General features: G+C 32.6%; 3 protein-coding genes, 1 long non-coding RNA gene and 1 pseudogene across 4 annotated transcripts; 3 read left to right on the forward strand and 2 right to left on the reverse strand.

Annotated features, from left to right (window-relative positions):
* Nucleotides 1–18,373: 18,373 nt before the first annotated feature.
* Nucleotides 18,374–20,276, forward strand: LOC114180689 (transmembrane protein 18-like). The gene is made up of 4 exons (XM_028066992.1): nt 18,374–18,384; nt 18,949–19,148; nt 19,932–20,080; nt 20,174–20,276. Exons 1-4 carry the CDS (start codon nt 18,374–18,376, stop codon nt 20,267–20,269), a joined length of 456 nt encoding a protein of 151 aa, XP_027922793.1. The 3' UTR covers nt 20,270–20,276.
* Nucleotides 20,277–26,043: 5,767 nt separating this feature from the next.
* Nucleotides 26,044–28,351, reverse strand: LOC114182623. The gene is made up of 7 exons (XM_028069525.1): nt 28,197–28,351; nt 28,005–28,091; nt 27,682–27,870; nt 27,430–27,594; nt 27,014–27,067; nt 26,606–26,752; nt 26,044–26,479 (listed from the first exon to the last, which is right to left on the reverse strand). Exons 1-7 carry the CDS (start codon nt 28,338–28,340, stop codon nt 26,111–26,113), a joined length of 1,155 nt encoding a protein of 384 aa, XP_027925326.1. The 5' UTR covers nt 28,341–28,351; the 3' UTR covers nt 26,044–26,110.
* Nucleotides 28,352–33,211: 4,860 nt separating this feature from the next.
* On the forward strand, nt 33,212–34,309 carry LOC114180690 (zinc finger BED domain-containing protein RICESLEEPER 2-like). The gene has a single exon (XM_028066993.1). It carries the CDS (start codon nt 33,212–33,214, stop codon nt 34,307–34,309), a length of 1,098 nt encoding a protein of 365 aa, XP_027922794.1.
* Nucleotides 34,310–56,579: 22,270 nt separating this feature from the next.
* On the reverse strand, nt 56,580–71,930 carry LOC114180692 (annotated as a pseudogene).
* LOC114181609 lies at nt 60,256–60,857 on the forward strand. The gene is made up of 3 exons (XR_003603867.1): nt 60,256–60,406; nt 60,559–60,624; nt 60,721–60,857. It is a non-coding gene; the product is annotated as an uncharacterized LOC114181609 (long non-coding RNA).
* Nucleotides 71,931–72,089: the final 159 nt, after the last annotated feature.

Below are 72,089 nucleotides of genomic sequence, written 5' to 3' on the forward strand. Positions count from 1 at the left end.
GTTAAGCACATGGCATTCTCTGAGTTGTGGCTCGGAATGATGTCCCTTGAGTTGTGGCTCGGGATAGCGGATGAACACGAGGAACTCTTGTGTTATGGCTCGGGTTGGCGAGTGTTACCGTTGTGAGTGTGCTGGTTGTGGCCAGTACGGATGGGTCCAGATAGAGTGCCCTCCTCAGTAAATAGTTGACGAGTTTGGTAGTCTTGGGACGTTATAGACTATGTTCGTATTGGGAACTCCACCTGGCGTTACGGTGTGTGATTCGCAGCATGGTTTCCTACACGTGCTCTATCGGTTGTGGCCGATAGGTGTGGTAGCAAGACATCTTGGGGTACTCACAAGAAGATGTAGAACACGATCAACATGATTGTGGCAAAGTGGAAGGAAAGGATGAGATTCCTTTGATGTTTCTGGATATCAAATCATGGTTATGGTCATGTGAGATCAAAGGGTGGTTTTCCTTTGATGTGTTTATGATCTCAAAACATGGTTGTGGCCATGTGGGATGAAGGAATGGAATTTTCTTTGGTGTGATTATTTGGATATATAATTTTTTTATATACATATGATTGTTTGATATTATCTCACCCTATTTGCTTGTGTTTGGCGATGATCGTGTACGCGGTACACAGGAGCAAATGATATTGTAGGTGGTTTTGGTGAGGCATAGGCTCGGAGCGTGGGCTAGCTTGGGAATTTTTTCGGTGTTTTTATATTGTTTTATGATTTCAAATAAGTTGTAACTATTGATATTACTGGACCTTTGAATAATTATAATAGTATTTATATGCCATGGATTCTAGATTATTATTGGAGTAAATAAAAGTTTTAAATTTTCCGCGTTTTTGGAAGATGATGTTTTATTAAATGAAGTTATTTATATTCACTTTTTGATATTAATTAAATCCATAATATTTGGTTGGGATGTTTTAGATTGCGGACTTGTACGGGCTAACGAGTTCAACATCCTAACCCGCCCCTACTTCTTACTGTCCATGATGTATAAAAATGGATTCTTGCAATACTGTATATTGCCGGAAGTACCTAATATCAAAGTATGAAATCATTTAGAAATTTTGTCATGTTCAATTTTATTTGGTTTTTAAAATTAATTTCATAAAAACCAATAATTATGATATTTATTCTTCACTGTAATAAAATTATTATATTTTATTTATTTTTCTTTACGTCTATAACTCATAAATTTAATAAAAATAAAATCATTATTTCAAATAAAATAGATATTAAGAAAAATTTAAAAATATTTAAATACTCTATAAAATAATAATCTTTAATATGAACACAACTAAAAATACCTAATTTTTTATTGACTAAAAGTACCTAATTATTTACAAATATTTTTTCAATTAAATTTTCAAAGTTGGGTTTTATCTGTAAATAAAGGAATAAAAAGTAAAGCTTAAAAAAATATATAATCAAAAGATTGAAAGCTAAAACTAACACATTAAAAAATTTAAAGTTGAATTTTTTCTATGTGGTTAAAGGTTTTTATTATTTATGTGCAATGTGATTGGTCGTTTATAAATGTCAATACAATTAATAATATTAGTATATTTTTAATGATAATCTTTTTCGTTAAACACGATAATTTTCTAATTTTCCGTAACATTGGAGTGATATAAATAATATCTTCAAATTCTGTGTATAAAATCCAAAATAAAAAACAATAAAATTAGTAATACAAATAATGTGATATAAAGTTAGAAAAAAAATACATGAAAATTTTTAAAGAAATTATGAATTACATAATTAGTCTTAATTGATGTTTCGTTTTGTCTTGAACTCCAAATTTTCTTTAAAGATATCTTGAATATCATCAACAAGACAAATCACTAAGCACAAGCACAAAAATTATAACAATATATTCGTGATCATTTTCTCAACTCTATGGTATAAGAATGACTTGATAATCTATACAGTAGTATAGTGTAGGGATTCTAAGAGTAAGTAAAATGACATACTCTTTATCCTCCTCATCATAATATTTGTCTTTATTTTAAATTGACTATTTACATTAATTGAGTAATAAATGCAATCACTTCTGTTTTTTAGAAAGTCGTTAACACTTTGTCAGCAAAATTTATTTCTTTCATATTTAATCGTGATCTTTTATAAAGAAAAGCATAATGAAAATCTTAAATCAACACTTCACACAAAACACTATTAAAAAAAGTCTTATTTTATTTTATTAGAATTATTAACTTTGATAACTTTATTTACATTTTAATTAAAATTTTCACACACTACTAGAAATTCTCATATTACATGGGATTTTTCTTACAAATTTGTTAAAAACATTTGCAAAAAAATACTTTTTTCTGTCATTTTTTTTTAAGAATTTTAATTGGTAAGTAATTCCTTCGTAGGTAATCACTTCCTACAAAATTATAAAATTTGCAAGTATTTCCTACAAATTTTTTTGCGAAAAGTATTTTATACAAAATATTTTGCAAGAAAATTGGTAGCAATTTCTTGCAAATTTTATTTTACAACAAAATTTGTAAATATTTTCTACGAAAAAATTTTCAAAACAAAATTTGCATGAAATATGAGTTTTTTTAGTAGTGACATCTAAATTTTTTTTAAGTATAAATTTTATTTCTTTAAAATATTAATTTAATGTTATAGATAATTATATAATAAATAATGAAACATATATTTATACTTTTTAACGCATAACTTTATTTTTCATTTGCCATACATTTTAAATAAAATAACTATATTTAAAATTTATTTAAAATGTAATTTTGGTGCAAACTTAGATTTTTTAAAGTTTTTTTTATAGATCAGAAATATAGTAAAAGTACGATTATTTATTGTATAATTATGTATAAAAACTAACTTATATTTTAAGAATACTAACGTAAACACAGGTGCTATCGCGTGTGTATATATTTTTTAAATATGCGTGATATTATATTAGTAGGTGATAATAATGTAATGTTATTAAGTTAATATATAAACTAAACTTATATTTATTAAAAATAAAATGAAATATATCAGAAGATTTTATAAAAGACTGGTAAAGAGAACAATAATTTTTAAAAATTTAATAAATTATTATATTTAAAAAATAAAATTAGTATTTTAAAATGTGGATAAGAAAAAGGAGAATTTCTTTATATATTGTTATAGATATAAGTGCTTGAACAATTTAATTGACAATGTTTATATGATAGCGGTGAAACTCGCCAATTACAAAAAGGGGCAAGTAGATTATCAGGTAATAGTGTTCTAGCATTTAGTTTTTTTACACATATTTATATTGGCCTGTACTTTTCATATTATACATATAATGGCCATGAACTTTAGTTTATCTATATATTTTGAAAAATACTATCTTATTAAAAGAACGAATAATTTCAAATTTTTGTCACAAGTTAAAATATATGTCACTTTTGATAATGTAATGTTCAATTTCTAATAAATTATTTATAAAATATTAAAACGAAAAAAATTCTTAATAAATAATATATTAAGATTACAAGGGTTAAATATATTTTTTGTCTTTTGACTTTTAGTGAAAATTGGAATTAGTCCCTTTTCAAAATTTTGGAACAATTAGTCTTTCATCTCTAAAAATGTGTAGATTTAGTCTTTTTAACAAAATTTTGATAAGTTTATTTGACTTATCAAATGTGTTTCTTAGCTAACTAACATTAAAACGAAAATGTATCAAATAGTACAAAAAATCTAAATACTATCATGAAACATACGTGAAACATCAAATAAACTTAACAAAATTTGATTAAAATAACTTAATCTGCATTTTTCTAAAATTGGGGACTAAATTGAACTAAAATTTCATAGATAAACTAATTTCTGATTTCATTTTAAAATTAAGAGATAAAAACATATTTAATCCACATTATAATTATGAATTCCTTCGGTAAGATTTCATATATTTGTAACTATTTTAATATAATCAATTTTGATAATTATACAATCATGTAAATATTTTAAAAAGACATAGGATAATTAAAAGAGCTTAGTTATATCAAAAACTGATGTGTGAAGTGATATATAATGATTTCAACACGAAGATTATCAATAATAAGTGTTTTTTATTAAATGTATAACTGAAATTAATTAAGACTGAGTTCTTTATTTTGGTTCTTATGAATATATACATAAAAATATTAAATTTTAGAATAATACAAAAAACTATATTTGTTTTAAATGGATGAAAAAATAATAAAAATGTTAGAAATATATATATATATATATATATATATATATATATATATATTAAATATTTTACCTTTTACAGAACATATCTACCCCTATAAAGTTGAATCATAAACTAATAACTTATTCAAAATTTTTTTGAGGTGAATAAGAGTTTAAATTTGTATGAAGATAGAGGATGTTTAAAAGGGTTTATATCAAAATTATATGAGAATATGAACTATTTGAGAACGAGTGTCTCACTATTTCGTAATACATGTCTCAAAATATGAAATAACGAAATTTCTACTCAGTATAGACTATATTGTGTTCCAGAACAATGTTTCTGGAAGTTTGCTAAATGAATTTGTACAGTTTCGGTTTAGATTTGTTTGGATTTGAACCCTATCCGGACGCAAAAATTGGATTCTCCAGATTTTAAAATCCATATGAACAAAATAGATAATCTTGTTTAGTAAAATTATGAAATATGGATCAAAATTAGAAATCAGATTTTAGAATATGGATATTTACTGTATCAGTTCAGAGCAAAACTGGATGAGATGGGGCAAAATAGATTTTTTGTCCACCGTATAAGGAAGAATCACCCATCTATGGTCACAGTACTATTTACTGGCCAAGTATTTTTAAGCAATCTAGGTGGTGCTTATTGTCACATTGTTATAGCCTTTTTGTTATAAAGTGTTCTACTGATGAATGTGAAGGCATGGAGTGAACATTATTATAGCCTTTATCAAATTACTTAGTGATATGTTTTATCCATACTTGGGGCACACAAATTGAAACATTGAGAACACCACATGATATACCTAAAAATTTTGAAACACGAAGAATGTACATTTTGATTTAAGACTAGTAGTTTGACAATTTTTATGAATAATGGTTTAAATGGTGTTTGACTAAGTAAATTTCACAAACAGTTATTTTCTAAAAAAATATAATAATTATTTTAAATATTAAATATACAACATAATAAATGGTATTGTTTGTTTTACCTCACACTATATTTGAAGTGTTAGAGTATATAGATCTTGGAGCAAATGGAACATTGTAAGTAACTTAGGTACACACATTGAAGTATAATTAGTTTAGGGTACATTGATGTATAATTATATATTGGGTAAATATGTGTTGGCTTAGGATGTGATAGTAGAATAACCGCTAACACCATACTCACGATGACCCCATCTCAAACACAAACGCACTCACACGCACAAATGTGTCATCACACATGTGTCTAATTTTTTAAATATTTCTATTATAATATAAGTTATTAACTTTGTAAATGATATTATGGGTATGAGTGTATGCATGCACGTCTGGGTGGATGTATGTGTAAGTGTGTGCAAGTGCGTACGTGTGTGGATGAATGTCTATGTGAGTGCATGCAGGTGCGTGTGTGCATGTGTGGCTGTGTAGGTGAGTGCGTGCATGTGTTATAATACAAATATGTAAAAGATGCGGATACATAGGGTGTGACAACACCAATGATTTACCTAATTCTAAATAAAAAAGACATGGTTAAAAATATAAATTTAAATTAAAAGTATTGAATTCATGCATTAAAGTATAATTTCTATTTTTTTTAAATTGTGTTATAAGGCATTTGTTTGTTTTTTCTTAAAATATGTTTGAAGATGAAATGTTTTTTCAAGTTTTTCATCTTTATTTTTTTTCAACTATGAATTTGTATTTTTAGATTTTTCATTGAAATCAAGCACGAGTTAGTGATTCTACAGAATTCACAAACAGTTATTTTCTAAAAAATATAATAATTATTTCAATTATTTTACCTCGTCTTGCAATTGAATTGCTTGAGTATATATATGCCAAAGCAAATAGAACATTATAAGTACACTAGGTACACACATTGAAAATATAATTAGTTTATGGCACATTTATGCATAATTATATATTGGATAATTTTAAATACTTTATATATTCTCTTAGACATTAAAAAAATAGTTATATGCTTGTATGGCCAAACCAAATACAACACACTGTATCACAAAAATGGTTTGAAAACATTTTACACATTAGAAAATACAAAACTGAATGCAAATATAGACAAAAAAATGAAAGAAAGTAATATGATTATACCGCAAGAGGGATTCCAAGGACATAGTAGAGAATAAATGCACCAACATTAACAACCATCGAGGAGAACCAAGTAAGAAGTCGTCATGATTCCATTCGTGTCGTCCAACCTTTGTGATCACTACCTTCATGGCCATGTTAACGACAAGGATAACATTAACTATTGTCCTAGCCATTTAACTCCTCCGACAAGTCGACTCAACGGTACCACGACCAATGACATCAAAGCTAAGATGAATGAGTTTAATGCGAGCACCAAATAATCTGATTGCACAGTGAATTCGTATACAGAATTGTGCTCGATATGTGTACCTCTTGACCCATCCAATATGTATACCTCTTGACCCATGCAACCTAATTAACCGCGGTAACGAGCAGTAATATCCACATTGATTTTAGTAATCCCTTAAAGGCAATACCCAATTCACTATAACATGAGTACCATGATGCAGTTCCTTCATTGTTGTTATTGTCTGGTGTAATTTGTGTATCCATCGTGTGCCAAAAAATGTTGGCTATGGCCATCGAAAACGAATAAAAGGTGTATGCAACTCTCGTCTTTCTCTGATCTCCATCGATGATATCTCCGAGAAAAGACATGGATCTGAACCATGTTGTTGCAACATCCAAGAGAAGAAAGTCAATCGCAACAATAGCCATCATTCATGGACTCGAGTAATCATCCTCCTCCTGGTGGTGTATGTTATATCAGTCGCAAAACCAATGAGGATCACAAAGATGGTGGCGACAAGCACTCCACCTAGAATGAAGGGACGAGGACGGTCGAAATGGGGAGTGCAATGATAACTATTGTACCCTACAATGGGCTGCACAACCAACCCAAAGATGGGGCCAAGGATCCGGAGAAAAGAGGACCAGGCATGATTGATTCCATTATTTTCAACAAAGGGTGTTAAGAAAGACATTTTCAAGGTCCACCCAAATTGGATTACCACAACTAAGGAGGAGACAACAAATACTTCTTGAAGAGAACTAGTTTGTTGCCACTCTATTGTTTCCACCTAAAGCGAGGAAGAATAAGGTGCAACTAAGGAGGAGGCAATAATTACTTCTCAAAGAGAACTAGGTTGTTACCTCTCTGTTGTTTCCACCTAAAACAAGGAAGAAGGTTCCATTTCTATTTGCTTAATGAATGAGAACGATTTCGAATCTATTATGACACAAGATTGAGGCGCTTAATGGACTATGGAAACTCTGAATGAAGTTCAATAACTTAGATTTTATAAAGAATTTTTTTACAAAACTTTGACAATGTGCGCCAAAGCTGTAAATGTTAGCTGTAAGTGACAAACTCTTGTCATCTATTGTCTCACTTAGTATTCTATTTTAACTACACTAGATTGTTGCGTTTTGGGTGTTGTACCATTTTATTTTCATTTTGAGTATCTTTTCACACTACTGTACTTTTTAAACACATTATAGTTTCGTTTTAGATTTATTTAGTTTGTGTTTTGTAAAATTGAAATTATAGAATAAGAGAAGAGAAAGTTTTGTACTTTAGAAAATGACAAAAATTTGGAATTAAGAGATTGTGAGTTTGATATGGAGCCAAAAAGTTTCAAAAAGTTGGTTTCTTCCTTAGAGAAGACAATAAATAGGAAAAGGTTGGTAGTTTAGGTGACCCCACCATTCTATTAATTTCAACAAAAGGTGTTAAGAAAGACATTTTCAAGGTCCATCCAAATTGGATTACTATAGCTAAGGAGGAGACAACAAATACTTCTTGGAGAGAACTAGTTTGTTACCTCTTTATTGTTTCCACCTGAAGCGAGAAAGAAAAAGGTGTAGCTAAGGAGGAGGAAGAATTTACTTCTCGGAGAGAACTAGGTCGTTGCCTTTCTGTAGCTTCCATGAGGAGTAAGAATGTTCTATTTCTCTTCACTCGATGAATGAGAACGATTTTGAAGTCAATTTGAAGCAAGTGTGCAAATCTATTATAACACAAGAGTGAGGCGTTAACACCGCACTCACGAGGGTCACTATCGCAAACACAAACACACTCACACACGCATAGATGTTGTCACACTTGTGTCCACATTTTTTAAATATTCGTATTGTAATATAAGTTATTAATTTTGTAAATGATATCGTGGGTATGGATGTGTGCATGCCTGTTTGAGTGGATGTCTATGTGAGTGCATGCAAGTGTGTGCGTGTGTGGATGAATGTCTATGTGAGTGCATGTGAGTGTGTGCATGCATGTCTTGGTGTATGGGTGCGTGCGTGCATGTGCGTGTATATGTGTTATAATACAAATATTTAAAAAATGCAAATACAAAGGTGTGACCGCAGGAGGGATTCCAAGGACTTAGTAAAGAATAAATGCACCAACATTAACAACCATTGAGGAGAACCAAGTAAGAAGTCATCATGATTCTATTTGTGTCATCTAGCCTTTGTGATCATTATTGTCATAGCCATGTTAACGACAAGGATAACATTAACTACTTCCCACAACCACTTCACTCCTCCGATAAGACCACTCAACAATATCACGACCCATGATATCAGAGCTAAGACAAATGAGTTTAACGCAAGCCCCAAAGAACCTGCTTGAACACCAAATTTATATGCGAAATTGTGCTCTATACCATTGTACACCTCTTGACCCATCTAATTAATGTTGAAAACACATAAGGAAATCATGCAACCCAGTTAACAACGGTGACGAGCAGTAATATCCACATTGGTTTTTGTAATCCCTTAAAGGCACTACCCAATTCACTATAACATGAGTACCATGGTCCAATGCCTTCATCGTTGTTAGTGTCTGGTGTAATTTGTGGATCCATCATGAAGGGACGGGGGCGGCCAAAATGGGAAGTGTAATGATAACTATTGTACCTTACAATGGGCTACAATTGGCCACAACCCTCATCAATATCTTTTGTCTCACTAATTTTCTATTTTTACTACACCGGATTCCATTGCATTTTTGGTATTGTACTATTATGTTTTTTAAATATTTGTATTATAACATAAGTTATTAAGATTTGTAAATTGATGTGGGTATGTGTGTGGGTGGATGTTTGTGTTAGTATGTGCGGGTGCATGTGTGGGTGCGTGCGTGTAAGTGCGTGTATATGTGTTATAATACAAATATCTTAAAAATACGGACACACAGGTGCGATAACACTTGCCTTTCCATTAGTATATAAAACATTTTTGTTATATATTGAATTCTCATAACTAAAATCTAATATTGTTATTACTTTTCGAACATCCATGTGATTATGTTGGTTCAAATTTAGGATACTTTTTTACATTTTTCTTAGCTAAATGTCACGAGGTTAAACATAAAACACCTTTGTTCAACATATAAAATGAATCTTCACCAAACATTATACCCAAACCATATGACATATATTTGATTGTTTTTACATGTTTATTTTGGAAAAAATTAGTAACACTTTAATTTTTTTTTTTACATTAAAGGCATCAAGCTACATAAAACTCAACACTAAACATAACGAGTTTTTTTTTCTTATACTTAAGCAATAAACATGTAACTGATTCAAATAAAAGATCTTAATCCATTTTCTCATGTCAAAACAAAGGTGTAAAAGTAAAACATGTAAAAATCTTTACACTAATGGAAACTACCTACGGGGACAAAAGCTTTGCCCATATCTATTGGCTTTGGAGTTGGCAGCTGAACAACCGCTAACACCGCCATCATAAACACACACTCACTCACACACACAAAGGTGTCGTTATACCTTTGTCTACATTATTTAAATATTTGAATTATAATAAAAGTTAATAATTTTGTAAATGAAATCATGGGAGTGGGTACGTGCATGCGTGTTTGGGTGGATGTCTGTGCGAATGTGTGCAAGTCCGTGTGTGGATGGATGTTTGTGTGAGTGTGTGCGTGTGTGTGGGTGTGGGTGTGTGCATGCATGTGTGGGTGTGTGGGTGCGTGCGTGTATATGAATTATAATACAAATATTTAAAAATGTAGATACAAAGGTGTTACAATACCTATGTTTCACCTATGTTTTCATTCAGTTAAAACTAAAGAATATTGGTCCACATACACCAGACCAAATTTCATTCCAAACCCAAACATGCGTCATAGGGTACGGAGAAGACCACCAACTACTAGAATCCATAATGAAATGGATCAACCAAATCCCAACAAATGAAGTAAATGTTCATATTGTAGAAATGTAGGACATCATAGGGGAAATTGTCCCTATCGTCAATAATTTGTTGCTTTATCCAATTTTCTAGTGTATTTTTATTATCTAATGTATTTTATTATGTTAATTTATTGTACCAATCAAAAAAATTACAAAAATAAAAAATATAATCTCTAGGGAGAACAAAATTTGTAAAAAAAAATAAAACAACAACATTTAAAAAAAAAGAGAATAAAACCTAAAGTGAAGTCGTCATTCAACCTGCCGACTTCACTTTTTCTATTGAACTAAAGTCGACCTCCATTAGGCCGACTTTGCTGTTTGAAAAAATAAAGGAAACTGGCAGAGCACAGGACAACGTCAACTGTAATGTCGTCTTGTATCCTGACGGCTTGACCTTGTTTTCCAAAAAAATAAATTAATGTACCCATTTTTACAAATTTGACTACAAAAAAATTTTGAAATACAAAAAAGCCCAATTGCAAAGATAGTCATTGTTCCTAGATATGGAGTATTTCCGTATATATCCTCACTAATGTCGAATGCTATGTCACTAGCATAACCAATGAGAATCACCGAAATGGAGACGACAAACACTCCACCCAGAATGAAGGAACAGTGGCGGCCAATACGGGAAGTGCAATGATAACTGGTGTATCCTACAATGGGCTGCAGAACTAACCTAGAGATAGGGCTCGACAACTAGAGAAAAGAATACCAGGTATGAGTGATTTCATGCATTTTGACAAAAGGTGTTAAGAAAGACACCTTTGGGCCCATCCAAATTGGATTGTCGTAGCTAAGGAGGCGACCTCGTTTCTTGCCTTTGTGCTGCTTCTATTTGAAGCGAGAAGGAAGAATGTGAGGTTAAAGAGGAGGCACCAAGGATTTCTCTGAGAGAACTAGGTTCTTCCCTCTCAATTTTCGCTTGAAGCGAGGAAGCTTGTTCCATTTTGCTTTTGCTAGAAGGAGTGGTAAGTGTAGGCTAAAAACGTGAGGGAGTGTCTAGCCTTTTGAAAGATACAACACAGAGGAAAAAGACAAAATTTGCATGTCTAGCCTTTTCTTTTCAGTTTTTACATGAAAACTATACACAAACATGAGAATACTTCTTATGTTAATTCATTTTAGGTTAAAATACTTCATTGGTTCATGTTTTTGTTCAAAAATCTCAATTAGGTCCTAAGATTTTTTTTTAGTCTCAATTAGGTCCATATTTTTGAAGATGCGTAACAATTAGGTCCATTCCGTTAGTATGATGTAACTGATTCAAATAAAAGATCTTAATCCATTTTCCCATGTCAAAACAAAGGTGTGAAAGTAAAACATGAAAACTCTTTACACTAATGGAAACTACCTACGGGGACAAAAGCTTTGCTCATATCTGTTGGCTTTGGAGTTGGCAGCTGAACAACCGCTAACACCGCCATCATAAATACACACTCACTCACACACACAAAGGTGTCGTCAAACCTTTTTCTACATTATTTAAATATTTGAATTATAATAAAAGTTATTAATTTTGTAAATGAAATCATGGGAGTGGGTGTGTGCATGCGTGTTTGGGTGGATGTTTGTGTGAATGTGTGCAAGTCCGTGTGTGGATGGATGTTTGTGTGAGTGTGTGTGCATGTGTGGGTGTGTGGGTGCGTGCGTGCGTGTGCGTGTATATGAATTATAATACAAATATTTAAAAAATGTAGATACAAAGGTGTTACAATACCTATGTTTCACCTATGTTTTCATCCAGTTAAAAATAAAGAATATTGGTCCATATACACCGGACCAAATTTTATTCCAAACGCAAACATGCGTCATAGGGTACGGGGAAGACCACCAACTACTAGAATCCATAATGAAATGGATCAACCAAATCCCAACAAATGAAGTAAATGTTCATATTGTAGAAATGTAGGACATCATAGGGGCAATTGTCCCTATCGTCAGTAATTTGTTGCTTTATCCAATTTTCTAGTGTATTTTTCTTATGTAATTTTTTATTATCTAATGTATTTTATTCTGTTAATTTATTGTACCAATCAAAAAAATTACAAAAATAAAAAATATAATCTCCAGGGAAAACAAAATTTGTAAAAAAAATATAAAACTACAACGTTTCAAAAAAAAAAAAAGAATAAAACCTAAAGTGAAGTCATGATTCAACCTACCGACTTCAATTTTTCTATTGAACTAAAACCGACCTTTATTAGGCCGACTTTGCTTTTTGAAAAAAAAAGGAAACCAGCAGAATACAGGACAACGTCACCTGTAATGTCGTCTTGTATCTTGACGACTTGACCTTGTTTTGCAAAAAAAATAATAATTTAGTGGATGCTTTTTTAAAAATTGGACTAGAAAAAGATTTTGAAATACAAAAAAGCCCAATTGCAAAGATAGTCACTGTTCCTAGATATGGAGTATTTCCGTATATATCCTCACTAATGTCGAATGCTATGTCAGTGGCATAACCAATGAGAATCACCGAAATGGAGACGATAAACACTCCACCCAGAATGAAGGGACGGTGGCGGCCAATACGGGAAGTGCAATGATAACTGGTGTATCCTACAATGGGCTGCAGAACTAACCTAGAGATGGGGCTCGACAACTAGAGAAAAGAACACCAGGTATGAGTGATTTCATGCATTTTGACAAAAGGTGTTAAGAAAGACACCTTTAGGGCCCATCGATATTAGATTGTCGTAGCTAAGGAGGCGACAACAAATATTTGTAGGAGATTCCTCGTTTCCTGCCTTTGTGCTGCTTCTACCTGAAGCGAGGAGGAAGAATGTGAGGTTAAAGAGGAGGCACCAAGGACTTCTCCGAGAGAACTAGGTTCTTCCCTCTCGATTTTCGCTTGAAGCAAGGAAGCTTGTTCCATTTTGCTTTTGCTAGAAGGAGTGGTAAGTGTAGGCTAAATACATGAGGGAGTGTCTAGACTTTTGAAAGATACAACACAGAAGAAAAAGACAAAATTTGCATGTCTAGCCTTTTCTTTTCAGTTTTTACATGAAAGCTATACACAAACATGAGAACACTTCTTATGTTAATTCATTTTAGGTTAAAATATTTCATTGGTTCACGTTTTTGTTCAAAAATCTCAATTAGGTTCTAAGATTTTTTTTAGTCTCAATTAGGTCCATATTTTTGAAGATGTGTGACAAATAGGTCCATTTTGTTAGTACGGTGGTAATGGTGTTAAGGATGTGCCACGTGTTAGCTCCTTATTTTTTTGATTTTTATTTTTTTGATTTTTTTTTAAATTTTTAAATTTTTTTTTGAAAATTATTCATGTCACATGTCATGTCAATATTATGCCACGTGTCAAGTTAGTCAAGGTGACATGTGTCAAATCATTGTTTGAATCTCAATTTGGTCCATATATTTATTATTTTGATTACATTTCAGTCCACTTATTTTAAAATTTTAATTATATTTATTTTAAGTTTTTACAAATTGTTTTAAAATTTTATATTTAAATTTATAAAATTTTTATTTTTAAACTAATTCTAACATTTGTATATAAATTATTTAAAATAATTTTGTAACAAGTTAAAATAAATATTTTAAAATTTTAAAACAAAATATAACTAAATTTTAATGTAAAATAAAAATTTAAATAAACTTAATATTATTAAAATGTTTGATAAAAATATCATTATAAAATTTATATAAAAGTTAAATTTGATCTCAATTTGGAGAGGATGAAATTGAAAATTAAAACAAAAATGGACTGAAATATAATCAAAATATTAAATATATGGACCAAATTGAGATTCAGACAATTACTTGACACATGTTACCTTACTGACTTGACACGTGGCACAATATTGACGTAATAAATGACATGAATAATTTTCAAAAAAAAAATTAAAAAAATAATAATTTTTTTTGAAATGAAATAAATTCAAAAAAATGAGGAGCTAACACGTGACACATCTTTAACACAGTTACCACCATATTAACAGAATGGACCTAATTGTTACGTATTTTCAAAAATATGGACCTAATTGAGACTAAAAAAGATCTTAGCACTTAATTGAGATTTTTAAACAAAAATGTGGACCAATGTAGTATTTTAACCTTCATTTTATAATATCCGTGAATTTGCATTTCTAGCATTTGGTCATGATAGCTAAATAAAAGTTACTTCCAAACAAAATAAAATAAACTTCGAAAACAAGTAATTTACTTACAATGATACCATAAATAAATGTTAATCATTGATGGAAAAATAGTTATGAATATACGTGTACATACAAAACAATTCGTGGAATATTGGACCTATCTTTGGTTTAGATTGATCTTAACATGCCACAAGAATTAGAAAGATAGACAATAAGACCAATGGCCAAAACTGTTACTGATTAAACTGTAACTCAACTTTGCCATTAACATATTTTGCGCATTCTAAGTTTTATCGAGCATTACCCAGAATAGGTTTATCCGTGTGAACGATGTGAAAGGGTACGAATCAAAGCACATTCTTAGTGGAAACCCTAGATGCCATTTTTCTCTTAGACAGTTTTTAAAATAGTTTTTGAGCAAAAACTGTAATAAGAAAAACACGTGTTAATCATCAAATTACAACCATATATATGTTTTTATTATTATTTTATTAAATAGTTTAATTTATGTTTCAATTAAACATCTTACTTATAACAAAAGATTTTCAACATATTGAACCCAAACCGATTCAAACTAATTGCAAAAAACATATATTATTTAAAACAAAAAACAAAAAACTATTGGCCCGACTGTGTAAAAATTCAAAATACAAATACATAAAGTATTTATCAAGTAAACAAACACCCATTTGTTTTGCTATGATGACTTTGCATAACAAGACGCATAATTGCAGCAACATTTTCTCCATTGCCAGGTTAACCAACACTAAAGTTGTTGAATGACATATTTCTTCTAATTGGTGGTCATGTTTAATTTTGATTTTATTGCTATCCCCTTTTGTCTCGCTTTTCTTTCAAATTTTCTCTCACCACCATTTATTATTTCTGCCTTATTTTTTTAATTTTGAAACATAATCTAATCCAACATGTTCTTGGTTTTGGTAAATTATTTATACACTATAGACATTTTTTTTAATGATGAATGATCCATGTTTGGTATTTTTGTTTATGTAATAAACAAAATGTCAATTCATAAACCCATCATTGCTATTTTTGAGACATTAAAACAAAATAGTTTTACTTCAAATTGTTAAATTAAATCAATATTCACTTTACTTCTCCAAATACGCACGAACGACAAATGAAATTAAAATATATGATTTGTAGTATCAAGTGGATAAAACGTGTATTTAGTCCTATAAATTTTTTAATAAATTAAATACATTCTAAAAATATTGTATTTTTTTCCTTTAACTTTGGAATATATGATAAATGTATCTCTAATTTATTAGGATATACATATAAAAGTCACTTCATGATTTATTTGATAAGGAATTTTGAAGTCAGAGATTCAAGTATAAAAAAATTGAAATTAAAATAAATAAATTTTTAAAAGTTTAAATAAATATAACCAATTATTATAGGAAATAAAAATTATTTAATTTTTTTATTAAGAATATGTCTTAGAGAACCTTTTGAAAATTTGGATGGAAATATTAATTAGTTGATGACCCTTCTCAGTTTGTACTTTGAAAAATATTGTTTCTTCTCTTTTGTAAAACATAATATAATTCATTAAGCTAAATTAATTAATTAATTGAGAGCAACAATTCGTTTACACATTTGAGGTATTGTCATTTTTTTTTTTTTGTATTTTTCAGCATCTCAAAGACCACACATATCTCTAATGCTTTTTAGCTTGTAAACTTGGACAAATCTGGAAAGTATGGTTGTTTTATACATATTTTCATTTTATATGGCATTTTTAATTTTGTAATTTTAGTTAGATTTGTTTGATGTTGTTCTCTGTTTGAATAAATTGTGGGTGATGAAGTTGGAGAAGAAAACTCATATTTAATTCTAAGTAACAAGACAATGCATTTGTCATCTATTATGCTAATAATTTATTACTTGCATATTTTTCATCATCAAAACTTTGTTTATTATTTAAAGATATTTGTGTGAAGAAATTTAACATTTTGTCATGTGCCTCATTGTCATTTTTTATTTATACAGAAATAAGCAAAATGTGGATTCATGAACCCATCATTTCTATTTTCGTGACATTAAAGCAAAATAATTTTACTACATAGTGTTAAATTAAATGGAAATTCATTCTACTTCTCAAAACATGCACTAATGACAATATTATTTTGAAAATGAAATTAAAATATATGTTTTGAAGTATCAAGTGGATAAAATGTGTATTTAGTCCTATAAAGTTTTTAATAAATTAAATATATTCTAAAAGTATTGTATTTTACCCGATAACTTTAAAAATATTTGTTAAATTTTTATTAATGGCAAAAATAAACAAAATTTTTCCATGAACTATAATTTTAGCACGTAGATTATCAATTAAAAGTATAATTGATATTAGTTAAAACTCTCATCTACATAAGTTTGTTTATCGTTTTTATCAACACTGAGATAATAAATATTAAACTTCAGAAGAATCTAAAAGTAAGTTTGTTTATCGTTCTTAATAAGACTGAGATAACAAATATAAAATTTCAGAGGAATATAAAAGGAATATGTTTAAATTTTAAAAGGACAAAAAATAATGAAAAGATTAATAATATATTTACAATTTTAAAAATTTTACCATGATGCAGAACAAATTTTAGTCCTATTAAGTTGAATGAAAACTAATGATTCAAAGGATTTTTAGGGTTGAGAGATGTTTGTGCAATAAAGTTTTTCTTAACAAGGTTCTTTTAGTCATTTAAGAAAGATGGAAGTTGCGGGAAAAAGGTATGAAGCCAACAATTTCTTTAGCACCTCAAATTTTACTAAACTACCTAAAAAATATCCTTTTAACTTTGACCATCTACACTCCCAAAATAATATTACCTTCTGGTAATATATTTTGACTTTCGAAAGTCGATTTTTGATAATATATTTTGACTTTCGATAATATATTTTGACTTTTGAAATTCGATTTTCAGTTATATATTTAGACTTTCAGTAATATATTTTGACGAAGTCAACTAATATATTTTGACTTCCGAAAGTCTTCCGATAATATATTTATATTCTACTTTTTTTTCTTAAAACATATTTTAAAAATAAAATAAATTTTTAATATATGTATCCATTTTTTTTTATTTTTTAAAATATTTTGTTAAAAATTTAATGTTTTTTAATTTAATTAATTTGAAAATGTTATATTAAAAAATATGAAAACATAAAAAATAAATAAACTAAAAAACATTTAAAACTTAGAAAATATAAACTTTAAATAAAATTAAAAATAGTTAAAACAAAGTTAATATTTTTTTAATATAAAGTTTAAGTATTTGTAATTTAATTTATTTCTTAAGTATTTTTAATATATATATATTTAAAAAATAAAATTATATATATATATATATATATATAATTTTTATATAATGTATTAAAAAAATTAAACTAAAAAATAAAATTTGAAACAAAACTTTAAATTAAAAAAATATAAACAAAAAAAAAACATATATTTTGACTTTTGGAAGACGATTTCCGGTAATATATTTTGACTTTCGGAAGTTAACTTCCGTAATATATTTTGTCTTTCGGAAGTTAATTTCCGGTAATACATTTTGACTTCTGGAAGTCGACTTCTGATAATATATTTTGGCTTTCGGTTATAAATTTTGACTTCTAGAAGTTGACTTTCGATAATATATTTTGACTTCTGGTTATATATTTTGACTTCCGGAAGTTAAGTTCCGGTTATATCTTTTAACTTCCAAAAATATTCTACACTGGAAGTGCGATGTGCGAGGTTTTACTTAAATGGTCAAAAGGTATTTTTGAAATTTAAAAAAAATTTGGAAGTATAGAAGAAATTTTGGAGGTGCAGGAGTGCATCATTTTGGAATTCTTATTTGTGCCGTGAGTGCATCATTTTGTTCTTGGATCTCATTTTGTGCTATTATATTTTATAGTGATATAATCTTATGAATTTTTTTAGATGCTGTGTTTGGTGATATTTGATTATTGCAATAGGTATAAGTTGGACAGAAATTTGAAATTCAAATTTGATGAAGAGGGGATGATTGGACGAAAGCTATTACTTGATTTGCACTTTGGTGTAGTCAGTGACCCTTTCTTTGTTGTTGTGATCTTTTAATATTGCATATTGGACATTTGTGGATCAGTAGTGCTATCAAAGGTTATAAACATTATGATGGCATTTGTCTTGTCAACTTAATAGAAAAGGATCAATGGAAGCGAATTCATGTTGGTTCTTGGCAGGACTATCTTGAGATTTCATATCTACATTCGTCTGTCTTAGTGTACAATGCTTATAAAATTTACATATGTACTTTGGTTTTCGAATCATGACTTTTAGTGTTATCTGTTCTCAGATTCTTCAATCTTTATCATTTTTCTTTTTCTGAACTCTCCTACGATTGGCACCCTTTTGGGTTTACTAATTTTTGTTTTTACCCTTTGTTTCAGGAACCATGGCTAATGGGATTTGTTGGATTCCATGTTGTGTTGCTGCTTGTAGTTATCATCTCTAGAAAGAAGACGAACTTTCAAATGTTTTTATTCCTTTTGACATGTATGTTTCATTCCTTACTTATTTTAGGCTGAATTAAAACTGATTTATTTATTTTGAGGCAGCTAGCCTCATTCTTGTTTCATTTTGTTGATTTCCTTGAATGCTTCCTAATAGTAAAGTTAGTGCCTTGCCTTTGCTTGCTGATGTTGGGTGAAATAAAATACCTCAGAAATTGTGTGAAAATGAGAGGAATGCTGTCCAATGTTATGTTTGGCTTTGGGCTTCATGCAAGCATTTTTCTTGTTAATGTTTCTAGCATTGCAAATATACCTACTATTGTCAAATTAGTGGGACAAAATCCAGCCATTTTAGCATCTTGAAACAATATATTCTTTTGCATTGTGAAGAGCTCAAATTGTAGTAAATTTCTCCATATCATTTATGTAAAGATTTCTTTTAAAATGAGAAATTTGATGATGGATTATCATTTATGTCAAGTACCCATTTAATCCAATTGAATATTCAAGCTCATTCGTAATCAATGTGCTGGAAAGTTAGTAGCATTCTTTTAGGACACTTTGTACTAGGAATGGTTTTACGCCCTACATGTCTCTTATGCAAGAGCTCTTTGGTTACGAAGAGCAAGTGATGCACATGCACTATGCCATCTTAAAGGCCATCTGTTCAAATTTTCCATCCCCTTGTATGCATGCAATGTTGCAGATATTTCTGAAGTTGTAGTCTCTGTTAACTTTCTTTGTTCCCACAATAGAACATTATGACGTTGTGGGAAAAGACTTGGTTGTTCTTGAAGCTTGTCTTAGTACAAATTGTTTGATGCAGTGGTTGGTGTATATCTTGCTGAGCGTCTGAACAGAATTATGGGTAAAAACTGGAAAAGCTTCTCTGGTCAGAACTACTTTGATCCCAGTGGGCTATTTATGTCAGTTCTTTGGTCAGGACCTCTTCTTATCATTTCTATGATAATCTTGGTTAGTATTTTTCATCACACAACCATTTCAGTGCTGCTGCTTTTTTCCTTTTCACATTTAACATTGACTTGCAAAATCTTTCTCTATGTGCAGATCAATACACTCTTCTCCTTATGCTACTTGATTGTTAGGTGGAAAAGAGCTGAACTCAGAAATCGTGCGAGGGCTGCTCGTAACAAACAAGAGTAGTTCATGCTATTGCCAATGTAATAATAAGCTTTTACACAATAATTTTCTTTTTCTTTTAATTCTAATAATATAGTTAGAGTTGATTTAAAAATAATTCCAAAAATATTTAATAAAAATAACATTTATGTAAATATTAAATTTGGTCTCAATTTAGAGAAGGGCAAAATTAGGATTAAAAAGAAGGACCAAAGTGAATCAAACTAACAAATATAGGACTAAATTGAATATATGATATTGACACGTGACATTTACACTAACATGTGATACAAACATTGACACGTGACATTGTGACACGATATTGACTTGACATGTGAAAAATTTATGAAATTAAGAAAAAATTAAAAAGTTAGAAAAAAACACTCACGAACTAACACATGACATATCATGTTCACTATGTTGTTAACTACTTAAATGGCATTACCAAAAAGAACTAAATTTATGAAAATTGAGACTTCAATAAAAAAATAAAAATAACACTACATTGAACAAACTAAACAAAAATAGGGACTAAATAGTATTTAGGTCCATGGGTGTCAAAACGGGTCCGACCCCTTTAGGTCTGCCTCGTTTTTGGTCCACCAAAATCAGGCCAGGCTGAGCCAGCTTGATGTCTGAAAACAGGCTGGGAGTTTGAACCCATCTCGCTAATGGGTGGGCTTGCGGGTTGATCCACCCTTTCTCTGTAAGACCCGTGAAAATTAATTAATTAAATAATTAATTAATAAAAACGGGTAGTGGAAGCCTTTATGGCATTAATTATTGATTAATTTGACGTGGAAAAGTGCTAGTTCAAATGGTTGAAAGTACTTAATTATGTGAAAGGACTTGGGTTTGAGTCCTATGTATGCCAATTATGTGTTATTTGATTTATTATTATTTTAATAATATGATTGATCATGTGGAGTGATAATATAATCATAGAATTATATGAATTATCACGAAATATTTAAACTTTATTTTTGCTAAAATTAGTTTTGACATGAATATAAAAAGCCAGAAACCTTAGCAGTCAAGGAGGCTGGAAAAACAACCACTAAATGAGTATTGAATGAAAATTAAGGTCATGTTAATGCCAATTTTTGTTTTGGCCATTAACCTTAGTTATGAAACAATTAAAGTGACCAATTAAGGGTGAGAGAAGGGTTTTGTTGGGGCTGCCATTATTCTGGAATTGTGAGAGAGAGAATTCAGAATGGAATTGGGTTGTGAGTGAAGCATAGAGGCTAAGTAGAGCATAGAGGCTAAGTGGAGAGAACCAAGGCAAACCATTTGGGAGCAAGGAAGAATTAAAGAATATTCAAGTTTAAGCGTGGAATTCCAGGTTAGGGGAGATGAACTCGTTTCTTAAATTATATCGTTTAATCTGTATGAAAAGCATGTACAATTGGCTGTTTATAACCTATTAATTTTACGAATTTTGGGTTTCTGGAAAATTTCCAGAAATCGTCTGGTGGGCTATTCATAGCCACCAGGCGACTCATGCGTATGGAGTGGTTTCTGGGTTCCTGAAGGGGGGAACCGCCTTGCGGCATGCCACTAGGCGACACCTGTTTCTTACCCAGTTTTTTGGGTTTTGGTTGAATTTCCTAGCGGTGATGAACACCCACCAGGCAACGTGAGTCAATTTGACTCGACTTTTGGTGTTTTGGGATTCTGGGTTGATTTTGATCGGGGGAAAAGACATTATTAATGGTTTGTAAGTGATTGGAAACCAGAATACGTTGAATTAGATGTAATTAAAGGATCAATTGGAAATTGTATGAACATGATTTTAGGGTTGATTAATTGGGAGTCTCCAATTCGCACTATACTAAGTGGTAAAGGTTGATGGAAATACGTATATTGGGATGTTTGGAATGAACCGTGAATATAAACACATGAGTGCAGCCATTAGGTAGTAATTTCAATTAAACTAGAATACTTGGGGTACCCTAAGGTTTGTAGGTGCCTAGAAAGGTTTGGGGTTACTGGAATTACAGGGACCGCCTAGCGGCACCCAGTTTGCCGCCAAGCGCCATACTAGAATTGTGACGTGTGTGTGTGTGAGCGTGAGCGTGTGTGTGTGTGTGTGTGTGTGTGTGTGTGTGTGTGTGTGTGAGCGTGTGTGTGATGCATTAGAGTGATTGGAAACTGGAGTATAGATCGTGTGAGAATTAAATAAGAGTTTTAAACTTGTTGGATGAGAACTAAACATATAGGGAAGGAGTGAGAGGAGATTTTGTGTGATCACTAAGCTATGATGGCCTTGGCTAGATTTGGATACATTCATAGTAGAAGATAGGTTAATAAAACCAGAGGTTAGTTGGCGGTGGGAAAGGCAAACTGAATTGTTGAGTGGTACGATTAAGTGGATTTGCTACAGTTGAAATGGTAGGAGACGCATGGTTAAGATATAATGGTTATGCTATTTGAAGGTGGATAGAAACTTAGGTAATATTTTGAGTAAGTGATATAGTAAATGAGGTATAAAGTTAACAGTGGTATGTTATGATATGGAAGGGTTGAACTTGAGCAAGTTCACTTATTAGTAATCTTGGGTCATGAATTTAATTGATAGTAGAAGGAGTGGTAGTAAGGTTAAGTCACTTGGAAGTGGGGTTGATTGATCTTGGTATGGTTCGCTGCGAGTGTTAGGTGCTTATGGAGAGTGTGCCAAACCAGTAAACCAGGCATTACTAGTGCAGCGCCTGACAGTAGGATTGGAACCGCCAGGCGATAACTGTTGTTCAGAGAGTGTCAGCGAGACGAGGCGCCTGGTGGTAGTGGTTGATCCGCCAGGCGATCACTGCAAACATAGGATTCTAAAGGGGCTTGACGCTTGGCAGTATGCGTCCCCCACCAGGCGGTCTGGAGACCTGAGGCATTTGGCACCCTGTGCGCTGTGCCAGGCGATACCGTGAAGCAAAGGTGTTTTGCTTACTTTGATGTGCGTGGTCTACAATGCTCCTATGATGCCTCAAAGGTCGACTTTCTGGTGTTCCTTGAGTTGTGGCTCGAGATAGGGGTTAAGCACGTGGTATTTCTTGAGTTGTGGCTCGAAATAACATCTCTTGAGTTGTGGCTCGGGATGGCGAATGAACACGAGGAACTCTTGAGTTGTGGCTCAGGTTGGTGAGTGTTGCTGGTGTGAGTGTGCACATAGCGGCGTGTACGGATGGGTTCAGTGAGATTGACCTCCTTAGTAATATCTAACGAGTTTGGTAGTCTCAGGGCGTACGAATGTTATTCGTATTAGGAACTCCACCTGGTGTTACGGTGTATGATCCATAGCATGGTTTCCCGCATGTACTCTGTCAGTTGTGGCCGGTAGGTGTGGCAACAAGACATCTTAAGGTATTCTCTAGAAGACGTAAAACACGATTGACATGGTGGTGGCCATGTGTGTGAAATTAAAGGAGGTAGGTTCTTTTTGTGTGCATAAAATTATATGATTTGTATACATATGTTTTTTTCTCTATTAGCTCACCCTATCTGCTTGTGTTTGGCGATGATCGTGTACGCAGTACACGAGAGCAGATGATGTTGCAGGTGGATCTGGTGAGGCATAGAGCTGGAGCGGGGACTAGACTAGGAGAAGTTTTTATCAGAGTTTTATTATGTTTTTTTTAATAACTTGTAAACTTTTATGTTATCAGACTTATAATTGAGTTTTATAATTATGGATTTAAGAGTATTTTACGATGAAATAAAGTTTTAAATTTCCTGCATTTTTGGAAATTACAGTTATATTAAATGAGGTATTAATAATATCCGGACAGAATGTTACAACACCTCATAAAGACATTAACTTCAATTTAATGGAATAGGTCACATTTAGTATTTTTTTAACAAAAGAGAGACCCAATTATTGAGTCTTTTTATTTTTTTAAATAAAGACTCATTTAGGTAAAAAAAAATTATAGAGACCAAAAGCAATCAAATACCTAAATATAAAAATAAAATTACTACTTAAACCTTACATTTTTATTTAATCAATTTATGAAAACAAAACATGGGAGAGATAATGTCTAAGAAATGGTAGGTATTGGTGTATTCCCTTTCCACTTTTTTTCCCATACAAATGGATGTTTGTGTCTTTGCTTAAATGCTTCTTAGAAGATTATGATTAACTTTTATAAATGAAACTTAAATTTATTTATTTGCTACATATCATTTCACTTTTTTATGCTACATGTTTCAATTCTTTAAATTGAGTAAGTTTTAAACAATTACAAGAAGACAGGATGTTCAATGTCCAAGTTTTGTCCTCATTCTCCTCGTTGAAAGATATTACCTTGGTGGAGGTTTCTCCCACTTAATATGTCTATGGTGGACCAACTTATGAGTTTCAAATTGTTATTACTAAGGTAAATAAGTATGTTATTAAATTTCATTTTAAGTAGAATTGAATATGACTTTTAAAAACACGTAGATAAGAAAAGGTGACATGTGCTTTTAGGATCCTGTGGCAAAAAAATGGTAGTTAGATGTGGGAGACATGGTTGTTATTTTCCAACAACATTGTTTTCGAATTTGGGTTCATCATCCTTCTCTTTTATTTATTTTCTTCTTTCTCCTATCACAATTACAACATATCTTTTCCAATGTTCATCAAACATTTTATTCTTTATATTTATGTTGTTACTCTTTCTTTTCTTTTCCTTCTTCTCTCTTCAAAGTTCTTTTTCAATTTTTTCTCTATTTGTGAAACAAAATAATCAACAAACAATTTATAATATGTATCGAGTTAATGAACACTTTTAGCACTAGAACCTGCCATAAGTCTAGACTTATCAGTTTAGCCTACACCACTAGGTCTGGACTTGACCACATAGGATGGGGACAAAAAAGATCCATAGGGCGAAAAAGCTCCCATTGAAAAAACCCACAAGCCCAAAATGTCCATGAAAGCTTTGTTAGCCAAGCTCAACCCACAAGTTTTTTTCTAAATACTAAGAAATATTAATTCTTTTAAATATATTATTAGACATACAAGGAACAATAAGTATGGAAATAAAAACTTTAGCTCGAATTGACGTTTAACATGTGCTAACTTGGCTACTTCGACTCGGGTTGACTCATCTTGACCTTTGACCTATGCCGACTTTTTTAGATGTTTGACCTTTATTGACTTGTCTTGATGTTTGGTCCTAGCCAAGTCGTCTCGACGTTTGGCAGGAGACGAATGAATGGTCTTGATCTTCGGTAAGAGTTAACTCATCTTGACCTTCGACCTAGGTCGACTCCGTTTGACTATGGATCTAAGATGACTCAACTCGAATATAGGCATGGATTGAATTGTAAGTAGAAGTTTGGAGAAATTAGGCATGAGTAAAAATGACACTTCTAATAATATTAAGTATATATATAGTTTACTGTGTAAGAAAAATATTTTAATATTATATTAAATATAATTTATGAAGAAAAATGTTCTATATTTAGTAATAATGATTTGATTATGTAAATTCATATATTTTACGAGAAGTTGACATCAATTTAATTTAATGTTCTAGTTGTTATAAAATAGATATATAAACTACCTTATCCTATAAAATTAATTTTTAAATAAAATGTGAATTCTATACTTAATTTATTTCCTTAGGTAGGTTTAAATTTATAATTCATTTCTATACTTCTTAATATAAAAACTACTTTATCCTATATAATACTTCATATCGATAGTATGATAAAAAAAAAAATTTAATGAAAACAAAAAGTCGTCCAACTTTATTTGGAAAATGGATAGCATTCTAAAAATTACCAAGACAATGGAGACAATGATTATGAAAGATAAATTATACTAAACAAAGATGATTAATATTAAACTCATAAAATTCATATAGAGGTTAACTATAAAGAAAATTAAATTCCACATTTTCCTCCAGGTCCTCCAAACTGGAAGATACGTTCATGTTGAACCTTGTCAAAATCTCCTTCAAAACCATAACAATTCGTATTATCAGAGAAGACTTTGATCATATAAGTATCAGGTTCATAAACATATCTTGATGCATCTTGAATCTTGGGAGATCTAAAATAAGATGCATGAGTCTTGTTTCCATTAGGAAAATGCCCAGATCCCATTGGAGGACTAAGATCACCAACATTGGCTCTCGTTCTCCCACCCCACCCTACAATGGATGCGGACCCTAAGTTCGAGAATAATGTTGCTGGATAATATCCAATGCTCACATTTCCTAAACTTATCCACCAATTTTTTGTCTTTGGATCCTAAAAACACACTTCAGCTTTTGTCAATAACATATCATGAAATAAAAGTAAAATAGATATTAATAATGCATCTAAGAGTCATTCAATTTTAATTAAAAGTGAAAATTTAATTGCAAAAATAATTACCTGAGTGATAGCCATGTAAGCCTCATAAGTTGGTCCACCATAGGTAGACGTTTGACGAAAATATTCACCAGGAAAAATCTTGGCATGAACTTGAACAAAACCTCGACATATGGTATTGTAGCATCCTGTCTTCTTGAAATTATCTGACTGTAATTTAACATTGACTTAAATTTAAAAAAATGGAATGTATGTAACTACTAATAAAAAAATTAATTTTTATTTAGAAAGCTTAATTATAATCTTCTCAAGTGTTTATTATATGCAAAGTCACAAATATCCATTTGTCTCAGAGAAAAAAGTGAAAAGAGAATAAGCAACACCCATACCTAAGATTTATTATTCTCTTCCATGTTTTAGTTCTACAAATTACATTAGATTTAAATAAAATACAATGATATGTCTTCTTACCGTCCATGATATATAGAAATGTGTTCTTGTATCACCATATATTTTTGGAAGTACCTGATATCAAAGTACGAAATCAATTAGAAATTTTGTTATCATATTTTATGTGTTTTTAAAATTATTTTCATAAAAATCAATAATTATGATATTTTTTCTTCATTATAATAAAATTATTATATTATATTTATTTTATTAACTTTATTTATTTTTCTTTACCTCATAACTCATAAATTTAATAAAAGTAAAATTATTATTTCAAATAAAATAAATGTTAAGAAAAAGTAAAAAAATTTAAGTAGTCTATGGAATAACAATCTTTAATATGAACATACCGAATTTTTTATTGACATTTAAGAGACAAATTAAATTACCTAAATTTGCAACAATAAAAAATTATAAATAGAATCATTTTAACTCACATGCCATCCAACAGTTATTCTATTGGAAGATTCTACAGGTCCATTCTCAGCCCATATATGACCCATAGAGATTTGACCTTTCTCAACTTTTGGATTATAAATGCTACTTATTCCACTAACTTTATAAAAAGGAGCAAGTCTTTGTAGCATAGATATTTCTACGACCTGCAAAAAATAAATATATTAAAAAAACTAATCAACATAAAATATAATTTATTGGAATAAAGAATCAAGATTGTTAAGATATCTTACATGAACACCAGGGATATCTTTAAGTAATATATGATCATTTAATATTTTTTCTTCAGAGATATCATATTTCGTTCTTTGTATAGGAACTGTTCCTGGTGGACATTCTTCTTTATCAAGCCCAAACATGGATCCAATTTGTGAATTATTCGCAAATATTTTTTCAATTAAATTTTCAAAATTGGGTTTCATCTGAAAGAAAAGGAATGAAAATTAAAGTTTAGAAAGAAAAAAATATAATCAAAAGGAGATTGAAAGTTTAAACTAAAACATTAAAAGATTTTAAAGCTGAACCTTTTATATAACAAAAGGTTTTTATTATTTACCTGTAATTTATGGTCTTTTAGTAAAGGATGGTCGAAGGCTGGTTGTTTGTAAATATCAATACAATCAACAATTTCTTTAAATTCTGTCTATAAAATCCAAAATAAAAGTATAATAAAATTAGTAATACATATAATGTGAAATAAAGTTAGAAAAAAAAAGATATTAAGAAATTTAAGAAAATTATGAACTACATAAATAATCTTGATTGGAGTTTTATCAGTGAGGTTTGGGTTTGTCTGAAACTCCATCTCTTCCTTCAAGCTATCTTGAATACCACCAACATAATGACTAATCACTAAACACAAGCAACAAAAAAATATCAATATATTCATCATCCTTTTCTCAACTCTATCATATAACAATGACTTGGTAATCTATCTATATATAGAAGCATTCACGAGTAAATGAAATGACATACTCTTCATCCTAATCCTAGTCTTTGCTTTAATTTAAAATGACTATCTACATTAATTGCATTAATTGGGTAATAAATACAATTACTTCCTTTTGAGAAAATCATTAATATTTTTTCAGCAAAATTTATTTCTTTCATACTTTTTATAATGAAAATCTTAAATGAACACTTCACACAAAACATTATTTTCTTAAAAAAAAAGTCTTACATTATTTTATTAAAATTATTAACTTTGATAACATTTGTTCACATTTTAATTACTTTTAAACATCTAAAATTTATTTTTTTAATAATATAAATTTCAATTGTTTAAAATATATATTAACCGTTATAGATAATTATATAATAAATAAAAAACATATATTTATACCATTGACTTTTATAAAGAGAAGCGTTATGAAAATCTTAAATGAATACTTCACACAAGATATTATTTTTAACATAAAGTATTACTTTATTTATTAAAATTATTAACTTTTGTAACATTTTAATTAAATTTTTAACATCTAAAATTTATTTTTTTAATAATATAAATTTTAATTCTTTAAAATATTAATTAAGTGTTATAGATAATTATATATATATATATATATATATATATATATATATATATATATATATATATGTATATATATGTATGTACTAAAACGAATGTTGTGACATTCCATTTTTAATAAAGTAATCTACTAAAATTAAGCATCACATAATTTTAATATAAAAGAGCACATGACATGAAGCATACATGTACTAACTATTATAGTTATCCATAATATACTTGGAATAAAAGTTTAGGCACACCACAATACCATAAAACATAACACAAGAGTACTATTATTTTGCAAAAGGATTGCTCAGGGAGCAAGAAATTTAAAACAAACTAAGAGTTCTTCAAAAGGGTTCAACTGTGAGCCATAACCCAAACCATGGGGACCACTCTACACAGTAGCATCACCACCCTGAGTACCTCCAGGGGTTTCCACATCTACTCACACCAATAAATTGGTGATCATTGCAAAAAGGAGAAACCAAGCAAAGAAACATACACCAAAGAAAGGGTAAGCTGGAGCAAAAAATGTTTTAATCATGTTATAGAGCAAATAAATAGTCAGATCATATTATGCACAGACAAAGCAGTAGGCACCCAAATCATGTGAAAGCAAACAATTTCAAGACTCTATGACTCAATATCCGGATCATACTCTTGATATAGAATTCTAAATGAAGTATGCGCTTGTGCTGCCTTCTAAACTCTGTAGAGTCTAAACACAAGGTTATCACCCAACCACACACAGGGTTAATCCTCTAATGTCTTGGGCCCAATATGACCCAAGACCAGGACCTCCTACCACTCTCACCACATAAATTATTCTACTCTATGTGAGCGTGAATAATTTTTAGAGTTCAGGATACCTTCCTTTATCTAGACATCTCCTATATAAAGGTATACACTAACCACCATCACCAATAGTGTCCCTTGAAACTCTTTTACCAACAAAATCCACATGCCATATCAAGCATTCAATTCTCATGCCAAACCACCACCAATCAAACAAGTCATGTTTTCCATTTCATACTCAACATAACAAGATTTCATTTAATCTCATACTTTATAAATGCATATCATGACATACATATATCACAAAATAATATTCATCCCAAATAAATGAGTGCCAACATTTAAGTACCTGCAATTCCATACAATCAAGCACAACACACAACCATAATTCTCCCACCAAAATTCCTAAGTAAATTTATTATCACAAAACCAAAATCACTACAGTAATGCATGACACATTTCACGAGCTACAGACACCTAATCGACGATCCAACTGGTCAAATCATAAGATAGCATGTTATGAACCAAATGTCAAAATTTGAGTTCCATCCAACAGTTAATGAGTCAGGAAAGTCAATTTTACTAAAACTGTGCATATCAGTAAAATACACAATCACCCAGCGACCAAGTCACTCGCCCAGCGACTGTGCGACGCATCCAGAATACGAGAAATAACGTCGAATATCACATTTCATGAACATTTGAACCCCTAACTCAGAAATATACCAAAAACTAACATTTTCACAAAATATTAATCGCATAAAATAGAAATAACGTGAAACCCTAGCTTCCCTTACCTTTTTAGACGCTAGCAAACGCAACAAGTCCGCAACTAAAGAGTACCATAGCTCCAAGAGCTAGAGTAGTGAGTTGAAACACGAAATCCAAGACAAACCTGCAATTAAACCCTAGCCAGACCAATGTGCCTAAACGGAAAAAGGGAAGAACAAATAAAAGATGTTTCCAGTCTCAACTTACTTGGAGGCAGAACGAACTTTAGTTAGGCTGAAGTGGGAGGTTCACTGTGCCTTAGAAAATGAAACAGAATGCAAGTGTTAGGGGCTGGAAAGGGGTATTGGGTCCCCTTATTGGGTTGGCCTTAGGCCCATGAAAAGGGCCAGACCCATACACATATAAAGCTGAAGGGAAATGGGGTTTACAATTTCCCCAACAACAAAAATTTTTCGTCCTCGAAAAATAAGACTTACCAGAAAAGATGTGTATATGACCTCCTCGTGTCTTCCTCTAGCTCCCAAGTAGAGTCATATGTCCTCCGGTCTCAAATGACCTTAACAAGACTGGTGGCTCTCTCCTTCTGTTCCCTAACTTGGCGATCCACTATAGCCACTGGTTGTACCTCCACTCTGAGATCCTCCCTAACTTGCACATCTTCAGCCTCCAACACATGCAACGGGTCAAACATATACTTTCGTAGTTAGGAAACATGGAAAACTGGGGGGAGATTAGCCAACTAGGGGTGGCAATGCAATCTCATAAGCCACAGGTCCTATCCTCCTCAAGATCTGATATGGACCCAAGAATTTAGGAGAAAGCTTCTTCGAGCGGATAACCCTTCCCACACTAGTGGTTCGGGTTACCCTTAAGAAAACATGATCCCCAGTTGCAAACTCTAAGGGACTCCTCCACCGATCCACATAAGCTTTCTGCCGACTCTAGGATGCTTGCAACCTGTCTCTCACCAACCGTACTTTCTCTATGGTTTGTTGCAACAACTTTGGCCTAACCAAGACTGATTCATCATCCTGATGCCAACATAAGGGAGTTCTACATCTCCTCCCATACAAAGCTTCATAAGGCACCATCCATATACTCGCTTGATAACTGTTGTTGTAGGTGAATTCCACCAGCGGTAACACCTCATCCCAACTACCGAGATGATCCAAGATGCACATCCTCAACAAGTCCTCCAAGGACTGAATCACTCTCTCAGATTGCCCATCTGTCTGAGGATGATAGGCAGAACTAGAGATGTCAATGTGAGCCCAAACCCGTGAGCCAACCCGGCTCACCACGGGTTCGAGCCGAGTCGGGTTGGGAAATTTTTTTTTGCGATAATGGGTCAAAACGGGTTGAACTCACTTAACCCGCGGGCTGTGTGGGTTCGAGCCGAGTTATGGTGAGCCGACCCACCAACCCACCTTTATTAAAAAAATGTAATTTAATAAAATTAATATTTCATTCAGAATCAGAAAATACAATGCAATCCCTAACTTCTTTCTCATTTTCATTTTTGACCCACGCAGACGCAGTTCCCTTCCCTCTCACTGGTGTCTGTCGCGGTGGTGCCACAAGTGGTGGTTGTCAATCGTTCTTTGGCGGCGGTGGTCGACGTTGGTGTCGGCCGTTCTGTGGTGGTCGAGCCGCAATCCCCAACCTAGTTCTCTTCTCATTTTAATTTTCGACCCACAGACTCAATTCCCTTCCCTCTCACTGGTGTCCGTCGCGGTGGTGCATAGAGGTGGTGGTCGTCGGTCGTTCTTTGGCGGCGGTGGTCGACGTTGGTGCCGGCCATTCGGTGGTGGTCGAGTCGAGAAAAAACACAATCCCTAACCTAATCCTCTTATTATTTTCAATTTCGACCCACTCGCAGTTCCCTTCCCTCTAACTCCTGTCCGTCACGGTGGTGCATAGAAGTGGTGCTCGTCGGTCGTTCTTTGGTGGTGGTGGTCGATGTTGGTGCCGACCGTTTGGTGGTGGTCGAGCCGACGCTTCTTCTGCTCCTGCTGCTCCTCTGCTTAGCCACTCTCACTCGGTACTGCGACGTCATTTTCATGTTTCTTTCTTTCTCTGTTTACATCTCAAATGAAACTTTTCATCTGTGCATTTGTTTTCTTGACTTAGGTGAAGTTGCGATTGAACACCCATCAATGTGGAGTTCGTCCTTGCTCTGTATAAAGATATAGCTGTTCTATTAAGGTATGCTCTATAAACTCTCTCTTGTATGTGCGCACATGCTTTGGGCAGATTTGTTTATGTGTTGATTATTCTTTTTAGTAAGTTTTTCACTTTTATTTTTTACACAAATTAATGTGCAGCATGGAATCTGAAACTATTCATCAGAGTGTTAATATGAATCTTAACGTTGATGGTTATATAAATAATGAAAAAGCTAATGAGCAAGAGCCACCTTCTGTTAATAATGAAGATAATGAGGTTCAAAAAGAAAGTAAGAAGGCTAAGACATCTACCTCTGAAGTTTGGAAATATTTTACTAAAGTTGGAGTGAAAGATGGTAAAGAGAAGGCCAAATGTAATGCATGTGGGCAAGAATATGTAATTGGTGGCACTAAAATAGGTACTTCAACACTATTGCGTCATTTGAAAAAGTGCAATGTTACCCCAAAATATAAAGATGTAGGGGGATGATAATTGATCATATGGGAAAGTTAAGGGGTAGGGAACTTGATCACAAGCATGTTAGAGAGATTATGACGATGGCAATTGTAAAACATGGTTTGCCATTTAAGTTTGTTGAGTACAAATGGATTAGAGAATTGCTTTCATATTTGAATCCTGATGTGAAGCATGTGAGTAGGAATACAACTGTTTCTGATCTATGGAAATTCCATCTTGAGATGAAAGCGAAATTGAAACATGAAATGCATCATTGTCATAATCGAATTTGTTTGACTGCTTGTACTCAAGAGGGATACATTTGTTTGATAGCCCATTTTGTTGATGACAACTGGAAATTGAATAGTAAAATTCTTGCCTTTTGTAAAATGGAACCTCCGCATACGGGTCATGATTTAGCAAATAAAGTGTTTGAATGTTTGGCTGATTGGGGAATTGATAGGAAAAGTTTTTCTATAACTTTAGACAATGCTACTGCCAATGATCGTATGCAACAAATTTTGGGTGAACAATTAAGCTTACAAAATAGCTTATTGTGTGAGGGTGAATTTTTTCATGTGAGGTGTTGTGCTCATATCATAAATCTGATAGTTCAAGAGGGTTTAAAAGTGGCTGAAGTTGCTTTGCACAAAATTAGAGAAAGCATTAAATATGTGAAAGGGTCAGAGGCAAGAAAAATAGCATTTACTAAATGTGTTGTTCAAGTGAGGGGTATTGATACTAAAGTGGGCTTAAGGTTAGATGTACCTACTAGATGGAATTCTACTTTTCTGATGCTTGAAAGTGGTCTTAAGTATCGTCGAGCTTTTGGAAGTTTCACTATACATGATAGAAACTTTAAACATTGTCCAATAAATGATGAGTGGAAAAGAGCTGAAAGGATGTGTGAATTTTTAAGGCCATTTTATAAGATAACCAATTTGATTTTAGGGACATCTTATCCAACCTCTAATGAATATTTTATGCAAGTATGGAAAATTGAGTGGTTGTTAAGGGATACTCTAAGAAGTGATGATCCTTTAATGAAAGACATGGCAAAAAGGATGATGAATAAATTTGACAAGTATTGGAGTGAATATAGTATCATTCTTTCAATTGCCATGATTCTTGATCCACGAATGAAACTTGAAGCACTCCGATTCTATTATTCAAAGCTTGATCCTTCCACTTGTGATTAAAAGCTTAATCATATAAAAGGAAAGATGTACAAACTTTTTGAAGAATATGTGAGTGTGAGGTCAAATTCATCCAATGCATCAAGTTCTCAAGTCACATGTTCAATAGAAGAACATTTGAATATGGAACAAGACCAAGAGATTGATCCATATAATGTAAGTTAGTCATTATTCCTAACTAATTTTGTTATTTATTATTGTCTTATCTTTATTTTAAACAACTTTTATGTTTGCATTATATTGTTATAGGAATATATCAATTACGTAAGCCAAAATGTGAATGTAACTAGCAAGTCTGAGTTGGATCTATATCTAACTGAAACACCACTTGAGCCAAAGTATTTTCCAAAGTTAGATGTTCTGAGCTATTGGAAGGATCGACAAGAACGCTATCCAAATCTATGTAGACTAGCATGTGAGGTGTTAAGTATTCCAATAACAACTGTTGCTAGTGAATCTACATTTAACATTGGTGGTAAAGTGCTTAGCAAGTATCGATCTAATCTTCTTCCTGACAATGTTCAAGCTCTAATTTTAACTCAAAATTGGTTACATGGATTTGAAAATATTGGTAATTTAATTTATATTACTTTTCAATCCTTTTACATCATACTTCTTATTCTAATAGCTTATATCATTTGTTAATATTCTGTTTTTAATTTTCAAGATGAAGATAATGAAGATTGTCAAAAAGAGGAGGAAATTGTTCTAGACTTTTCAATCCATGACTCCAATGTACCTCATGTGGAGTAATTTGAGGTTAGCATATCTTTCTAGTTCGTAAAAATACTGAATTTGAGGAGTAATTTGATTTGAGGTTAACATGACTCCGTGATTGTTTCTGTACAAATACTGAATTCTGCATATGTCCAGGGGCCATTGTTGAAGCATTCTGCATTAGTTTCTGCCTTACCACATGTTGCATATACTGAATTAGTCCATTTCATGCATACCAATTAATCATTTGCCTATTGGGAAGTATTAATTGCACATCAATCTTAGTGGCAGATTTAACATCAATCTCCACAATTCAAACATTTCAAATAATGCCAATGATAGTTGATTCAATTTGCAGCACGAAAATCTACCGGTTGCTTCTGTTTATTTTTCATAAATTGTGTTAGTAATTGGTTAAATCTTTGTCGCATAACTTTCCCTGTTAGAATATTTCATAAGGAAGAAAAATCCAAACCAATTAAACGACCCTATCATGTATCTACGTTAGTGGCTTTTGGAAAAATTAAACAAAGTGTCACTACTGTACAGTTTTCATGCACGTGATTAAAAAGTATATATAGTTATTGGATATAAATTTTTTTTTTATGAAAACCTTAATAAATAGTTGACAATGCTGACTTTTGAGCATGGTGGAGCTCTAGAATATTCAACACGCTATAGCATCACCTTTTTCTACTGCTGAATTCAATTGCTGAATTATTTTTCTGTTATCATAGTTTATAGTATTATTCTGCTATTGTAATTTAAACAGAATATTGAGCATTATTATGTTGTTGTTGTTTTAAGTATATGCAAAATTGTATGCCTTTGAGTTGGAGTATACGTGTATAAGTGATGTGATCTGATTCAAGGTGATCTGAATCAACCCTTTCATTATCTATGCAGGTCATTGTAGCATTGGATTCACTCTGTTATGGTGTTGCATATACAGGCTAAGAAATATTTGGAGACTAAATGAATAGCAACTTTTGAACACGTTTAGTTAGTTAGTTTAAAGTGCTTGTTTGTGTGTATATGGCAGTCCAAGCTCTAAATACTATGGTTCTCTGGAGAAAATGACATCTTTGCTTTTATCAAATTTGATTGTAAATATTGTTATGATTACTAGAAATATTTCAATACTTGAAAAAAAAAATTCAATTTTGTAGGTGGGTTGGTGAGCCAACCCACTTAACCCACCAACCCGTGGTGGGTTGAGCCGCGTTACAAAAAATCTGGCTCACCTTAAAGTGAGCCAGGTTGGGCTCACTAATATTTTGACCCGACCCGTGGTGAGCCAACCCGTGTGAGCCGGGTTGGCTCACTTTGATATGTCTAGGCAGAACCATCCTCAACCTACTCCCTAAGGCATCCTGCAGTGTCTGCCATAATCTAGAAATAAATCGTGGGTCTCTGTCAGACACTATGCTACTGGGCACTCCATGCAACCTCACAATCTCTTTGCTGTAGAGCTGAGCCAACTTGGCCATAGACATCCTGAGATTCACCGCCAAGAAGTGGGCACTCTTGGTCAACCGGTCTACTACAACCCATATAGCATCATGACCTCTCACGGTTCGTGGCAAATGGGTAACAAAATCCATAGCTATGCTATCCCATTTCCACATCGGTATATCCAACGGCTGGAGCGTTCCACCGGGTCTCTGATGCTCCACCTTTGCCTTTTAGCAAGTTAAGCAGGCGGTTACGAACTATGCAACATCCTTCTTCATTCCTTGCCACCAGAAGGTTTCCTTGAGATCTTGGTACATCTTAGTCATGCTAGGATACAAACTAAGACGACTCTTGTGTCCTTCCTCTAGAATCGACCTTCTCACCTCTGCATCATTAGGCACACAGATTCGGCCTCTGAATCTCAACACGCCATCATCACCTAAGGCATACTCATTGGCCTGATCTGATCCAAGCAACTCGTTCACCTTCTGCAAACTATCATCCTTAACTTACCTTTCCTTAATCAATCTCAGGAAGTCACTAGATATAATTAAGGCACTACATCTAATGCATTGTGGTTCCAACTCAACTTGAAGCTTCATATCCCTAAAACTTTCAATCAAATCCAATTCTTTAATCATGAGATGAGCCACATGGACTGTCTTCCTACTCAGAGCATCCGCTAGAACATTTGCTTTCCCCAGGTGGTATAGAAGCTCAAAGTCGTAGTCCTTCAAGAACTCAATCCATCTCCTTTGTCTCATGTTCAGCTCCTTTTGGTCAAAAAGATACTTGAGGCTTTTGTGGTCACTAAACACATGAAACTGTGTGCCATACAAGTAGTGCCTTCAGATTTTCAAAGCAAACACCACCGTTGCCAACTTTAGATCATGGGTGGGGTAGTTCTTCTCATGGACTTTCAGTTGCCTTGAAGCATATGCTACTACCTTCCTCTCTTGCATCAACACACAACCCAATCCATGATGAGAAGCATCATAATAAACTTCAAAGGACTTACTAACATCGGGAATGACCAAAACTGGGGCACTAGTCAGTCCAAGCGAAAGGTTGGTCCTTCCTGGTAAGTTAGGTCAGAGGCGTCACTATCTTGGTGAATCCCTCTATGAATCTTCTATAGTATCCAGACAAACCCACAAAGCTTTTGACCTCTGTCACTGACTTGGGCCATTCCCATTTTATCACCGCTTCCACCTTAGCTGGATCCATTGCTATGCCCTGAGCCGATATCACATGCCCCAAAAATTATACTTCCTTCATCCAGAAATTATAGTTAGACAGTTTGGCATACAACTGTTTCTCCCTCAGAATCTCAAGCATTATCCTTAGATGCTCGGCGTGCTCCTCATGAGTCTTAGAATAGATGAGTATGTCGTCTATGAAGACCACGACAAACTTATCTAAAAATGGCCTAAAGATCTTGTTCATGTAGTCCATGAACAAGGCTGGAGGGTTGGTCACACTAAAAGGCATAACCATATACTCATAATGCCCGTATCTAGATCTAAAGGCAGTCTTTTGGACATCCTCCGCCTTCACCAAGATCTGGTGATAACCCGATCGCAAATCGATCTTGGAGAACACTAACGCCACATGCAGCTGATCCATTAGATCGTCGATTCTCGGCAAGGGGTACTTGTTCTTGATGGTCAGCTTGTTCAACTGATGGTAGTCCACACACAGTCTTGAATCGCCATCCTTCTTCTTGACCAACAACACGGGAGCTCCCCATGGTGAAGCACTAGGCCGTATAAACTGTTTATCAAGCAACTCCTTTATCTGCTTCTTTAACTCTACCAACTCTGCAGGAGCCATGCGGTAAGGACCTATTGACACTGGACCCGCTCCTGGTACAAGATCTATGGAGAACTCCACTTCTCTTCTCGGAGGCAAGCCTGGTACCTCCTTTGGGAATACATCCTCAAACTCCCGGACCACGGGTATCATTGTTATCCTTTCTTCCTTCTCAACCTCCAACTGAGCGAAAATCATGAAGCACTGCACACCATCCCAAATCTCCTTCAAGACACCCTGAGAGGATAACAACTCAGGCTCCTCTAAGTCGGTGAACAACCACTTTTTCTCCCGACAGTCAATGAGAATGCGATTGGATGAAAACCAATCCATTCCCAAGATTACGTCCAAGCCTTGTAGAGGTAGACATATCAGATTTACTTTGAACATGCGTCCCTCTACTTCCACTGGACACCTAGCACACACGGATGACGTCCTGACTAACCCAGATGCTGTTGTAGACACCACAAGATCAAATTGTAGTTCGCTAACAAGCAGACCCAACTCTTGCACACAAGACTCTAACACAAAAGAGTGTGTCGCTCCAGAATCATATAGCACACATCAGGATTTTCCCGCAATCACACAACATCCAACAACAAGATTACCTGAGCATGTTGCCTTTGTCCTAGTCATAGCATAGACTCTACCCACCGCTTGAGGTCTGCTGCCTCCTCTCCCCTAACGAGTCTAAACTAGAGTCTGAGTCGGGGGCCTCTTCATAGTCCCTATAGAGGAGGGATAATCCTTAATCAAATGTTTCGTCTTCCCACAACCATGACACCTCCGTATACCAGCCAACTACGGGCATGCACTCCTCAAATATGGTCCATTACACTGATAGCATCTAGGCACTGATGGTTGTTGAGATGTGAAACCCCTAGCCACCTGAGGTTGCAACCTAGCATAGGGTTTCTTCCTATTCTCCACTCTAGGTTTGGAACCAGATGATCCATTAACCTTCTGCTGCCGTTGACCTTGTTGAGCCTCCACCTCAACCTTCATCCTCTCCATAACTCGAGCTCTCTCCACTAAAGCTGCAAAGTCCTTGATGGAGAGCAGTGCCACCATCAATCTGATATCTCCCTGTAGTCCATTCTCGAACTTTCTGCATCACCACTCCTCATCTAGTGGCATGGCATAGAAGCGCCCCAAGTGCTTGAACCTCTCGGCATACTCGGCTACTGATTTGTTTCCTTGTGTAAGCTGAATGAATTCCACCTCCTTAGCGTATCTCACGCTATCTGGAAAATATTCTGATAGGAACTGTAAGACCCGTAGAATTTAATTAATTAAATAAATAATTAATTAATAAATACGGGAGGGGTAATAATTATGACATTAAATTATGGTTGGTATGATGTGGAAAAGTGCTAGCTCATATGGTTGAGAGCACTTTGATTGTGCGAGAGGACTTGGGTTCGAGTCCTATGTATGCTAATTTTTGATGTTATGGTTTTGTTATTTAAAATTATAAAAACATGTTCTTGTATGTTATGATGCTTGAATTGTAGTTCCTAGCATGAAATATGGATTGGATAAATGGTGTGATATTGATTGGGCAATTGCATGGTTATGGGTTCAAGTCTTGGAGAACTTACATTAAACTTTATATTTTTTTTTTTGGCATTTTTGGTTCTGATGTGAATATGGAAAGGTGGGGAGGAAACCTAATTGAGTGGGCAGCCAAAGGAGGCTGGAAGGGCAGCCAAGGGAAGGATTGAATGGCACATTAGGTCTCTTTGAATGCCATTTTCGTTTTAGCAATTAATCCCTTAGTTTAGGCACACTTTAAAAAGGAAAATTAGGTTAAGGGCTAAGGTTTGATAAGCTGTTAACTGTACCTAAAAGAGAGAGCGAAAATCTGAGAGAGTGTGAGGGGTTCTGGGTGAATTTGCGTGGCTGAATAGGGAGGAAGCAAAGAAGGTGAGAGATCAAGGGGGAATCCTACAGAGTGTCAAGCTTAAGCGAAGGAACCAGGTTAGGGGAGCTGAACTCGTTTCTTTGCATAATATAATCTATTCTGTGTGCAAGCATGAACTATTGGATGAGTACTTTGGTAAATTTAATATGTTTTCACATTTCTGGAAAATTTCCAGAAACCGCCTGGCGGGCTGCTCATAGCCGCCAGGCGGCACATGTCATTTTACCATTTTTCTGGGTTCCATGAGGAACTGCCTGGTGGTGAATCCCTGTACCGCCAGGCGCTACAAACTGGTAATCCAGTTTTTGGGTTTTAAGATACACTGCCTGGCGGTCATGCACACCCGCCAGGCGACGCGAGTAGAATTGGCTCGATTTCGAGGTTTAGTGTGTTCTGGAGTGATTTTGATCGGATGTAAATTAGGGGTTAGTGATTTAGAGATGAAAGGGGGTCATAATTGATTGAAAACCAGTACGAGTGATAGGCGAAATTCAATGGAACAGTGATTAAGAGTTAGGGTTGAACTATTTTGGGTTCTGATGTCGTGAGTGTGCTGGTGGTTTAAATGCTTGGAATAATTCCTAGGAAATGTGTGTGGACTGCGAAGAATATAATATATTGGTGAGATTGCGCGAGTAGGAATGGAGATTACTCTGGAATGAGAAACAGGGAAAAATTGGAGCGGCGCAGTTGTGGAGATTCTGGAAAATTATGCACCGCCTGGCGGCACGAGACTGGCCGCCAGGCGCTAGTACAGTGACGTGGATGCTTGTGGTTATTCTGATCTGGGAGGGTGTTGATGGGATAATTGATGTTTGGTCTCTTGGTAAATTGAAGTGTAGAGGTTTTATTACGGTAACGATAATTTTCCCCTTACTAAACAAGCGAACTTGAGGAGTGTATAAATTGATTGAGATGGTGGTAATAGGGAGCTCCGAGAGTATGTTAGGTCACGGGATATTCTAGTACGGTTAGAGTTTTAATGATCTGCGTGTCAGTATGAAATTGGGAAAAATAAGGAGGACACCTAAGTATGAGTGAGTTTCTTAGTTGTATTTATTTTAAAGAGAGTGGTAGGAGAGTGGGAGAGTGGTACAGTTTCGACTAAATGAACCATACTATGCACTGAGTTAGGAGTATGATGGATTAAGGATAGGGGTGAGGGCAAGATGCGAAGGGAAATTGACCAAAACCAGTACTGACACGGCGCCTGGCAACAGAATTAGGTCCGCCAGGCGGTAGAGAGGCAACAGTGGGGTTCTGGTGCAGGAGGCGCCTGGCGGCAAGGGGGTTCCGCCAGGCGATGGCGAAGAAATACGTGATCCCTGGAACAGCATCCGCCTGGCGGTGTAAACTGTCCCGCCAGGCGGTGGTTGCAGACTTTGTGTGTTGAGGTGCTTGGCGCCTGGCGGTACGTGTCCCCCGCCAGGCGGTCTGGAAGCTGTGGCGCCTAGCGGTACGTGTCCCCCGCTAGGCGGTTTAGATGCTGTAAGTCCCAGTTGTTGGATTTCATAGGGTGTTCTACAAGGCTTCTGGTAGTGCTTTAGAGGTGAGGTTGCTGGAGTTCCTTGAGTTGTGGCTCGGAACGTATCCCTTGAGTTGTGGCTCGGGATAGGGGTTAAGCACGTGGTATTCCTTGAGTTGTGGCTCGGAATAGCATATCTTGAGTTGTGGCTCGGGATGGCGGATGAACACGAGAAACCTTTGAGTTGTGGCTCGGGTTGGCGAGTGTGGCCGGTATGAGTGTGCTGGTTGTGGCCAGTACGGATGGGTCTAGATAGATTGCCCTCCTCAGTTGTTGGCTGATGAGTTTGGTAGTCTTGGGACGATACGGGCTTTGTTCGTATGTGGGAACTTTACCTGGCGTTGCGGTGTATGATCCGTAGCATGTATTCCCGCACGTGCTCTATCGGTTGTGGCCGATAGGTATGGCAGCAAGTCACCTTGAAGTAATTAGCAGACGAAGTAGAACATGAATAAACGTATTGGAGATTGAATTGAGAGAATAAAAATATAGGGCAATGTGGGAAGTTAATTTAAGTGATGATATGTGTATGAATACTGATTTATATATATATGTTTATAGCTTTGTATATATATATATATATATATATATATATGTTTTATCTGCTAAGCTCACCCTATCTGCGTGTGTGTGGCGATGATCGTGTACGCGGTACACGGGAGCAGATGCTGGTGATGCAGGTGGCTCAGGTGCAGCTTAGGCGCGGAGAGGGGATTGATCTGGGGAAACTTTTTACTTGTTTTACTTTGTTTTGGAAATATTTGTAAACCCGGATGGGTGACTTAATAACATTGGATTTTAATTATATGATGGACGTTCTAAGTTTTTATCAGTAATTAATAAGGCTTTAAATTTTCCCGCGTTTTTGGGAAAATGAGGTATTATTAAACATGTTGTCTTATTTATTCCAATTATTTATTTATAAATTAGTAATATCCTGACGGGATGTTACAGGAACTTCCTCTTGAATGACTCCCAAGTAACCTGCTCATGCTTCTCCTCCATGAACAACCTCATGTTGGCCCACCAGTGCTCAGCCTCTCCTGTGAGCATATAGACAATGAAAGCAAGCCTACTCTCATCCGGACACCTCTTAGCATCAAAGATGCGCTTCATGTCTTTCATCCATTGGTCTGCTTGGTCGGGACTTGTCTTGCCATCAAACTTAGCAGGCTGATGTTTCAAGAAATTCTCCAAGCTCCATTCAGGGGGTGGAGGTTGTTTTTCTCTTTCATTTGCTCCAAACGTTTTCTCTGATCTTTGTCTATGGTCCAGCTCTCATCAATACTAAGTCAGGAAGTATGGTCTTGGTCCTGAGTGTCTCGTCTCAATGCTTGAGTGTCTCAATCCTTGAATCTCGTAATCTCTGAGCGTCTGGTCTTCTTCATAAGTTAGTATTCTTACCCATCAATGCATGCTATTTTAATAAATGGTGGCAAATAATCTTGGAATGATGTTGATTATTATGATATTTGTTTGTTATTACTGAACTAATACACAAAATATATGAAATATTAATTGTTATAACGGATGTCGACATCTGCAATAGTATTTCAGTTTATTTGCGGATGTCGACATCCGCCACATTTTGTTTTTTAAATTTTTCTATATATTTTTTTTAGTTTGAATGTTGATCTATTTTAGGCATTACTTATACCGTAATATGTAAAATAATTAATTTAGTGATTTGGTCATTTTTTTAAATATATAAATCTGATTTCATTAAAAAAAATAAAAAAATGTGATAATAGACAGTGTATTTTAGATGTCGGCATCCGCTATTGAATTTTAGTTTGTGTTGCGGATATGGACATCCGTAAACAATTTTTGTATAAATTTTGTTTTTTATAAATTTTTTTTTGGGTTTGATTTGTGATCCATCTCATCCAAGGAAAATTGTATAGTATGTATAAATAGTAATATAGTTGTTTGTAAATTTCTATTTTAATTATATCAATATATTTTTATTAAAAAAATTAAAATAAGATGGTTAGTGAAAATTGTATTGCGGATGTCAACATCCGCAATACAATTTCAACGGATCTCAGATACGTTGCGAATGTCGACATCCGCAACTTATTTTTTTTTTCCTCTTCATATTTATTTTTTTCTTTGTTTTATTTGTTATCCATTTCATCCGTGAAAAAAATCTATATTATGTATAAATACTAAAATATTTTTTTGTAAATTTTTATTTTAATTATATCACTATGTTTTGATTAAAAAAAATTAAATAAGATAGTAATTGAAAAATGTGTTGCGAATGTCGACATCCGCAATACAATTTCAATAGATGTCGACATCCGGTTATTTTTTTCCTTTTCATATTTAATTTTTTGAGGTTTGATTTGTGATTCATCTGATCTAGTAAAAATGTTATACTATGTATAAACATTAATAGAGGTGTTTGACATTTTTTTTTTCAATTTTACAAATCTGTTTTTATTCAAAAAAATTAAAATAAGATGTAACTGAAAATTGTATTGTGGATGTTGACATCCGCAATACAATTTTTAGCGGATATCAGATACGTTGCGGATGTCAACATCCGCAACTTAATTTTTTTTCCTTTTCATATTTAATTTTTTGTGGTTTGATTTGTGATTCATCTGATCCAATAAAAATGCTATACTATGTATAAACATTAATAGAGGTGTTTGATATTTTCTTTTCAATTTTATGAATCTGTTTTTATTCAAAAAAATTAAAATAATATGTAATTGAAAATTGTATTATCGATGTCGACATTCACAATACAATTTTCACGGATCTCAGATACGTTGCGGATGTCGACATTCACAACTTATTTTTTTTCATTTTCATATTTAATTTTTTGTGGTTTGATTTGTGATTCATCTGATCCAGTAAAAATGCTATACTATATATAAACATTAATATAGGTGTTTGATATGTTTTTTTCAATTTTACGAATATGTTTTTATTCAAAAAAATTAAAATAAGATTTAATTGAAAATTGTATTGCGGATGTCGACATCCACACTACAATTTCAACGTATCTCAGAGACGTTGTGGATGTCGACATCTGCAACTTTTTTTTTCCTTTTGATATTTAATTTTTTTGTTTGATTTGTGATTCATCTGATCTAGTAAAAATGATATACTATGTATAAACATTAATAGAGGTGTTTGATTTTTTTTTTGAATTTTATGAATCTATTTTGATGAAATAAAATTGAAATTCGATGTTAATTAAAAATGGATGTCAGGTATGTTGCGGATGTTGACATCCAAAACATTTTTTTCTTTCCCTTTCATAATTAATTTTTTTTTGGGTTTGGTTTGTGACCCATCTGATCCAATGCTATACTATGGAAGATTGTAGGTCATTTCATTGATTGTTTATTTAGAAATTTTCTTTTGTTTTTGTATTTTTCATAGGTCATTTTAATTATGGATGATCATCATTTTAGGTACTTGAGTTTCTTGGATTCTCAAGTAGATTGTTGTCTCGTGTCAGATTTTTCTACTTTCGTTCATCATATATGTGAACAAGATTATACTTCTAATTTTTCAACTCATGATACCTATTTTTTTAATTCTTTTTCATTGCGAAGAGATTAGACTTCGATAACTTCAAGGTTCGATAGTTTCACCACCAACTAAGGGCCTGCCAGTAGGGGCGGAGCATAGTTGAGGCAGGAAAGGGCCACGGCCCCCGAAACTTTTTCATTCTTTTAATTTTTTAATTTTTTTTAAATTATATATGTTTAAAAAATTTTAATTATTTATTTTTAAAAAATTTTAAATGTATATCTTTTTAAATTAGATAATTGTATATTGAAAAGTTAATAAAAATAAAATTAGGTATTTTTTATTTCTATTATAGAGTATAACATTTAATGTTAATAAACTATAAAATATAAAATCAAATATAATAAAGAAGATAATTTTTATTTTTTATTCTAATTATCTTTTTAGTTTTTCACATATTGTATTTATCTCTCATTTTTACCCAATTTCATTTTGTTATATTATGAAGAAACAAAACAAGTTAAGAAAAAATTTATTATCTATCTCCTCATTTTTTATATCTTCTTCTTCCATTCTTAAAAAAAGAAAAAACAAAAGTCATTTTCTCTAGTCTCACTTGGTAATGAAATACGTTAATATTTACCACTATCTTTTTATCTCATGACCCTTTTGTGTGTGTGTGTGTGTGTATATATATATATATATATATATATATATATATATATATATATATATATATATATATATATATTTTATAGACAATTTTTATTTGTGACTTGTTTATCATAATTTTTTAGTAATTATGTCTCTCAATTATTGGTTATATTGGGATAAATTGTTTTTTAGTCTTAAATTTATTTTTTAAATAGGTATATTAATGAAAAACAAAAAAAATAAATTCATTTTTTAAAATTGATAAAAAATGAGTGAAGATTAAAACATGACAATATGATTACTCATCGCATACATATGATGGACAATCCGTTAAATAGTATAGTTTGTTTTATAGTTATAATTATACTAAAAGTATTATTCATTTTTATTGAATGAGTGATAATAATGTTAAATATATAAATTTTAAGTATATTATTTTGGCTCCCCATAAATTTTGATCAAGATCCGCCACTCCAGTCAAGTGCAGTTTCTTTAATTGTTTTTCTCGATTTCTTTAATATTAATTATCAAAATGTGCTGCTAAGTGAAGGATAATCATCCAATGTTATGATAGACTACCATGGTGTTAAGGTTCTCTTGAGGAGCTTTTATTTAAGAAAATTAATTTATTTGATGTTTTTCTAAAGTTTTGATCTCGGTTTATCTCTCTTTTTCATCCAATGTCCTTTTATTGCAGCTGAATTATGGGGGTGAACTTGAAATATGTTAAGTGGATCACTCTAGCATAAAATAAACAGTAGGTGTTTTATCTTCTTTTTTTTCTTTTTAAATTATCATTTGATTCATGATGCACTAGATAGGAATGTTGTTAAATTTAGAGTTAAATTTAGTACAGTAATATTTTAACTATTAAATTTTGATAAATTCTTTTTACAATCTGAAATATATTTTTTAAATAATTTTAAAATATAAAAAATAAAAATATAATCACTCTAAAAAATGTCATCTCATATAATAAAATAGAATTTTAAATTTAATTGTTAAAGAGTGATTTTCCTTAAATTTAGGGGGCAGTGGAAATGTTGGTCAGCTGGGTTTTTCTTCCTGCACCCCCAAATTTTCTTCCTGCACTTCCAAGTTTGACTGTGAAGACCATTATATCCTTCAAAAAAATAAAAATAAATTATAAATTAAATATCTCCGTAGCCCGCACCCCCAAGAATGAAATTCGGTATCGGATTTCTGAAAGTCGGTCATACCGGTTTCTGAAAGTCGGTAACACCGGTTTTTGAATTCCGGTAACACCGGTTTCTGAAAGCCGATAACACTGGATTCTGAAAGTCGATAACCCCAAATTTTGTTTTTAATTTTTTATATATATTTTTATATATTTTAAAATTATATTTATATATAATTATATTATTTATATTAAGTTTAAGAAAATTTCTAATAATTTTATTTATATATTTTTTAGTTGTATATCTTTATTGTTTAAAAACAAAAATTAATTTGATGGATGTTGGTTGATAAAAGTGATTAAGGTTCTACCTTTAGTCATAATAAAATTATTTTTCAATAAGTCATCAAGAAAGTACTAAAGTAAAAAAGAAAAGTAAGGAGATAAATGATTATCTCAATATCTGTCATAAATTATTAATATTTTATTATGATTTATGTATCTTAAATTTATGATTCTCCTATAATGTTTTTATCAAATTAAGTTTTACCCAAATTAGTATGAACCATAATTGTGATTTTAGGAATTCTTTTATCAAATTGGCATGAACCTTATTTATATTTTTATCCAAATTAGTACAATCTTAAATAATGAAATTTAAAGGTTGTTGTGTTTTCTGCTAAAATGGTAAAATTTATGGATATATCTTAGGTTGCATTACAAATTCTGCTACACATAATGAATTAGTTGGATAACCCTGATTTGGAATAGAAATTAGAATACCTCTGTTGCATGAATTCAATGATTTAGAAATATTAGAAATTGAAAAGTGCATACGTGAATCACTCTATAAAAATGGTTTAAGTAAAGAAAATGAAGTACTTTTTATTTAACTAGAAAATTAATTTATATATAAAAAAGTTAAATTTGGCACTATCAAAATTTCATCTTCATGGTAGTGATCAACAATTGATGTCTCGGGAGAGAAAAGGTGTGAAAACAGAAGCAAAACAGAGAATAGGGAAAAAAAGCAATGAGAAGCTGCGAGAAGAAAAACTTTACTAATTGTGTTACTGTTGTACAAAAGTAAAAAGAAAGTATTTATACATGGATAAAACACTTATAACCGATAGTAATCAAAACTTATTAAAGCTAAGAGCCCCCCTCAAGCTTGGAGTACAAGTTTAACATTCCCAGCTTGAAACATATACTATTGAAATCAACAGGAGGCAAAGGCTTAGTAAGAATGTCAGCAAGTTGTGATTTGCTTGACACAGGCAGAAGCTTCAGCAATCCATTGTTGATCTTTTCCCTCACAATATGACAATCTATCTCTATGTGCTTAGTTCTCTCGTGCATGACTTGATTAGATGCAATTTGGATAGCCGATTGATTATCGCAGTAAAGGACAGCAAGACTCCTATGATTAATTCCAATATCATCAAGTAGGTATTTTAACCATTGAATCTCACAAGTTGTGGCAGCAAGGGCCCTATATTCAGCCTAAGATGAACTTCTAGAAACAGTAGGCTGCTTCTTTGAACGCCATGAAACAGGAGAATTCCCAAAGTATATAATGTAACCTGTCACAGACTTTCTTGTCTCTGCACATCCAGCCCAGTCTGAGTCACTATACCCCTTCAATTGAGCTTCACTGTTGGCAGCAAGGAAGATACCATTTCCTGGAGTTTTCTTCAAATACCTTAGGATTCTCATGGCAGCTTGTTAATGTACACTAGTTGGTGCAGAAACAAATTGGCTTAGATGTTGGACAGCATGGGTGATATCGGGTCGTGTATTTGTCAGGTATATAAGCTTCCCTATCATTCTTCTATAAGAAGAAGGATCAGGAAGGATGTCTCCCATATCAGCAGCAAGCTTGTGATTCATAGGAGTGATGGCTGGACAAACAACAATATAGCAGCAAGCTTGTCTCCTATATTTTGCAAACAAACAGCATATAATCCAACGTCAACATCAACTATACGAATCCTCTCTTTGGTCTTTATGTCCTGAATTATACAATATTTTGAAAAGAAAATTAGTTCAAAATTGTGGTTGGAAACCAACCGTGATACAGAAATAAGGTTGTAGTCAAAATCTGGAATGTATAAAACATCTTGAAGAAAAAATTTTTCACTAATTTTAACCTCCTTTGTGAGTAGCCCTAACATTCCTTCCATTAGGCAGTTTAACCATGACAGGAAGACAGAAAATTATCTATGCAACAGGATACATGATCTGTTGCACCAGAGTCAAGGATTCAACAACTTTTATCTCTATTAAAGCTGTTAACCGTAAAGACTTTACCTCCAAGCTTACCGTTCACACAGGTGTTGATGGAGCTAACTTGATTATTTGTGGGTTCAATGTTACCATCAGTCTCAGACTTTTGTATCATCTTCAAAAGGGTTCGATATTGCTGTTGTGAAAGTTTCAGATCACCAGTACTGTCAGAATTGTGTGGCACTCCAAAACCATTTCCTGCATTCTCATTGGCATTTTCTCGTACAGCTTCAATGCTATTCGCACTACTCCCAACAACTACCCTTGAATTATTGGATTTGAACCCAGGAGGAAACCCGTGTTTCCTGTAACAAGTATCCACAGTATGATCTGTTCTTCCACAATGCACACACATCTTCTTGCCCTTATTTTTGTTTTCTTGACCAGGATACCCATGTTTTCTATAGCATACAACCTCTGCGTGTCCTGGACGCCCATAAAAATGACAAGCATTGGAATTGACAGAATTTATAGAGCTGACATTGTTAACTTTGGACTCATTCTGGAAAGCGTCTCCATTGAGTTGCCTCTCCTGCTGCAACACATAAGAGAAAATCTTGGCTATGGTAGGTATGGGCTCCATTAACAGAACGTGAGACTTCACATTAGAGTATTGATCATTCAACCCGTTCAGAAACTGCATAGCTTGGTCCTCTCTCTTTCGTTGACAAATTAGGGAAAGAACTCCACATGGACACTTCTCCTTGCAAGAACACACAGGGTCAGGGCGAAAATTGTCCAACTCGTCCCACATGATACGTAGCTTGGTAAAGTACTCTGTGATAGTGAGGTCGCCCTGTTTAAGGGCAGCAGCGTTAGCCTTCAATTCAGAGATGCGAAACAAATTTCCTTGGAAGTATCTAGACCTTAAATCATTCTAGATGTCCTCCGCATTTTCCATCCACAACACACTTTGACGAATTTGATCAGAAACCGAGTGAATAATCCAAGAAACCACCATCTTGTTGCATCTTCTCCAAGAAGCATAATCTTTATCTTCCCTTTTTGGTTCAGACAATGTCCCGTCCACAAACTCCAGCTTATTCTTTGCGCTTAACGCAGTCTCCATCGCTCTACTCCAAGAATGGTAATTGTTACCATCAAGAACTGGAGAAACGAGGCAAGTGGCTGGATTTTCGCTAGGGTGAATGTACAAGCAACTATCCACAGATGTGGCTTGAATCTTTTCTTCTGCCATCGATGAAAGAAGATAAAGGAGAAGCAAAGCTCTTCGGCAAGAATCTAGGGCAAGAATCAAAGAAAAAGTCGAAGAATCCAGAAGGGAAAGAATCAATCAGAGATGGCGCAGCAGAGCTCTTCCTACGAAGAGCTCTGATACCATATCAGAATTTCATCTTCATGGTAGTTGTAAGACCCGTAGAATTTAATTAATTAAATAAATAATTAATTAATAAATACGGGAGGGGTAATAATTATGACATTAAATTATGGTTGGTATGATGTGGAAAAGTGCTAGCTCAGGTGGTTGAGAGCACTTTGATTGTGCGAGAGGACTTGGGTTCGAGTCCTATGTATGCTAACTTTTGATGTTATGTTTTTGTCATTTAAAATTATGAAAAACGCGTTCTTGTATGTTATGATGCTTGAATTGTAGTTCCTAGCATGAAATATGGATTGGATAAATGGTGTGATATTGATTGGGCAATTGCATGGTTATGGGTTCAAGCCTTGGAGAACTTACATTAAACTTTATATTTTTTGGCATTTTTGGTTTTGATGTGAATATGGAAAGGTGGGGAGGAGACCTAATTGAGTGGGCAGCCAAAGGAGGCTGGAAGGGCAGCCAAGGGAGAGATTGAATGGCACATTATGTATCATTCAATGCTATTTTCGTTTTAGAAGTTAATTCCTTAGTTTAGGCATACTTTAAAAGGGAAAATTAGGTTAAGGGCTAAGGTTTTGATAAGCTGATAAACTATACCTAAACTAGAGCACGAAAATCAGAGGGATTGGTGAGGTTTGAGTGAGAGGGGCTGGCGTGAGGGAATTGAAGGCAGAATTGAGGGAAAACCGAGGTTGGCCATTGGTGGACAAGGGAGAGCTTCATCAAGTATTCAAATTTAAGCTAAGGAACCAGGTTAGGGGAGCTCTCCACGTTAATATTGATTGTTGGTCTGGATTGTATGAAATACTATATAATTTAAACATGTGCTGTGACTGGATTATGTTTTTGTTGATTTCTGGAAATTTTCCAGAAACCGCCTGGCGGGCTATACATAGCCGCCAGGCGGCTCATCTGTTTGTGTGTACTTCGCTGTGTTATGAGATGCAGCGCCTGGCGGTGATTCCCTGTGCCGCCAGGTGACTCATAGTCTGGGCCATTCTGGGGGTTTATGGGATGAACTGCCTGGCGGGATTGGTTATGATCGCCAGGCGGCGCGGGTGAACTACTCGTTTTTAAGCTTTTCTTGAGTGTTTGGCGTGAATTGTTCGGGAGGAAAGCAAAGGGTGAGTCTTATGAGTGGATCTGGTATGGAGGTGTATTGGTTCGAGTGAAATTGACAAGGGACTTTAATGGAACAGTGACCAAGCAGTTAGGGTTGAACAATTGGGGTTTGATGTTGTGAGAGGGGTCAGTGATTGGAATGCTGGAATAATTATAACAGGGTGAGTGTAGGTAGCGAGGAAGACGATATATAAGGAAGATGGCGAGAGGTATGAAGGAGTTGAATCGGGAATGAAAAGCAAGAGAAAGTGAGATTGCTAAGGTGTGGGAATTCTGGAAATTTTACCAGAATTCTGATGCACTGCCTGGCGGCACGAGACTAGCCGCCAGGCGCTAGTACAGGACGTGGATGCTTGTGGTTATTCTGGTCTGGGAGGGTGTTGATGGGTTAATTAATGTTTGGTCTCTTAGTAAATTGAAGTGTAGGGATTTTATTACGGTAATGATAATTTCCCCTTACTAAACAAGCGAACTTGAGGAGGGTATAAATTGATTGAGATGGTGGTAATAGGGAGCTTGGGGAGTATAATGATGACACCTAAGCATGAGTGAGTTTCTTAATTGTAATTATTTAATCAGAGTTGTAGTAGAGTGGGAGGGTAGTACAGTTTCGACTAAATGAACCATACCATGCACTGAGTTAGGAGTAGGATGGATTAAGGATGAGGGGTGAGTGCAAGACGCGAAGGGTAATTGACCAAAACCAGTACTGCATAAGTACTGACACGGCGCCTGGCGACAGTATTGGGTCCGCCAGGCGGTAGAAAGGCAACAGTGGGGTCCTGGTGCAGGGGGCGCCTGGCGGCAAGGGGTTCCGCCAGGCGATGGCGAAGAGTTACGAGATCCCTGGAACAGCGCCCGCCTGGCGGTGTATACTGTCCCGCCAGGCGGTGGTTGCAGACTATGTGTGTTGAGGCGCTTGGCGCCTGGCGGTACGTGTCCCCCGCCAGGCGGTTTGGAAGCTGTGGCGCCTAGCGGTACGTGTCCCCCGCTAGGCGGTTTAGATGCTGTAAGTCCCAGTTGTTGGACTTCGTAGGGTGTTCTACAAGGTTTCTGGTAATGCTTCAAATGTGATGATGCTGGAGTTCCTTGAGTTGTGGCTCGGAACGTATCCCTTGAGTTGTGGCTCGGGATAGGGGTTAAGCACGTGGTATTCCTTGAGTTGTGGCTCGGAATAGCATCTCTTGAGTTGTGGCTCGGGATAGCGGATGGACACGAGGAACCCTGGAGTTGTAGCTCGGGTTGGCGAGTGTGGCCGGTATGAGTGTGCTAGTTGTGGCCAGTACGGATGGGTCCAGATAGATTGCCCTCCTCAGTTGTTGGCTGACGAGTTTGGTAGTCTTGGGACGATACGGACTTTGTTCGTATGTGGGAACTCTACCTGGCGTTGCGGTGTATGATCCGTAGCATGTATTCCCGCACGTGCTCTATCGGTTGTGGCCGATAGGTATGGCAGCAAGTCACCTTGAAGTAATTAGCAGACGAGGTAGAACACGAATAAACGTATTGGAGATTGAATTGAGAGAATAAAAATATAGGACAATGTGAGAAGTTAATTTAAGTGATGATATGTGAATGATTACTGATTTATATGTATGTGTTTATAGTTTTGTATATATATATATGTGTTTTATCTGCTAAGCTCACCCTATCTGCGTGTGTGTGGCGATGATCGTGTACGCGGTACACGGGAGCAGATGCTGGTGATGCAGGTGACTCAGGTGCAGCTTAGGCGCGGAGAGGGGATTTATCTGGGGGAAACTTTTCTTATGTATTTACTTGTTTTTGAAAACAATTGTAAACCCTGAGGGGTGACTTGATGTTATTGAGGTTTCAGTTTTGTAATGAACACTTTTAAATTATCTGCACGAATAATAAAGTTTTAAATTTTTCCCGCGTTTTGGGAAAATGAGGTATTATTAAATGCGTTGTCTTAATTATTCTATTTATTTATTTATAAATTAGTAATATCCTGGCGGGATGTTACAGTAGTGATCAACAATTGATGTCTCGGGAGAGGAAAGGTGTGAATACAGAAGCAAAACAGAGAATAGGGAAAAAAAGCAATGAGAAGCTGCGAGAAGAAAAACTTTACTAATTGTGTTACTGTTGTACAAAAGTAAAAAGAAAGTATTTATACATGGATAAAACACTTATAACCGACAGTAATCAAAACTTATTAAAGCTAAGAGGCACCCCTAAAATTTTTATTCATGTTTCGTCATTATTCGTATCTTGAAAATCGATAAAATCGAATTCTGAAAGCCGGTAACTTCGGCTTCTGAAAGCCGGTAACTCCGATTTCTGAAAGCCGGTAACTATAAACCAAAAGGGTAGCAGTGGAATTATAAAAAAGTTGGGGGTGTAGGAAGAAAAATTGGGAGTGTAGGAAGAAAAACCCTGGTCAGCTCCTGGGTTTGCGAGCCATAAGTAATACGGGGTGGGTCACAATTTTCGGTCCGTTTATGTATGTGGAATGATTGAGTTAAAAAGTTTTAGTTTTGCATATACATCAAGTCCTCATTCTCTATATTTTATTCCCGCTGGTTTGATTTTACCATCTTCAAAACCTGCGGCATTGATTGGTGGGGTTTAAAGTAAGACAAGAAAATGTTTGATACTTACTATAATGATAAAAAGAACCAAAATGAAAATGTAAAAAAGAACAAAAATTGACTTGTAAAGAACTCACTTATATCGAAATTGAGTGGACAATTTTAATGGACCAGAAGATTGAAAGAAAAACCAAAAGTATTTTTCTTAGTCAATTTCTACAAATTGGTATCCCACGATTATAGATATTTTTTTTTTTTGGGACATGTTTGCATCAAATGTGCGGAAAGAACGTAGAAAATAGATCCAAATTCAAAATTAATCGCACTCTAAGAGTCTTCATTTCTTTTACATGCAAGTAGACATTAAGTTTTATAGATCACAACAAAATGTGTTATATTTGTCTTGTAATGAATCTACATGTTTATATGTAACATTTTAAAAGATTTTTTTGAATGTTTTAGAAATTAGAAATTGTGTATATTATTATGATGTGTCCTAGATAGGGATGGCAGCGGGCGAGGCAGGAACGGATTTCGGTATCCCATACCCATACCCGTAGAAAAAATTCATCTCCATTCTCATACCCAAACCCAACGGATATCGAACTTTTATCCCATCCCCATCTCTACCGGGTAATGGGTATAATCTCATACCGATACCCATACCCGTTTTACTACTTCAATATTAATTTTAATTAATTTTTATAAAATAATAAAAATTACGGTAAAGGAAACATAATATTATCAAATATTCAATATTAGGAGATGATTGTTTCTTCGATATCAAATACTTTTAAATAAATTATAATTATTTACATTTTAAATTAGAATACCAAATAAAATTTCATGAGAATCAAAACATTTATTAAATTTGCAAACATTAATGAAACCTAATTGATAAAATTTAAAAATATTTTTAAAAAATATAAAAGAAAAACAAATATTCAAATTAACATATATTTTAAATGTTTGTTTACTTCAATTTTTTAAATTCTAATGAATATCTTTTTTATACACTAATAAAAGTTATAATACATCACTTGATCAAAATGACGCAAAGAATAAATAATAAACATAATAATAAAATTTTGACTTAGATCTTGTATCTTTTGAACTCTAATATATGTTGAATGGTGATAAAAAATATTCACGAAAATTACATTAAATTTTTATATTGTAGTAAATAAAAGTTATTTATACAATTATAGTGAAAAAATTACAGTATGATTAATAATGAGTTAGAAAATAAAAAATAATTAGATAAAATATATTAATATAGTATTCTACATGATGAAAATAAACAATAAATAAAAATATAAAAAAATTAAAAAATGTGTGTCTTAGAAACAATTTGAGAGACTATTGAAAGAAATCTCACAAAGGAAAATAAGTGTATAATTAAGAGTATGATAAGATAAAAAATATCTTAGAGATCTAAGAAAACTTTACAAATATCAACAAATATACTCAATGGTTGAGAAATAACAAAAATTGTTTTAGCGAAAAAAAGTATTCTTCAAATGAAACAATAATTATTAATAATAAGTAAAGATTTTTTTTATTACTTATTAAATGAAAGGTTTATGCTATTAAACACTTAAGTTGAGGATATTAAATATTCTGGTGTGTGTGTGGATTACTTAATCAATTGTGAATATTTTAATAATTGAACGGGACAAAGATATGGCGGGAACAGGTATTATGACGGGAATATGTACATCCTTATACTCATCCCATACCCAATTGTAAAAGTTGGGGATTCCCCATACCCATACCCAGTCAATGCAGGGATTCTCTATCAAAACGGAGACAAATTCAGACAATATCCACGGAACGGATTTATTTGTCATGATTAGAGTAATATTTTTTTGTATTTGGGTAAATTTTCTTTCTGATGGTACATTTAGTAAGATTCGTGTATGAATTGAACACATCAATTTAAGGATTTGAAATATATATATATATATATATATATATATATATATATATATATATATATATATATATATATATATATAACAACAGATTATGTATAACAATATAGGTACGTTCAAATATAACTAAAATAATAATTAAGGATTTGAAGTAATAGATTCAAATAAAAGATCCTATTAGGTACAGAAGCTAGCATAACTCTAGATATTAATGTGTGACATCCAAATATATAACTAAAATAATAATTAAGAATTTGAAGTAATAGATTCAAATAGAAGATCCTATTCTATTGGTACGAAAGCTACTTTAAATACTAATGGATGGTGGCAGAAGCTTGGGTCACATATGCTGGTGGCAAAGTTGGCAGAAGAACAACTAACACTGCACTCATGGAGGCTGCCACCGCACCTTAACACCAACACTAGCAAGCTACCACCACCAACCTACTCATTCCACTGTCCACTTATTGTTGTTACTATTATCTCTATATAAAAATCATGCTTACACATAAATTAGTCATAAATTCAATCACCATATATAATAATCACATAATCTTTTAATATAAACTTTATCAAATTACTTAGTGATATGTTTTATCCATACTAGGGACACACAAATTGAAACATTGACAACACCAAATGATATACCTAAAATTTTTGAAACATGAAGAACATTTTGATTTAAGACCGGTAGTTTGAAAATTTCTATGAATAACGGTTTAAATGGTGTTTGACTATGTAAATTTCACAAACAGTTATTTTTTAAAAAATATAATAATTATTTTAAATATTAAATATAAAACATAATAAATGATATTGTTTGTTTTATCTTGGCCTGCATTCGAAGTGTTGGAGTATATAGATGTCATAGCAAATGGAATATTGTAAGTAACTGAGGTACACACATTGAAAGTATAATTAGTTTAGGGCACATTGATGTATAATTATATATCGGGTAAACATGTTCCGACTTAGGATGTGGCAGCAGAATAACCGCTAACACCATACTCATATGGTCCCATCCCAAACACACACGCACTCACACGTACAAAGGTGTCATCACACCTGTGTCTACAAATTTTTAAATATTTGTATTATAATATAAGTTATTAACTTTGTAAATGATATCATGGGTGTGGGTGTATGCATGTATGTCTAGGTGGATGTATGTGTGAGTGCGTGCAAGTACGTGCATGTGTGGATGGATGTCTCTGTGAGTGTATGTGGGTGTGTACGTGCATGTCTGGCTGTGTGGGTGGGTGCGTGCATATGTGTTACAATACAAATATTTAAAAAATGTGGATACATAGGGTGTGACAACACCAATTTTTCACCTAATTCTAAATAAAGAAGACCTGGTTATAAATATAAATTTAAATCAAAAGTACTGAATTCATGCATTAAAGTAAAATTTTTATTTTTTTTAAATTGTGTTATGAGGCATTTGTTTGTTTTTCTTAAAGACGTGTTTGAAGATGAAATGTTTTTTCAAGTTTTTCATCTTTATTTTTTTTAACTATGAATTTGTGTTTTTAGATTTTCATTGAAATCAAGCACAAGTTCGTGATTCTACGGAATTCACAAAAAGTTATTTTCTAAAAAATATAATAATTAAAATTAATTATTTTACCTTGTCTTGCAATTGAACTGCTTGAGTATACATGTGTCAAAGCAAATGGAACATTGTAAGACACTAGGTACACATATTGAAAGTATAATTAGTTTATGGCACATTTATGTATAATTATATATTAGGTAATTTTAAATACTTTATATATATATATATATATATATATATATATATATATATATATATATATATATTCTCTTAGACATTAAAAAAAATAGTTATATGCATGTATGGTCAAACCAAATGCCACACACTGTATCACAAAAATGGTTTGAAAACATTTTACACATCAGAAAATACAAAATTGAATGCAAATACAAACAAAAAAAATGAAAGAAAGTATTATATCGCAAGAGGGATTCCAAGGACATAGTAAAGAATAAATGCACCAATATTAATAACCATCCAGGAGAACCAAGTAAGAATTCGTCATGATTCTATTTGTGTCGTCCAACCTTTGTGATCACTATTGTCATAGCCATGTTAACGACAAGGATAACATTAACTACTTCCCATAGCCACTTCACTCCTCCGACAAGACGACTCAATGGTACCACGAACCACGACATCAGAGCTAAGACAAATGAGTTTAACGTAAGCCCAAAAGAACCTACTTACACGCCGAATTCATATGCGGAATTGTGTTCTATACCATTGTACACCTCTTGATCCATTTAATTAATGTTGAAAAACACATAAGGAAATCATGCAACTCAGTTAACGGCGGTGACGAGTAGTAATATCCACATTGGTTTTTGTAATCCCTTAAAGACACAACCCAATTCACTATAACGTGAGTACCATGGTCCAGTGCCTTCATCATTATTAGTGTCTGGTGTAATTTGTGGATCCGTCACATAATGTAATAATTTAAAATAGAGGCACAAAGTATAAAGAGGAGGATTAGTGATAAGAAAATACAAGTTTTCATGATAGCACAAAACCCTCCACATGCCTCAAATTCCATGAATGGAAAAGGTGGTGGAGTTTATAATAGGAGCCTGCCATGTGACAAAAAATGTTTCCCATGGCCATCCAAGACGAATAAAAGGCGAACACAGTTCTCGTCTTTCTTTGATCTTTGCTGGTGAGATGTCTGAGAAAGGCAAGACATGGACATGAACCATGTTGTTGCTAACATCAAGGAGAAGAAAGCCAATCGCAATGATTGCCACCATTTGTGGATGCGGGTAATCATCCTCCTCATTAGTAATGTATGTCATATCAGTTGCAAAACCAAATAGGATCATGGAGATGTCGACGACAAGCACTCCACCTAGAATGAAGAGACGAGGGCGGCCGAAATGGGAAGTGCAATGATAACTATTGAACCTTACAATGGGCTACACAACCAACCCAGAGAGGGACCAGAGAGCTAGAGGAAAGAGGACCAGGCAGGAGTGATTCCATTAATTTCAACAAAGAGTGTTAAGAAAGACATTTTCAAGGTCTACCTAATTGGATTACCGCATATAAGGAGGAGACAACAAATACTTCTGGGAGAGAAATAGTTTGTTGTCTCTCTGTTGTTTCCACCTAAAGCGAGGAAGAAAAAGCTGCAAGTAAGAAGGAGACAACAAATACTTATCGGGGACAACTAGGTTGTTGCCTCTCTACTGTTTCCACCTGAAGCGAGGAGGAAGAAGGTTCCAATTCTCTTAACTAGATGAATGAGAACGATTTCGAAGTCAATTCAAAGCAAGTGTTCGAATCTATTATGACACAAGAGTGTGACGCTCAATGGATTTATGAGAACTCTGAATGGAAGTTCAATAATTTAGATTTTATAAAGAATTTTGTTGACAAAACTTTGACAATGTCGTGGCTCCTACGTGTCAGAGTTGTAAGTGTCAATTGTTTTAGTTAATTTTTTTTTGAAAACACAACCCTCATCAATATCTCTTGTCTCACTAATTGTTCTATTTTTACTACACTGGATTCCATTGCGTTTTTGGTATCGTACTATTATGTTTTTTAAATACTTGTATTATAACATAAGTTATTAAGATTTGTAAATTGATATGGGTACGTGTGTGGGTTGATGTCTGTGTTAGTGTGTGCGGGTGCATGCGTACGTGCATGTGTGAATGTGTGGGTGCGTGCATGCATGTGCGTGTATATGTGTTATAATACAAATATCTAAAAAATGCAGACACACAAGTGCGACAATACTTGCCTTTCCATTAGTACATAAAACATTTTTGTTGTATATTAAATTATCATAACTAAAATCACTACAAGAATATATTATTATAGTTGGGTTTTTTTAGTAGAGGTTATAATAACCTCTGTTAAGAGATGTAGATAACAGAGGTTTTATAAACCCCTTTTAAGTATCATGGGTTTGAAAGAAACCCCAGAAAAATTTTATAATATTTTAAAATTTTAATTTGACTATGCTCTTGAAACTCTTTTGTTGAGGAAGAAGAAAAGTGTCGTTGTGGCTCATGAAACTCTTTTGCTGAGGAGGAAGAAGGTGTCGCGGTGGATTATGAAACTCCTTCACTCAAGGTAAATTGTTTACCTCTCATTCAATCATTTTCGTTTCTTTCATTTTTATTTTCAACTCGGTGGCTTTCGACTTCATCTTCATCTCTCTGATTTCACCTCTTTCGATTTCAATTTTCAATTTCATCTCATTGCTTTCATCGATTGTGCCCTAGGAATTGTGGCTCAGCCTTCAGAGGAAGACGTTTTTGATTTTATCTTTCTCCTTGAAATCAGTTCAGGTAATAAACATCGTTTTCCATGCTTTCAATTTTGTCATTCTTTCGATTTCATCTCCATGATTTCGTCTCAGTTCAATTTCGTCTCTCTGATTTCAGCGTGTTTCTCACCGTTCTCACCTCGAACAGGTTTATTTATTTATCTCTTGATTTTGCCCTAACTTCCTTGATTTTGTTTTGTAGTTATCTGATTGTTTTGGAGTTCTACTGATTTTCTTGACTTTCCTTATTTTGTTTCATCATTGTCTTGTATCAGTCGAAAATGTCACAATAAAATTTATTATGAAATTAAAATACATTTTACGAATTTAAAAAAATCATAGGTATATATATATATATATATATATATATATATATGAATCATTTTAAAATTTAATGTGAAATCTTTCTTCTTTTTAATTAACTAGTAAAATTTCAACTAACAGTGATAAATAAAAATATTGTCACTATTTATATATTAAATACATTTTACGAATTTAAAATGTCATAATAAAATTTATTATAAAATTAAATACATTTTACGAAAATGTATTAATTATTATTTTTGAAAATGTTAAAATGTTTATCTGCAAAAAAAAATTCATATATATATATATATATATATAAATTATTTTAAAATTAAACGTGAAATCTTTCCTTTTTTAGTTAACTAGTGAAATTTCAACTAACAGTGATAAATAAAAATATTGTCACTATTTACATATTAATTATAACTAATTTTATATTTATCACAACTATTTTTTTTTTGATAAAAATGTCATAATAATTATATTTCTAAATAATAAAAACACATGTTAAAAAAAATGTTACATAATAAAACTATTTTTCTTTTAATAAGAATATAATTAATATAAAATTATTAAATATTTATAAATTAATAATTATTTATTATCATTGAAATATTAATAATATTTTATTATTATTTTACATATTTGTTATATATATATAATATTAGTGGCAAAAAAATATTAAATTTCTGTTATTTTAGTCAATATTATTTAATTTTTTAATGATATAGTTAATTGTTATAAATTTTATATTTGTCACGGATTTTATTAAAATTCATCAAATATACATATCACAAATTCACTACTAAAATGCTATATAATAAAATTATTTTTATTGATAAAAATATAAATAATAAAAACTTCATTGAATGTTTATAAATTATTATTAATTGCTCAAAACAAAATTAAATTAAATTTATTTTACTTTGGATATGGATTTCAAATCATGACCTTGTAAAAGTGAGCCAAAATTAAACCACTATACCACTTCACAATTATTATATTTATTTTGATATTTTTTATTTATTTATAATCTTATACTTTCTATTAATATTAGTAAATAATATAAAATATATATTCACTACAAATTTAAATTCGTTATGCAAAATATAAACTGCTTATATTATTTTTTTATCTCTATCTTTATATATATATATATATATATATATATATATATATAAAAGTAAATAATATTTATATTGACATATGGATGAAAATAAATAGATAAATAAAATAAGCATAACTAATATAAAAGTTTGTTACAAAATGATATAAAACAATAATCAATTATCATTACTATCATCTTCAACAATAATATTATTTTATTCATCATTCAATATAAATATTATTTACTAATATCAATATAAATATTATTTACTAATATAAAATCATTTATTAAAACTTAAAACTCAACTATTTTGTGATTTCAAGTACATATGTATATCGAAATAACTTGTATATCGAAAAAACATGTGAATCTGGTCCACAAGCCAAGTGAAGTAATGACTTGTTTCTTATGTTGCTTCCTATTTTCAAAAGTGCAACCTTAAAAAATAATAATAATGAGATAAATGTGGTTGAGTTATATAATAACAACCAATCAAGTTTAATTAAGTCTTAAATATTTCTCATATAAAGGTTTTGTTCTATCAATAATTTATATCCAATTTTTATTCAATTTAGAGATGTCAAAATGAGTTCCAATCCATGAGCCATCTCGATTCACCAGGGGTTCGAGCCGTGAGCCGAGTTGGGTTGAGAAAATTTTATTTTTTAAAAAAGTGGGTTGAACTAAACCTGACTCACTTAACAACGGGTTAAACAGGTTCAGTCTGGGTTAAAATTAGGTTAACCCACTTAACCCATCAACATCTTTTTACAACTTTTTTTAAAAAAATTTCGTTATAATTATTTACTACTTCTAGTTATATAGGTTCATAATTTCATGTTTTTAAACACTAGAATGTTGCTCAATAATATTTGAATAATTTGAATGTTTGACTTATTTGTTTGCTAAGTTATATAGGTTGATACTTTAATCTTTGACTATTATCTTCATAATAATATTTCAAGAATCAGGTAAACACTTTGATTTCATGTAATGCAATAAATATCTAAAATAAGTTGCAAAAAATAAAAACATTCTTAAGTGAGCAAATCCACTAACACGTGATAGGTTAGGACAGGTTGCAAAATTTGTGACTTACCAAAAAGTGAATCGGGTTGAACTGACCCCTTTTTAACTCAACCTGTGATGAGCCAACCCGTATGATGAGCCAACCCGTGTGAGTCAGGTTGACTCACTTTGAAACTCCTAAATTTCATACCTATGAAAGAAAAAAAAATACATTATCAAGTTAAAAATTTCATATTAAATACGGTAAAGAACAAATAAAGTCTTATAATCAAAACCCTTTAAATCATAAAATAAATAACTAAAAATATATATTTTATAACTTACTAAATTTTTGTTTATCTTTTCTCTTTAATTTAACACTCTCCTTCTATTTGATCATGTCATTCTTTTCTTTATCATGTCATTTGTACTTTAAAATTTATATAGACTATTATTTATTAAACTTTATCTCTTTCTAAAAAAGAAATTTATCTTTAATATATTTTATATTGTTAATTTGTTGAAAAAAATACGTCAAAAAGTTTGTTAATATGTTTAGAAAATAACAAAATTTAGTTAATAGAATAATATATTAGAATAAATAAATAATAAAAAAATAGAAGACAGATATATGAATTCTAGTAAAGTTCCATTCTATTACGTAATAAAAACATTAAATTTGTAATTATTTAATTAAATTAATAAATATAATTATAAATTAGTATGATAATTAGTTTTTACTAAATTTTTAGGTGTTTTTATATAGCGCCCTTTGACAGTTATCCAAAAGTTTTCCCCTTCTCAATTTTTCACATTCACGCTTTTCTCTCTCACACACGTAAATCTCCACTCTCTAGACAAACCTAATTTGCTTTTGGGTGAAAACAAAATTATGTGTTCAACCCTTATATCGTAAAATTTGGTGCAATATTTTAATTGTAGTATAACCACAATTTCAAGGCTCTACAAAATCTCGCAAGTTACAGTTTCAAGGTTCCTCCTCGAAGGTATCAGTTTCATGGTTTTGATTTCTATTTCTCCAAGGTATTAATTTCTACTTTTTATAATTTTGTAATTTATTACTTTTAGTTCTATTTTGTTGGAGTTGTACAAATTCAAATTCATGGTTTCATCTCTAAGGTATGAATTCCTATCCTTCATTTCTTTTTATTTATTGTAATGGTTCATGTTTTCTCTTCCAAATACTCTATGAGAATGTAAATATTCTTTCTTATGCCACACAACAACATTAATATCAATATTTTATTCCAGACAATTCAGAATCTTCAAGGTATTTATTTCTCTTCTTCTTTTCGTTCCAATTGATTCCTTTTGGAATTAAATATAATGTTATATAATTGTTATTGTTCTCTCTAATCTTTTTTATTTGGCTTGTATGAAGAGTGTAAAAGAGATAGGGGAAAAAAGAGTGAAATGGATGAGCCAAGATGCAGGATACAAACAGAGAAAGATTTAGATAACAATAATTGGCAGAATTTCAGCACCAAAAGGTAAGGACTTTCGTTCCCTTTAAGTGCAATCCAATTGTAAGGAATACGTTTTTTTTTTCTTCTCACACCATCAACCATTCAATTTGATGGGACTTGTGCCTTCCTTCTATACACAAATTACGCTAAAAAAATGAAGACAAGGGAAAGGGGAGTGAATGGTATTTATGTTGGTAATGGAATGAAGAGCAAATGATTGTTTTTCATTTATGGATATGTGGGTGAGCTTGTTTCATACGGAGATGAAAAATATAACAAAAACAAAAACATTCATTTATTTTTTTGCATTATTTATAAGGTATAACTATTTGTATCAAATTGATCTTATGAAAGTTTGATTATATGAGCTATGTATATCTATTTATATCAGTCTTACTATTCAATTTGTTTTTTATATACGTGAATTATAATAAGGTTTGAGTATTTTATTCTCCTAATAACATTACATTGGTGTAGATAACTGATGTGCAAATATGGCATCTAATGTTTCAAGGTTTGGTTTTCTTATGACTATATTAATTTATATTTTTATATTCCTTTTTTACTAAAACAATTAACATATTTGCACTAGTGATTGGCTAAAATGTATATGTTTTTAAGTACAAAGAAAAATGGTAAGGTATATAAGATTAGAGACTTTGGGATGGATTATCATGTTACATTTATCCTTTGAAAGCCCTTATTTATCATACAAAAAAGGAAAAAAAAAAAGGAAGATGTGTATATGTCACAAGACTTGAAAAAGTTTTAATATTCAATGAACAAGAAGAATAGTAAAGTAAAAATAAGATAAATAATAATATTCTTATAGTAATATGAATACTTATATTTAATTTGTTCATATGTGTAATTTGTATAGTCAAATTCATATTAATAGTATAATAATGTTATCTTCTGTCGGTTATTTTTCCTACTTAAAATTTGTCATTAATATCTTTATTATTATATCTTTACATTTTAAAATATTAATTGTTTATTTTATTTATTTGCAGGACCAAATATTTGGAGGACCAAAATATTCGAAGATACTGCATTTTATTATTGTATTTAAATTAATTATTTGTATTTATTGTTAGATATTAATGGTATACCTTTTCATTGTAAATGTAATGAATATTTTATTTTATATATTTCAATTTTTATATGTAATGTTTATTTATTTTAACATTTTAGAATAATTTATCTATTGTTATGGCGCGAAAGTAATATGTGACATATCAATTCAATTTTCAATAATAATGATAAATATTTTATTCTAAAAATAATTAATAGTGATATCAAAAGTTGACATTGTCACTCTTGCAAATAATTAAAAGTGATAATTATTTTTGTCACGATAAAAAAAATATTTTAATAAGATTTAAAAATATTATCACAAATGCAATAATGGTTAAAGTACCAATTGTGACAACTAATATGTCACTATTACTTATGTATTTGTGACAATTTATTATTGTTACTATTACATACAATTAAAAGTGACAATTATTTTTGTCACAATAAAACCTAATTTTTGTGACATTTGAAAATATTGTCACAAATACAATAGTGACAAGATTTCTAGTGACAATTTAATTTTTGTCACAAAGTATTAATTGTGACATATTTATAACCTTTAGTGATGAATATGTGTATCACTAAAACTATTTTTTCTTGTAGTGATTACTAGTTCTTTTTATTAGGAAGTTAGAAGAAAAACCAAAATCATCCAGACACAAAAAAACACATTAATAACTAGCGTAGAATGGAGTTGGCTATATGCCCCTAAGCATTTCTAAAGCTAGGAGTAGTTCAAATTCTAAGGAAGTAAACAAAAAGTAAACAAAAGAAGAATTCTATCTAGTATGCTAGTTTAGAATGAGGTGGATATGGAAAAGTGGGTAGTTCTCTTGCATAATGATTAGGTGATTGAAAACATTATTTATCAGCTTGTGAAATGCAGATAACAAATGACATCACTTGGTTTCATGGATGTTGCAAGGTATATTCTTTCCTTTTTTTGTGTTCAGATCAAACACTTTATTCTTCTGTTTTTTTGTGCTCACTATAGGAGTTTTTAGATATTGAATATTTTTTGTTTAGTTTAGTTATTTTGTGCTCACTATAAGACTAATATAGAATATTTTTCATAAAAAATTGCGTTGGTATTAATCTGACTCTATGATCGTGCTATAGATTTTACTGTATATTTTCTGAATTAGGACAAAACTTCTTGACAGACGAAACAAACATAGAGGTATGAAGGTTCTTTTTTAGGTGGTTAGTTTCTACTTTTAGTTTTAGTTTATATTTTAAATTATGTCATAGGCAAGTAGTTTATATTAACTAATAACTTTGATTGCAGAGGGTGATAATACAGAGAAAATGATTTTATTGGAGTCCTTGCAAAGCTTACATTCTTGAGCTTGAGCATAAGCCTTGTTAGTATACCTAGCAACAGTAATATCATGAAAGCATTTCAGACTTTAGATTTCTCTGTCTGTTTTCAACTTACTAATTTGTCCTTACAGTCTTTCATTTCTTTATCCATGATCTCTTTGATTCTTTTGGACATAGGCTTCTGCAAACCTAATGCTATTGGAGACTTAATTGTGTTTAGAAAGATTGAATCTGTAGGGAAACAATATGCAGGGATGACCCCATTCGAAGACCTAGAACTTGCATGCCCTATAAGACTAGCTAAGGTTCACACTCTACATATCCCCTTTCACTATCTTTGGATGAAATATTGCTTAATCTTTCATTCAGACTCACGAGTGTCTTTAGACATTAAATGTCAAATTCACTTTTACTTAAACCAACTTATTGGTATAGTTAAGTATCATAAAGTCATATCCCCTTATACAACTTAACTTACTCTGAAATATTACCTAATCTTTCATTCAGATTTGGGAGTGCCTTTAGAGATTAAATGTAAAAACCACTTTTATTAGAACCTGCTTATTGTTATAATTGATTGTGATTAAATTTTTGTGTTTTTATTTTTCCTTTTGTTGCATAATCTATGTTATTCAATTATATATCTCGTATAATTATATTATATATATATATATATATGTCGTATATGATATTGAATGCTGGTTGGTAATTGAATAGCTCATTGTTTGGATTTTTTAATTATAGTTCTAAAGTTATTTAGGTCTACAATTTGATGTAGGTTCGTTGAGCTTCTCAACTTTCTTTGAATGCATAATATATATTTTCTATCTCCCTCACGTATATTTTAGCCACATGTGGCTATCAACGTGTATACATATATATACCAGTTGCTGATATGTATAATTAATTACAACTTTATATAGTTTATGTGTTTTGATCCTGTGGACCATCCTATTTATATTTATATTTATATATAGCTCGATTATAACAACTGGAGAAGTAGCAGGTGAAAATACTTGACTTGGTTTAAATCAAATGCGCATAGGCAATTTGTTCCTGTAAAAAGCCTAATTATAATCAACTAATTAATACTCGTAGCCTTATACTAAGAAAAATATTTACAATACAATAAAAAATATGTATGTAACACGAAACAATATTAGTTGATAGAGTTGTTTCCATAACTATAGTTTTTTTTAAAATAAAATAATCAATGTAAATATATGCATGCTGGTATTTTGATATATCGTATTAATAGTGTAATCTATATACCAAATCTTATACTATAGTATTGTCTATATACCAAATCTTATACTATACTATGACAATGGTATTGTCTGTTGAACCGACAATGTAAAACAAAAATTATACATGACAACAGCTTCCATTATCGTATAACATTTGAGTCTAACTATGTACAGTATATCATGAATTGTTCTAGAGATAAACATACACATACCTGAATAATCCTTAATCTGAAGGTAAGTTGATGAATGACAATATTATTCCCTTCTGCAATGTGGGTGTTTGCGTCCATGGAAACCAAGCTCACGCTGAGACACTATTTTAAGAATTCCAATAAGCAGATTGACAAATCAATTTGAGAAACTTGTGCTCTCACATTCACTTGCAACTCCACCATTCGCTCCTGTGACGAGCTTGATTCGGGTACATGAGAAACTCGGACACTTAATCTTTCATTCGGAGATAATCTAGCCTTGCTTTCTTCAGTTATAGGTTCTTTGGATGGCAAAAATGATGTCAAACCCTGATTCCTTTTGCTTAGTTGATCAACTTCAGCCATCAGAGAGCTCAATGTGTCCTTTGCTGCTATTCGTATAGACACTTTATCTTTCTAACAAGTTGATTTCCTTAAATAGTCATATAATGAATGAAATATGACTTAAATTTTCATTATTTCTCTACAAACATAACATTTTCTTCTTTTCATTTTAGCTGTTTGTTAAAGTTCAAGTTACCTCACTCTTTCTTTTTCGTTTGCAGTCAGAGAAGCTCGACTATGAGAGGCTATGACCCCCAAATGGAAAGTTTGGAAAGATCTTCAGCCAAGAAAACATGTAATCAAGTAAGTTTGGACATGATTAATGATGCATTTGGGTATCATCAATATAATGACGGCATGGGGGATAATAAGGAAACGAGTGGAGAGTCAAGCCATAAATCTTGGAGACTTTTTTCAATTGATGCAAGAAGGTCATGAGAGTTTATATGAAGGGTGTGATAAATATTCTAAACTTTCTTTCATTGCATTGTATTTTCTTTCATTCTAAACTTTATTTCATTGTACTTTATTTGACTTTATACATGATTAGTTTTCTTTCATTGTAGTTGAAGAATCTTATTAAACTTTCTAACAAGTATAACAAAGATATTTTAATATTTCACTAGTTTGAACGTTTAAACTTTTTTATTTATTTTAAATTTATTGACTACGTTTCTTGTTTTTATGATTGTTATATTTAGTTATAAACAAATATCTAAATGTTAGAATTTTTTCTTTTCATATGTTTTATGAATTTTATGCATTCAAAAAGTATAATAAATAAAATTAAGGAAATTTGAAAAGTAAAAACATCAATAAATAATAAATTGCATTGCAGGGTAAAAATGGACTTTTGGTATTATTATAAAGTATAAAGGATTTAAATTACATACAAGGAATAGGTACTACAATTACAAAATCGCAATAAATACAAGAGTTCCAAAACCGTCGGTAATTACCAAGGGTTTTAAAACCTCAAATAAATACTAGGGGTTTAAAACTGTCGGTAATTACTAGGAGTATCAAAACCGCCGGTAATTACCAGGAGTTTTAAAACTGCCGGTAATTACTAGGGGTTTGAAACTGCCGGTAATTACCAGAGGTTTTGAAACCGCCGGTAAATACCAGGGGTTTCAAAACCGCCAGTAAGTGCTGCTTTACCAGGGGTTAGTCAAAACCATCGGTAATCCGTTAACGACGTTGGTTTTTCTAGAGGAAAAACAAACCGCCGGAAACTCCTTTAGTGGGGGTTAAAACTCCCGGAAATGCCATAAATAACATCTGGTAAAAATTGTTTTTGTTGTAGTGAATCCAACATTTTTATTATTTTTTTAATATCCATGCGATCATGTTGGTTCAAATTTAGGATACTTTTTTACATTTTTCTTAGCTAAATGTCATGAGATTAAACATAAAAAAATTTGGTTCAACTTATAAAAAGTCAAGAATCTTCACTAAACATTATACCTAAACCATATGATATATATTTGACTATTTTTACATGTTTATTTTGCAAAAAATAAGTAACACTTTAAGTTTTTTTTTTTTACATTACAGGCATCAAGCTACATAAAACTCAACACTAAACATAACGATTTTTTTTTTCTTGTACGTAAGCAATAAACATGTAACTGATTCAAATAAAAGATCTTAATCCATTTTCCCATGTCAAAACAAAGGTGTGAAAGTAAAACATGAAAACTCTTTACACTAATCGAAACTACCTATGGGGACAAAAGCTTTGCTCATATATGTTGGCTTTGGAGTTAGTAGTTGAACAATTGTTAACACCGCCATCATAAACACACACTCACTCACACACACAAAGGTGTCGTCACACCTTTGTCTACATTATTTAAATATTTGAATTATAATAAAAGTTATTAATTTTGTAAATGAAATCGTGGGAGTGGGTGTATGCACGTGTGTTTGGGAAGATGTTTATGTGAGTGCGTGTGTGGATGGATGTATGTGTGAGTGTGTGTGGGAGGGGGCGTGCGTGCATGCATGTGCGGGTGTGTGCATATGCGTGTATATGAATTATAATACAAATATTAAAAAATGTAGATACAAAGGTATTACAACATCTATGTTTCACATATGTTTTCATCCAGTTAAGAATAAAGAATATTGGTCCATATACACCGGACCAAATTTCATTCCAGACCCAAACATGTGCCGTAGGGTACGAGGAAGACCGCAAACTACTAGAATCCATAATGAAATGGATCAACCAAATCCCAACAAACGAAGTAAATGTTCATATTCTAGAAATGTAGGACATCATAGGGGCAATTGTCCCTATCGTCAGTAATTTGTTGTTTTATCCAATTTTCTAGTGTATTTTTATTATGTATTTTTTATTATCTAATGTATTTTATTATGCTAATTTATTGTACCAATCAACAAAAAATTACAAAAATAAAAATATAATCTCTAGGGAGAACCAAATTTGTAAAAAAAATATATAAAACTAGAACGTTTAAAAAAAAAGAAAAACCTGAAGTGAAGTCGTCATTCAACCTGACGACTTCACTTTTTCTATTGAACTAAAATCGGCCTCTATTAGGCCGACTTTGCTTTTTGAAAAAAAAAGGAAATCGACAGGATACAAGACGACTTCACCTGTAATGTCATCTTGTATCCTAACGGCTTGACCTTATTTTGCAAAAAAATAAAAATAATGGACCCATTTTTACAAATTTGACTACAAAAGCACCCTGAAATAAAAAAAGTCCAATTGCAAAGATAGCGATCGTTCATAGATGTGGAGTATTTTCGTATATATCCTCGCTGATGTCGGATGTTATGTCAATGGCATAACTAATGAGAATCACCGAAATGGAGACGACAAACACTCCACCCAGAATGAAGGGACGGCGGCAGCCGAAACGGGAAGTGCAATGATAACTAGTGTATCCTACAATGGGCTGCACAACCAACCCAAAGATGGGGCCAAACAACCAGAGAAAAGAAGACCAGGCATGAGTGATTCCATGCATTTTGACAAAAGGTGTTAAGAAAGACACCTTTAGGGCCAATCCAAATTGGATTGTCGCAGCTACGGAGGTGACAACAAATATTTGTAGGAGAGTACTCGTTTGTTGCCTCTATGCTGCTTCCACCTGAAGCAAGGAGGAAGAATGTGAGGTTAAAGAGGAGGCAACAAGGACTTCTCCGAGAGAACTAGGTTCTTCCCTCTCGATTTCTACTTGAAGCGAGGAAGCTTGTTCCATTTTGTTTTGCTCGATGAGAAAGATTTCGTCGAATCTCTTATGACACAAAGGCGCTCAATGGGAAACTCTCGAAATGAAGTTTAATAACAGAATTTATACAACATTTTGTTTACAAACCTATGACAACGTGAGGGAGTGGTAAGTTAAGGCTGTAACTGA

This window comes from Vigna unguiculata, chromosome 4 (assembly GCF_004118075.2).
Source record: "Vigna unguiculata cultivar IT97K-499-35 chromosome 4, ASM411807v1, whole genome shotgun sequence".
NCBI classification, from domain to species: domain Eukaryota; kingdom Viridiplantae; phylum Streptophyta; class Magnoliopsida; order Fabales; family Fabaceae; genus Vigna; species Vigna unguiculata.

Bases quoted from the DNA above. Each gene is read 5' to 3' on its own strand.
- LOC114180689 (XM_028066992.1), top strand. The intron at 19,149-19,931 runs GTATGTTTCATT...TGTTTGATGCAG, and splicing joins GTTTTTATTCCTTTTGACAT to TGGTTGGTGTATATCTTGCT. The intron at 20,081-20,173 runs GTTAGTATTTTT...CTCTATGTGCAG, and splicing joins TCATTTCTATGATAATCTTG to ATCAATACACTCTTCTCCTT.
- LOC114182623 (XM_028069525.1), bottom strand. From the start codon at position 28,340: ATGATGAATATATTGATATTTTTTTGTTGCTTGTGTTTAGTGATTAGT. The intron at 27,068-27,429 runs GTGAGTTAAAAT...CTTTGATATCAG, and splicing joins GAATAACTGTTGGATGGCAT to GTACTTCCAAAAATATATGG. The intron at 26,480-26,605 runs GTAATTATTTTT...GTGTGTTTTTAG, and splicing joins CTTACATGGCTATCACTCAG to GATCCAAAGACAAAAAATTG.
- LOC114180690 (XM_028066993.1), top strand. From the start codon at position 33,212: ATGGCAATTGTAAAACATGGTTTGCCATTTAAGTTTGTTGAGTACAAA.